The sequence below is a fragment of the Micrasema longulum genome, unplaced genomic scaffold (genome assembly GCF_059751315.1).
Source record: "Micrasema longulum isolate JH-2025_06_02 unplaced genomic scaffold, ASM5975131v1 h1tg000683l, whole genome shotgun sequence".
Lineage (NCBI taxonomy): Eukaryota > Metazoa > Arthropoda > Insecta > Trichoptera > Brachycentridae > Micrasema > Micrasema longulum.
Window position 1 is genome coordinate 230,019 of NW_028277879.1, and position 69,174 is coordinate 299,192.

Sequence of the window (69,174 nt, forward strand, 5' to 3'; positions counted from 1 at the left end):
CTGGCAACATGCATGTGTTGCTGATTCATTTTGTTTAACATTTTCTGAAATTCTGATGATACATGCAATCTTAAGTATGCCAATATGCCACAAAATAATTGTTTAGAAACGCAAACGTATGGATTTACTACACCAGAACAGTTCGGCTATGATTACAATTCAATCACAATTTAACCAAAGGTTTCCACAATAATTAATGTAGCTAGTGTATATTTGGTGGTATTTTGAAAATGTATGTATTTATTTTAAACGCAACATTACAAAAACATGCACATTTTGTTTTTCTATATAAACACCTTACTGGGCTCAACCTGTGTCGAGGCAATGTTTATTTTTTTGTAGAGAACTAGTATTAATAATATAAAACTATTGTTCTATAAATTATTTACATAAATTATGTACATATATAGCTTTTATATAATTTATTATGTAATGTTGCATATTTTTATTTGTCTACGCACTCTGCACTAGATACAGTCCTAATGGAGTTTGCAAATGGTAAATATTGAATTTATTTGTGTTAAATTTATTTTTCAACACAACAGGTTAGGACGCCCAATCACAGTTAGGAATCAGAACACCTAAGATTGAGAAAAATCATATTGGAGAGGTAAGATGATTAGTCTTACGGTTAAGGTCATAGTCCAGGGACTACAAAACATTATTGAGTTTAAATCCTTCTTTAAATCAATATTTCATATTAATCATGCCGAGAATCGAACCCGAGACCTTTTGCGAGGTAGGCAAACGCGCTGACTATTTTAAACAGGTAGATAGCCTGCCCTGTTGGGTGCAAAAAAAACTGCAAAATAACGACAAACAGGGTGAAAGCGCTAATTGGTCGTATAAATAAGTGGAAGGGTACAAGAATTTTCATTTTTTAAAGTTTTTTTTCCAAATCATAAACGAAAACATTCAGAGTGGTCAGATAAAGAGGAAATATTAAATATACCTAACATTAATTTCATAGTTAACTGAAGGGCCGCATTACCGCTATAGGCACACTAGGCCCCAGACTAGGGACCCAAACCTCCGAGGGGCCAACGAAGAAAAAAAAACTTGTGTAAAAATGCTGAACATTTACCGGATATTATTTTTAAGTATTTTATGAAGGGCATTTTTTTTCTAAGTTTTTTAAAATTTTTAAATTTAAATTTAAATTTTTTAATTTTTGCACCACAACAGGCCAGGCGGCCCAGTTACAGTAGTGAACTACATCACAAAACACCCAGGCTTGAGAAAAATCACATTTAATTTTTGTGTTCTCACCGGGAATCGAACCCGGAACCTTTCGTAGGTGAGTCAAGCGTCTTGACCACTACACCACGGAGGCCGCCAAGGTGATTATTGGCATATTATTACTATGGTGAACCTGGTCGCCCGGGGCCTCGAGCCTTCAGGGAGGCCCGAGCTCTTCTGGTTTTTAGTTGAAAACTGCCATAACAGAAAAATTACGTAAATACGATAAGAAAAGTTTGATATTTGCTCAGTCACCAAAAGGGGGCCTCGACTCCTAGGGGTTCTAGATATCTTAATGCGGCCCTGGTTAAATGAGATTTTATTTTTCTGACTTGTGTAACTTATGAACTGAACGTTTGATATCAAACGTACAATTCATAAGTGACAGATTCTGTCATGCAGTAAATAAACACCAGGCAATTGATATAATAATATATCTATTGTGAAACGCTTAATCCGGTAGTGCCGTGATGTATTCCGATATAATAGACGGGAGGGCCGGGACCAGATATCCCTCCGGGTCCGTGGGGGTGGGGGGGCACGGGGGCGGCACGGGCAGCGCCACGGGGGGCCTCGGCAGGCGGCCGGAGCCCGCGGACTCGGCGCTCCACTTACCCGCGGTTCTGCCCCACGTGTCTTCGCGGCTCGGTGCTCTACGCCCCTCTGCTAGAGATAAGATATTAAGCATTATTATGTGAATTCATGATAAATTTACAATAGCGATAGCAACTGCTAAAAGTAGGTACTTGCTAGTTACAATTTCGTTTTTATTATATTTTAGTTACTATGCTCACATTTATTTGCTTTTTTTAATTCAGAAAAAGACATTTACAGAGTTTTTTACAAAAAAAAACCAATATATCTAAGTCACGATAAACCACTTTCCAAATAATTTTTCATGGGTGCTCAAACGTTAGCTCAATATTTTACTTAATTCTTAAATGGCTGTGCTACAAAATTTCTTCACATGCGGTGATGTAACATCGTGTTACCTCAAGCAAAAGAAAGAATATTCTGAAGTTCAGACATTTGAGAAAAAACATTAAATCATACTGTTAAATTATTCCTTTTCTATAATTTATAAAATTCGGCCTCTTATAGCAAAATAAATAGGCCGGTTATATAACTAGCGTATGATTTCGCTTACTGCCAATAACTGACTGAGTACAAATTTCTTCTTTTGTTTTTGTCTCTTTAACACAAACACCAGCCACAGAACAGCGCCTCTATCTTCCTTGTTATTAGTTCTATTCTCGTGCTCTTTCTCATACAGTAAAACAGACTTATTGTGGTATTGGCATCACTTTATACCTATAGTTATTCTTTGGATAGAAAGGATAAATATTTTTGTATTAAAACAGAGCACATTTATACAAATTTTACTTTCCAAATCCGATGTGAAAATATCCATTTGAAGATTACAAAAAATATAACTTCATTACTAAAAAAATAAGAGAGATCTATCTAATCTAGCATCCTATGTAGACTCGTGTTATATCATAGTTACACAAGAGTTAAAAAACTATCGAAAACGGATACAAATGCCAAAAGTGTAAACTATACAATAGTAAAAAACGGGATTAGAGAAGTGAATACCCACAGTTTTTTTGGGCGATTGTGTAATTGCAAATTGATCACAAGAAAGAATGAAAATATTCGACTTATTACTTATTGGAACATAAAACTTTTAAATCTTTTTTTATTAAGTATATTGATCAGCACACACATAAATACATCCTTCACACATATCCTATTCGCACGCGCACACAAGGAACACATCCTTTCACACTACACACGCACCCTCACGTGGATATATTTAATTGCTTTTACGAGTAGTTTTGGTTTTGGTAAATCATTATTATTCTTTGTTTGCAATACGTTGTATATTTCCCGTATATGCAAATAAGTGATCAAATTGCCAAACTCACAAAAAAACTGATAATAAAGCAGCATTTGAAAAGTAGATAAAAAAAGTTTTATTAAAATGGTTTTCAGGTGTATAGAAGCAGTGCTTTCCCTACCTTGAGTGCCGTCCCAGCCCCCTCTGGCCTGCACCTCACCCAGCTTCTCGGATATGTCCTTGAACTTGACTCTGTCTTTGGGATCTGTTCGCCAGCACGTGCGCATGAGTTCGCACACGAACAGTGGACAATCCTCAGGTGGGATGAGCATGATCCCCTGCAGATAATTATGTCATAATTATTTTTAAAAACCACTCAAACGTCAAATGTAATTCTATCTATTCTGTGTAATTCTGTAATTGAAGATAGGTATATGTATATATTGGTTTCCTCAAAACCTACTAGAGTTTTGAATTTCGAATAGTTTTCAATGTGTCAAACATGGAAGGTGGATATTTTGTAGTTGTCATAAAAAAAGTTTGGGGTTAAGGCGTTTTTTATTCGAGCAACGCATAGAAGTTGTGAAAATTCACTACTGAAATGGTGAGAACTTTACAGAGACAGTTCAAAAATGTCGCACATTTTTCGGTCATTATTATGCACCATCTACCAATAAATTTGAAAATGTTGGCTTCGTTCAGTGTGTTAAAGGAGGTGGTCGTCCTCGTACGGGTCGATCGTTTAAAAACATTGCGTTGGTTAGAGAAAGTGTACACGAACTGTCATCCACCTCCATTCATCCTTGTTGTCAACAATTGAACGTCTCCAGAAGCTCTTTGCAACGAATTTTGACTAAAAACCTGCACATACACGCTTACAAGATTTAATTAACACAACGTCTGAAGCTAACAGACCATGCGCAGCTCCAAACATTCGTCAATTGGATGGATAGTGCAGCATCAACAATTTGATGGTGATTAAAAAAAAAAACATCTTTAGCGATGAGGTGCAATTCCAACTTGATGGGTACGTCAATAAACATAACGTTCAAATTTAGGGGACTGAAAACCCACGGGTGATCCATCAGCAACCTATGCTCCCGCATGTGACCGTGTGGTGTGGATTTTGGACAGGCGAAATCATAAGCCCGTATTTTTTGAGAATGCAACCGGCAATGGTGTTTGTTATCGCAACATGTTAACAAACTTGTTGTGGTCTGCGTTGGATGAAATTGATGACATTTGGTTTTAACAAGATGGAGCAACCTGCCGCACTGCTGCAGAAACAATGGAGTTTTTATAGATGAAATTTCCAGGATGAGTTTTATTGCGTCGAGGAGATGTTAACTGGCCACCAAGATCATGTGATCTGATACCTCTGGACTTATTTATTTGAGGGTTTTTAAAAGGAAAAGTGTATGAAAATAACCCGCGCATAATTCCGGAGCTCGAAACGGAAATTCGACAAGTTTCTGACAAAATTCACCCACAATTATGTAAAAATGTGATCAAAACTTTCGTGGTAAGGGTGAACGTTTGCCAACAAACCCAAGGCGGGCATTTGTCGGATGTTGTGTTCCACACGTAACTTTCGTGTCCATGGTTTGCATTGAAAAGAATACAACCTCAAAATTCAACTGCAGTATGTTTTAATAAAAAAATAAAATTCAAGTAGGTTTTGAGATACCTTTATGGAATTGAATCAACGAATATCTACAAATTTAATGTTTTTTTTAAGTATCCAAAAAGGTTTGAATCTTACATTAATAAGTGCAAATCTAAAATGATGCAAGTACTTGGCGATTTTAATTAATGTGAAATATAACAAAAATCACAAGACATGTATTTTAAATTACTTGGGTGTATCACTGATTACTATTGGGGCGAGCTTTAGCTCTTCTGAGTCTGTCGATATTGACTCGAGCGTACTCTGAATACACCCGACACCGACGCGACGCCACGCCGGGGCGCGACGCCGCACAGTGTTTTGACCCATACAAGCTAGAAGATAAAAAGTCACTTTTGAATTCTTAAACGATGACGTCATGGGGGCATTACCAGATAGTTAGTGTGACGATTGTAAGCCTAATTGGGGTGATTAATGCTTAGGGTGATTCATACCAGAATATGAAAGTCGGATAATTGGTTTTTGAAAGCCTAATTACATTTATTTGCATTTTGGCGTCCGACGTGTAAAGGTTGTTTATCAAGTTTAAAGTGTTTTATTTCGATTTAAAAAAAAATGGAAGCTATTTTGGAAGGTATGTTGTATGTTTTTTTTTCTAATATTTTAATGTATTTCATTTAGGTATTTAAAAAAATAATAATTTAACTTATGTATTTTTTAGTAGTTAAAAAAATATCAATTTCTAACTTCTCGAGAATTTATCTCGGAGAGTATATCAAAGTAGCAAAATATTTTTTTTATTTTTCAATAGACCAATTTATTGTTAATTCATTACAGTTTCGATATTTTACCGCACGAAGTTGCATCTATCTTATTTTGTTATTTTACATGTACCAGATACGAGATTTCCAGGCAAGAATTGTACGTGATGTGGAAGAGTTTGACAAAGAAAGAAAGGCTTCAAGGAATGTTAAATAATATTGTTAGTAAATTTGAAGTCAGTGAACTTGGTGCAAGTGGTGAAAAACTGTTAAAAAATCAAATTAAGCTTATTTGTTTAAATATAAACAGAAAATGGACCGAATCTGGCTGTAAACTAGATAGATTTGTTAAAAAAAAAATTTGAGTGGCTTAACGGTAGTGAAAATATTTTGATATGTGAAAACTTTCGACAAAGTCCTTCAGTAGACATGAATGAACCATCTACGTCTACTGGAAGGCCCGCAAAGGATTTTGGGGCATGCAGTGATCAGTGCAAAAGGACAAAAGTGCGTGATTTAGTGAGTACGAAGACATCTGAAGAACTTTCGTTTGCCACGCAGGTATCTATTCGAGCATCAGGAAAACGCACAGTTGCCGATCTCCTAAAGGAAATTTTGGAAGCTACTCCCAATGAAGTAGCAAAAATACGTAGGGAACGTCAACAAGTAAACAAACAACGGGCATTGACAATTGAGGAAGCGCTAAGTTTATACGTTGACTGTAAATTATCTTCGCATTCCTACAAAGTTATGCGTAAAAATGCCATAAAAGCCGGCCACAACATATATCCGGCATTTTATAGTTTAAGAAAAGCAAAAGAAACATGTTGCCCGAGCGAGGAATTTGTTTAAATAACGGAAACTAGTGCAGAAATCCAGCTACAAGCAATTTTAAATCATACGGTGGAACGATTGCTAAATGTACAATCAGAAGTCTTAAAAGAAAGAGTTCCTTCAGGTTCTGTACTGACTCTTATATGCAAGTGGGGTGGAGATGGAAGCTCGGGACAGTAATTATAAACAGAAATTTCACACAGAGCATGCAACAGATGAATTCTTATTTATTATGTCATTCGTTCCAATACAACTTAGGCTTAATGATGACCCTAATATAGTAATTTGGCAAAATTTAAGCCCTTCCTCAACCTCTTATTGTCGTCCTATTAAATTTATTTTCGCCAAAGAAACTGATATTCTTACTAAGTCTGAAATCGAAAAACTTCAAGATGCAATTGAAAAACTTGAAAATGTTAATGTTAATATTGGAGGTGTAGTGTTGTCCATAAAATTCAAAATGCTTTTAACAATGGTAGATGGCAAAATTTGCAACGTTTGGCTGAAAATAAGTCAACCATGTCCTGTTATATTTGTGGCGCCAAACCCAGTGAAATGAACTCTATTAGTATTAATAGAATTTCTCGACAAGAATTTTATTCCTTTGGCTTATCTACATTACATGCTTGGATAAAAAATTTTGAATGCTTTTTGCATATTGCTTATCGAATTCAACTCAAATGCTGGCAAGTCAAAGGAGAAGAAAATAAAATCATTTTAAACAACAGAAAAAAAAAATTACAGGAACTTTTTAAAGCTGAAATGGGATTAATTGTAGATAAGCCAAAGCCTGGGTTTGGCAACTCAAATGACGGTAATACGGCAAGGCGGTTTTTCCAACAGCACGAAAAGAGCGCAGAAATAACGGGTATAGATGCAGGGTTGATTAATAGATTTCACGTAATTTTATGTACATTAGCTTCAGGACATAATATAAATTTAGAAAAATTTGAACATTTTGTGCGTGTGACCAAAGAGCAATATCTTAACCTTTATGGGTGGTACACAATGCCACCAACTGTTCATAAAATATTACATCATTCAGTTGATGTTATTCGATCTTGTATTGTACCGATAGGTCAGCTCTCTGAAGAAGCTCAAGAGGCGCGTAATAAAGATTGTCGACGATTCAGGCAACTACATACCCGAAAATGCGATCGATCATCCACAAACAGAGATTTATTGACCATGTTATTAATAACATCGGATCCTTTAATAAATCGTTTTAGAGAGGTTCCGAAAAAAAAAATTGGCTCACTTCCTTCTGAAGTGCTAAATTTAATTGTTTCTTTCTCTTCAGAGATAAGGACACAAAACTTGCATCCTAATTATTCCGAAGACTCATCTGAATATGACTCAGATACGATCTCAGTTTTTCTTTAGACTCTTTTGGGTTTATTTTATTTATTTATTTACTATTATGTTAATACTTACTCCGATTATTTATTTTTATGTAACTTCTTCTTTGAGGTACTAGTTTTTGACATAAAAAATTACTCATTTAATGTGCATATATTATTGAATTGTAGAAGTTTTAGTAAAAGTAATAATTATTTTATCGATTTTTGTGTACTGCTTTATTGTCTTGGAAATTTGTTGATTTAATGCTATTTGTACTTTTTGACCAAACGTAAATTGTTCGTTGTTAATCTGTGTATTTTATAATGTTTTTTTGAAATTCACTAATACCAATTTTATTTAGGCGATAATATTATTTTGTCAAATTTTATGCATTTTATTTTCTTGTAAAACAGTTAATTACATGCTGTTTGTACTTTTAACTTAACCTTAATTATTCATATTAATTTATATTTTATAATGTTTTGACTCTAAAATTTACTAATATCCATTTAAAGGAAATAATATTCTTTTGTCAATTTTTGCATATTTTATTTTCTTTGAACTCTGTTCATTGTATACTATTTGTACTTTCTTGTTAATGCCTAAGTTATTCCTATTAATGTGTTTTTTATTAGCATGCCATTTACTTTTTCATTGAATTATATAAATATTAAAATTAAGTTATAATTACTTTGCTGAATTTTGTACTTTCTTTTCTCTCGTATGTTGATTTTATTTTGTATTCTGATTGCACTTTCCCCTTATGACGCTCTTTTTATATTTCTCAAAATACATCTATTTGAAAATCACTTAAAAAAATGTTTTATTTAAAGACCTTCAAGTTTTATCATCATCATACCATATCCGCTCCCTATGTGGAGCATATGGATTCCATAATCTGCCTCCGGCCAATCGATCAACCTCCCGTACATCCTCCCAAGTCAAGTCCACATACCGCAACTCTGACGCAAACTGTCGACAAATTGTTAACAGTGGACGACCAGGACGCCGAGAACCTGATGCCTTGTAACATAGACAAGCATGGTTAAAGCTCTCGGAAGGCATACGTAGTATATGGCCTTGCCAGCCAAAACGCCTTCGCTGGATGACAGTAGATACCAAGGGTTGCTGTGTCCGTTGCCTCACTTCTGTGTTCCTTACAATGTCAAACTTTTAAATTTATTTAAACCCTTTGAGTTTTCGTGTTTAACATAATAAAATCAGCTGTAAAATGGTTATTCTGACAAAACAAGTGAAGGCAGATTAGTTCTCTCGGGTGAAATCTTTATTTTATGCCTAAGTATCTAATATAATTTTCAATGATTTATTTTATAGGTTGACCGATTTATCAGTCAATAGAATTAAAGTAATAATTTCAATTATTTATGATCATTAAATACATTATTGGATGCAGATATCAATTTTCAGAAAATTTATTTCGTTTATAATAACAAAATGTGACATATTTTTTATAAAACGAATTATTATTACATATTTAGTAAAAAAAAACTCTTTTTAGGATTAAGTGAATCGCATACGTGAGTTAAAAGTACATTCAGAATTTTTAGTTTCTAGCTTGTATGAAACGAAACACTGTGCGCCGGGGCGCGATGACAAGGCGCGACGCCGGCCTCCGAATGCCAAGTCGCTCGCGCAAAAATTGAACATTTTAAAATAATAACTCGTTTGTTGGCAAAAAAACATTTCTTTTTTGTATGAGCGAAACCAAAAGGAAGACCCTCGGTCTTTAAAACGGTTTTTTGGGTATGTAAAGGGAGCGCTTTCACTGAAAGAAAATTGCAAAATGTATATGACATATTATTTGACAGACATAAGATATCCGTTACCTCATGGACTTAATTTTCGGATGGATTTAAAAACGGTTTTAAGTCCCCATTGTTCCGCCGTTCCCATCTCTAACAATGAGTAAGTTCAGTAGTTTAATATTTTTTATTATTTGTTCATAGACTATTAAACTAAGGCTTTAAAAAAATCATATTTATTGCATTATCAACGCTTTGATTTTTGATCTCAATTTCTCTTCCCCTACTTATCGTTGAGTTCTGCTGATTCGTCAGTTGACTTATCATAAACCGGGAATATATCACAACTCTCTTATCATTGGTTGATTTGGAAGAACTAGAGAAGTCATGCAAAGTAAAATCATCAAGGAGTTTCCTACTCAAATCTCTCCTACTAAGGAAAATCCAGTCCTTAACTACTTTCTTGAAAATAGTTTTTGTCCTCGAGAGCTTAATACGCTCTTCCAAAATATTGAACACTCTCGGTGTGATAAATGAGAGATGTCTCTGAGCAAAAGTCGTACGGGTTTTGGGTACGACATAATTCATGCTCTGGGAAAACCTCGTACGGACATTTTGCTGAGACCTCGCTTTTTTAAAATGCAATCCTTACCTGCAGGATGAGTTTGCTCGCGCCGTCGTTATTATGACCGTAGAAGGGTTGCTTGCCCAGGCTGTAGATCTCCCACAACACGACGCCATACGACCACACGTCAGACTCCAGCGTGAAACGAGCGTACACGATACTCTCGGGAGACATCCAACGAATGGGCATGGGACGGTTGCCGCCCATCTTGTAGTAGTCGCACGTGTACACGTCCCTGCTCATGCCGAAGTCCGCTATCTTCACAGAGAGGCCCTGCCCCACGAGGCAGTTCCTGCACGCGAGATCCCTATGCACGAAGCGCTGGGCAGCCAGGTACCCCATACCATTAGCGATCTATCAACCAGAAAGAAAAAAACGTACAAGTAGAGGTAGGCCAGCCAAAGAATTACGATTTGGAAAGAAACGATATGTAATTTACCTGAAGAGCAATCGATAGAAGACACTTGCCATCTAACTGAGGAAGTCCAGGAATAGTCTGTCTCATGGCTCTGGAGTTGCTCCTTAGTACTCCCGCCAAATCCCCAAAAGGCATAAACTCAAACACCATCCACGGCGTATGTCCATTATCTGCTGAAATACAAAATAAGATACATTGTATGTTTAAAGATATGGGGAATTAGAGGATCCAGGAGCTACCAAAGAAACTGGACGTATGTTGATATGTTGAGGAGATGTGAAAATTAGATGATGATTGAAAATTTATTTTGAAAGGACTGCGAATTTTATTATTCATTCATAAGTAAACAATGTGTCCTGACTAGGTAACCTTAAAAATAAATAAATTATGTTCTTGTCTTGGGTTTCGCAGGTTTTTGATACGTCTTTAATCAGGGTGTTTTTCAAGACTTAATGGTATTATCATATCAATTGGGCAAATATTATTAAGAAAGAAAGTTCTACCTCTTTGAACGACTCCCATAAGCGTGAGGATGTTGACGTGTCTGAAGGCGCTCATGATGTTGACTTCACGATTGAAATCATCTTCCGCAGTTCTGCTTGCGCTGTCTTTCAGAACCTTAATGGCGACTGTTTTCACTACGTTATTATCAACTTTAAATTCACCTAAAAAAAACATAGTATTTTATTTTCGTTTTTCCCCTTTCAGTACTTAATGGGACAACATACAAAGTATACATTTTAACACGTTTCAAATTCTCTTAGTCTACTTCTCTTATTTTTGTTATGTAAGTACAAGTATGTTGCAATTATGGTTAATCATTCAAGATGTGGCAGTATCTTCTGTATATAAATATACAAAATTGTAATTATTTAATACTATCTGCCACCACAAAACTAATTACGCTTAAAAGGTATGTCAAAAATCAATAAAAAAATAATTTATTGTGAGGAGATAAGAAAAAAAAGTCACATAAAATGTTACAAATAAAGAAAATACAGAAAATGCTATTATAACATACTTATAAGAAACGAAAACATGGCCAATCCTAAAGAAACTATTGACATGATTAATATTTATTATTATTTTGCACTGCGTGTAAAATGGCAGCCTTAAAACAGATATGATTTATTATGTTATTATAATTAGTTTTAATAAATTAACTATTATAATTATGTACAGTTATTTGGCAATTACTTATATTTGCATTTAATTTAAGTTGTAAGTTACAATATCTTCTAACAAGGATCTTCAGACTGGTCTAAAGATGCCTAAATAGAGTGTGAAAACGCGAATTGGTCAAATAAATTAGTGTAAATGTACTAAGTATTTTAAATTATAACTTATATGGAAATATAAATTATTGCCTATTTACAACGAAATTCTATCAAAAATTGCCAATAAATAATATGAATAGAATATACATATGTGCATACAAACATAAAACATGTAACATTTTAACAATGTTTTAGTATGTCCAAATGCTTGTAGACTGGCTGGATTTTCTCCGTAGGGAGTTGTTAATATTTTTTATTTTTTTATTTATTTCTTTATTTATTTATTAATTTACACGCCCTATGGGCTTTTACATATTTTAGAAATTACATTCAAGTGCAGCAGTGAAACATGAGTATGTAAATTTAGCTAAATTTAAAGATAACATAAGAAAAGCTAAAAGATACAATAATAAGTAAAAATCAGGAAATGTATCAACATAGATATATTATGGTACATAGAAAAAGATTTAATAAATTTACATATGAAAACATACACGCATACATATAAGTTTATACATTATTATAGAGATACATGAGAAAAAAAAATAGTAAATAAAGAACAATATTAAGAAATTTTACACAAATTAATTTATAACCTTTTGAATACTTAATATACTTGTGTACGTTCGAGTCAAATATTGCAGGTCAAATAAAAAAAATATTTTTTTTTCTAAGAGTGTCTTAATATGTTATATCCACCGAATATTTAGGATTTGATATATCTGTGTTTATATTCCACTTACGCAGGGAAAATTAAATTAAATTTTATTGATAGAATTAACGTGACGTTGATGAATTTTATCGATGAATCCCTTTGTCGAGAAATTGAAAGACAATTTTATTTCTGCCGTATTTAATCGAATATCTACATCCAAAATAGCTAGTATTATAGATTTTGATACGGACTTTAAGGAGGATTTTAAGAAAAACAATATAATTTTTTTTCTCGCTTCGACAATAATACTATTTCATTAATGTCGTTTTTTTTTACCGGTTGGGTAAAGAAATTTTAGAAAGGGAATTAAAGATCATTTTTAAAAAATATGATCACACACCTCCCCTAAGATTGAGATTCAGCTTATTTGTAAATAATTTATTGAAAAAATGACACAATTTGGGTTGTAATTTTAATTTAATAATACATCATTTATTGTTAAATTAAAATTGCAGCGCAAAATTTAGCTTGCTTTTTTCTGTTCGTATTTTTTATAAAACAAATAAGTATGAAATGAAATAAACGTTTATTTTTTAAATTGTAATGTTCTGGAAATTTATACACACCAGTCAAAAGTCAATGCGACCTTCAAGGAGATTACAAAAAACTCAGGTTCAATAATAATTATTTTATTTCAACAGCCCTTCAAAAAAAATCGCTTTGATGTTTCACGTTTGTCAACGCACACAGAAAAATATATTATAAAGTGTGTAGGTACACAACTCAAATGAAGATTTCATCGACCCTTTTGTTGATCTTCTATTTGAATTTGACTTTTATTCAGAAATCGTGGGTTGTCTAAGAAGGATGATTTCTGTTATCAACTTGTACAATAAGTTATTTCATTAAGACTTAACTTAACATAAAAAAAAAAACATGTTGATAATCTCAAATGCAATATAGTGTATAGTAGTTACTAACAGCACATATTTATGAATAAAAGTTAAGGGTAAGGGATTACTAAGTTAAGAGTTTATTGATGTGTTTGATAGATAAATTTTTATATCCTGTCAACAGTAATAATAATAAAACTAATAATGATAATAAATGGAGAAGAATTCTTTATGTAAATAAATGTATCCAAATTATTACTGTAAATATCAAACCTGCTTTTTATACAAATAACAATATTGGTAAATTATTGCTTAATAATAAAAATAAAAATATTTTACTGAATAATTCAGGTGTTTACCAATTAAAATGCAATTCTTGTCCTTCAGTTTACGTTAGAAGAACATCAAGAAATTTTGATATTCGTGTTAAAGAATATATAAGGTGTCTTCACAATAATAGTTTCTCTGAATTCGCAAATCACCTAATTAATTTAAATCATGACTTTAATAAAAATACTGGAGTTAAAATCTTACTTACAAATAATAAAGGGTTAAGTAAATAATATGGAAATATTTCACATTAGGAAAGCTTTAAAAAATAATGTTCCATTGATCAATAATCAAACAAACTTCCAATATAGTCCTTAATACGATGTTCCATTGTAATGGTCACCCTATAAAACCTATTAAGCTTATTAATTCACCCATTAATTCTCAAATAAGAGAATATTTTCATAATTTAATCAGTGCATGTTTGTCCTAATCAGTGCATGTGCTTATTAAAATGCACGTCGTGTTGGTTTTATATTTTTGTGCAACAACTATGGTGAAGGTGTACAGTGGGTTTTGCATGTTGGTTTAATTGGTATCCTGACGAAGAGGCGGGTACGTATCGAAACCGGTAGACAAAAGAAGTCGGTAAGTGGTCATATACAAATATTAAATAACATTTGATTTAAATAACTTTGTATAAGTATTATACGCCGACCGTTCAATGTTATTACAGCATCTCTTAATAAAGTTGATTTATACAAATTTATAAGGAAAGAAGAGTGAAACGTCTAGCTAAAAAAATATATCCTAAATTTAGTTGAACGTTTCTTAAAAAAAACATTGAGAGCTTTCAATGAAAAAAGTCAAATGAAGTCGTTTGATTAATATTCTCACGATAAAGGTAGGTCCTATATTTCATTTACTTTACATTATAAAACATCGTATATTTATAACAAACCACTAATGGCAGTATGTATTTTATCGCGTGAAATACCTACTGAAATACGAAACATGTTATTTATGTTAAAAAAATATGGCGCTACGAAGCGGGCATTGAACATAAAATCCGTGTGACACGTGTCGTGTGTGAACATTACGAATCTGTGCGAGAAAAAACATTTGTACAATTTCAATCGCCAAAAAATAGGTATATTAAGCTGCATAAATCAAACCATTTCCAAAAATAATTTTACTTATTATCTACGTATTTTTGAAAAAGTTGTGTATGATATTTTTAATAACTCATAAGATAGTATCATAATACTGTAATGATTTTACAGTTAGTATCGTGTTGATTTTATAAGAATTGAAGGATCCTTATTGCAAAAACTTGCTCCTGGGCCGCGGTTATGATGGGAAGCTAAGGACATCATACCTTCACCATGACGATAAACTAGATAAACAAGATAAATTTCCCTGAGCAAATTCGAAGATACACTACCGACCCCCCACCTTCAAGTTTTGAGGTAGGTAGATCGGTATATATCGACGGGTCTAGTATCCCTCGGCCATCGGTATCCATATCTACGAATTAAAAGTGACGAAAAAAAATTCACACAGCAATTTTTCCTTTGAATACAATTAATTAAAAAAATTAATTGTTATGAGGTTGGCACTTTTTTTCTATTCTATTAAAAATCTGAGCAAGAAATAAATAAATTCGAATTAAATTCTGACATAACTGTCAGTTTTGAAAACGAACGCCAAGATACACTATTCACATATAAGATTATCTAGGCGTAAAGATGTTCCAACTATAAAAAAAAATTGAGTTATTTTATTTTTTCATCTGTTTACTATTTTCCTGAGTGTACCTACGTATCGAGAGGTCAAAGGAGACGACTTTGTAATCGCCTGGTAGATAAATACAGACGATCGTTAAGCAAACCGTCTTGGTAATTGACGAAAATCATATAAAAATCACGTTCAAGCGAGCATTTTTGGCTTGAATTGGGAGTTATTGGAGTTTATAACCGCTTTAAGGAGGGAACTTTTTATCACAGAATCCCATTTAAAGTATAAATGAGAACTATTATTTTTTAAAATTAAGTAAGGAACCAGAACTAAATTTTCGGGGTCATTCATTGGATGGATTCGATCAAATGATGTCAAGATGACAAGTTGGTAGAACACACCGACGTAGATAGAGATAGTACATAAGTTAAATATACCGTCTCGGTATGTACCAATGAAGATAGCCCTTATAATCGCACCCCTGAGCTCGGCTCCGATTACAATAGGAAATCCAATTTGCGGCACATAAATGTGTATTGTTTATTTGTCTGATGAAATAAAAGCTTTAAGTGTGTATAGTTTAGAAATATTAAGGAATACAAAGTACTATTTTAAGACCAAATAACAAAGAATAAAAATATGGAGAATGAATCCTCGTCGGAAACCAGTATTTTAACATGTCTAAAAATATATTTTTCATAAATATCCTATTTTTCATACAGAAAATTAAATTTTACTTTATTGACAATTAATAATATGTTAACTTTCCATTGTTATTTACATATCAGTAATTGTAATACGGGCCCTAGAGGACTAAGGCCAGTGACGGGTAACCTTTTTCGCTCGGTGGGTCAAAATTCTGAAAAAACCTGGCTTGATTCGGGTGATGTGGAAAATCAGCCTTACGCTTCAGTTGCCAGTAGAGGGACCGTAAAATATTACAACGTAAAAACAAAAACAAACAAAAAATGTTAATAAGAAATACACGTGTTTCAGGGCCAGACCGCGAAATTTCAGAGGAGCATTCCTCGTGGCAAATTTAAAAAAAATCCTAATATTTTTTTGAACTCATTTTTTCAAATGTTCTTTTTATATAATCTGATAATGAATATCGGAGGGTAGGGGTTTGTGGAAGGGTGCTATTCCGAGAAATTAAAGATTTACTCCATTTTCAAATTATTTAAAAACGGTTTTTGGAAGAAAAAAAAAGAAGTTTAACATATGGAATGTTCTTCTGAATTTTCACAGTCTGGCTCTAAAACAAGTGTACGCGTATATTATAAGGTTGACATTAGTGGAGAATGTGGGGAATATACCTCTATACACCTTTCCGAAGCAGCCTTCTCCTATCTCCTCGACGAAGCTAAGGGCGTCCCACTGCAGGAGGGGGACCGCGGGCCCCCGGGGGGACGCGCCCCCGTAGCCTGCGCTATTACTGTACTGTGGGTTGCTGATGTAGCGCTCCGCCAAAAGGGGCTCCGCAGTCAGGGGCTAAGTCAGAAAGTTAATCATACACGTTTTTTACGTTGGAGTATAGTCGGGTACCAAAAAGATAAATAAATACACGTACTAGTCTCACATTACAAAGTTTATGCTCCAACCAATGAACGTTAAATTAGTGAGTGTAAAAAAAATATTATTTCGTCATCACCATCGAATCCCCATTCGTACCAGATGACACATAGGGCACTGCATTCAAATGGAGTGTATCTCGATTTTTCTTTACACATGTCTTATACTTCAATTGTCAGTTCAGAGTCATTAAGGGAGAAAACCCACCCCCATCCGCAGCTGTTATAGAATCCTGGGGTACTCTCTCAGCCACGCTATTTTATTTATTTGTGATTTATTTATTTTATTTTTGGACCACAACAGGCCAAAAGGTCCAACCACAGTGGTGAATTACATCACAGAACACCCAGGCTTGAAATAAATCACTTTGTTTTGTGTTCTTACCGGGAATCGAACCCGGAACCTTCCATGTGTGAGTCAAGCGTCTTGACCACTATGCCACGGAAGCCGCCAATTTAAAAAAATTTACTTTCCACTTACATTTTCTTTTGTTTTCCCAAGTGATTTTAGTCAAAATCTAGGGCAGAAAATAGCGTGTAATCAATAAATATACATGATTTTTCTACCCTAGTCTCCCTCAATGCGTCCGTTGCAACTTTTTTTTTTAAACAAACTTTTAAATAAAAAATTACAAATATTTACAAAATTATTCAACATTACACGTTATGATATAGAAAAAAAAAAACAAAATACACGTAGATGTGATAGTTTTTTTAAAAAACAAATACTTAAAGGTTAGCCCAATCAAAAGTTACTGAGACACGGAGACACGCAGTTCAGGGACAATAAAAAACCACATTTAAAACAAATATTTCATGTCAAATTTTTCAGGAATCCAATCCGGAACCTCAAGCATATTAGGCCAAAGCTCCAATGACTCCACTACGAGGGACTGTTCTCCTGAGGGTAGCCATGGAGCCAAAATTATTTGTCCAGAATTCGGTTCTATTTCACACGCACAAACAATTTTTTTTGTAAATGGATTACTAGATCTTGTTGATCTAATAATGGGTTACTAAAATGACATAATTAAATAGGCACGTCACTATTGCGTAATATATGGCATATCAATTGGGGGGTAGTTGCCTTCCGTGTCTTTGTCGTGATCAGACGTGAGAAAATGTTTAAATGATATTGCAACTGTGAAAAACAATAAAGATATATCGTTTCTTTTGTACATACAATCCAATTATATTTGTTGCGACAGAGAGGAAAAACATTTAAAGAAGGGATTATGGAAGTCTAGGCATTTACAGGGCTGTCGTCTGGTTTAAGCGGCCATTTTAAACACTATGTAACATTCATCATTCTGCCTATGTTTAAGTATCCTAATTTCTTCACTTCTTCCATTTGTAATTTTTGCGAAGTCGAAGAGCTGTATGATGGATGAGATATTTTTTGAAGGAAGAAATGAAACGGCGGCGGTGATTTATAATAAATAAAAATTGTTTTAATTATTTCCACATGAACATATTAACGGTAAAACATTATTATCGAAAGTTAAATAAAATGGTAAGCTGTGCATGATCGCTTATTTAAACGATTCGCCCCTACCGTACCAAAGACACATATTATGTAGGATTCAACAATTTTTTATATATATGAGAATATAAATAGAAAACATAATAATATACAGGGAGAAATTTAACAGTTTTTAAACAGTTTTACTTACCTTCTAAAACACTAAACATATATTTAATGTATTTAAAACCATACTTAGCAAATCGGAAGCAGTATACATATGTAATTGAAAAAAAAAGCCTTTTGCAAACAATAAATTTTGGAGTACCCCAAGGATCTATTTTGGGTCTAATATTATATATTTTATACATTAATGATTTTGTCACTGTACAATTTCAAGGGATAAATTATATTATGTATGCCGACGACATTGGAGTATTCTATAAAAATCAAACAGACGTATTAACAAACAATGACATAAACAAAGACCTAACTATGTTGACTAAATGGACAAACACAAACTTACTTATACTTAATGAAAAAAAATGCAATATTATCCATTTTGAATCTAGAAAAAAATGTCGTAAAGTAGATGCTTACATAAATAATGAACGATTTACTGAAATTGAACATGTTAAATACTTAGGACTAACAATAGACAGACAACTGTAAAAACTAAAATATGTTATACGCAATTGCTATGGGGAGCAGGATTTCAAAATGACATAAACAGACTGCAAAGACAACAAAATAAAATATTAAAGTTAGTATATGACCTTCCCTATTTAACTGCAACTAGAGAACTTTTTAAACAAACTAAGCAATGAAATATAACTGAACTCTTTCAACTAGAATCATTAAAATTTATCCATAAATTAGCCACTAATGTAACTGTAGACGAAGAACTAAAACTTGTAAAAAATTGTAGTCAACATGGACATAATACGAGAATATCAGACAAATACCATACACAACTTTCTAAAACAAGACAAGGACAATCAAGACAAATGAACCAGGGACTGAAATTATACAATAAACTACCAGACAAAACTAAACAAAAGACTCAGACAAACTTTTCAAAAGATGTAAAAAATATTATTTTGAACAACAGAGTATGAATGAAAAATGTTAATATTATTTTTTGTAAAATGAATGTTATAATCCGTAAGGGTTTGTAAATAAATTTTCAAATTAAAAAAAAATATATTTAATTTATCTCTGTTTACCTTTATACATTAACTACTACATAAATATTTTTTGAGTTTATTTTTAAAAAATGTATCTGCTACACACGAGTTACACAAAAATAAATATGAACTACGAAATATGTTTATTTCTTTCGCATATGAATGTTTGAATTTGTGTCGTGATTTGCAATCAATTTTATTATTGAGGGCATCGCAATATTACTTTGCTGTATATTAGATGTTGCTAGTTTAGGAATAACGCGTCTATTTATATTTTGGTGTATGTGGGTACGTTTATGAATGTATTGCTCGTGATCTGTTATTGTTTTCAACTAAATCAAATAAAATATGTCAATTACAGTTCTCAGTTAATGGTTCCAATTTAAGGTTTTACTTACAGCTTCAGTCTTTTTGGGTGTCTTGTCCTTGCACAAGAAGTTGGCCAGAGTTTTTCTCTTCCACCAGCAAATTACAGATAATATTATGACTACGAAGATGGCTGCCAGAACACCAATGGATGTGATGCCCATCTCAATATTCTGTTCTGGCCTGTTGGGTTTAGCTGTCTGTTTTTTAAAACAAAAAAAAAAACAATACATTTTACAGAGTTATACCATTAGTATATTTTAATAAATGTAAAATATCTAAAAAATACCCTTCGAAAAAGAAGTGAATGGGCAATTATCAAATATTGTTTTATTAGCTAATAAATTTATCTAAAAAATCACAAGTCGATCGTTACTATTCTTATTAAAATCTGTTGAGAAATAAGGGAGATATAAAGGATTAAACTCTAGTAATTTGAATGGTGCCAAAAACAAACAATTCGTGACGTCATCAAGTATGACGGCTTTGGATGTTTTGTGATGTCATCAGATTTTTTTTCATCAATGTCCATAAATTTTATAGTATTGTAAATAGCTTCCTTTTTCTATGTGTCGTTTGTTTATATTTACGGCGTCCTGTCACTCATCAAACGCTACTAGTTATGATTTATAATTTTCATGATAAATTGATAATTCAATTGGTTAAATCCGATATTCCTTCCGAGTGATAATACCCTATTAGGTAGGGCAACGCTTTTTGTTATGAACCTTTATTGTTAAAAGTTTACTTAAAAAACAATTCGAAAACATCTCATTCCACTTTTACATGCTTTCAAGTTTTCTTGTTGAACAATAAAAAAAAATGATTTACGAAACATTGAAACTTTTTTTTTGTTTTTTACAAAAGAAAAGTTGTGCCCTGAACTATTGTTACTCGTTAAGGTGGCTACACAATCTGGCCGCGTTTGCAAGCATGTAGAAACATTTGGCTTGCGTAAGTTTGCCAAGCTTTCCGCCAAGCGGCTTGTGGCAAGCGTGAGGAGATGGCATAATAAAATGGCGGCCTCCGTGGTGTAGTGGTCAAGACGCTTAATTCACGCATGGAAGGTTCCGGGTTCGATTCCCGGTGAGAACACAAAAATTAAAATGTGATTTTTCTCAAGCCTGGGTGCTTTGTGATGTAATTCACCACTGTAAATAGGCCTCCTGGCCTGTTATGGTGCAAAAAAAAAAGTAAAAATGTAAATGTAATACTTTAAAAAAAATTAAGTTACTACATCTTTACTTTAATAATAACAACGGATTTATGTCTGATTTAATTTTTTATAGATTCAAAAACGGAATTTTTAATCCGAAGAGGCACGAAAATATACACGAAAGGTTTGAATTTATAATTAAATGTTACAGACAAAAGCCGTAACATGATTACGTCAATAGACCCAATCGTCAGACTACACCGGCTCGGAAACAAGTATGGAGAACTTGATATGTTTCGTTTCCCATCATCAGGTTTTAGATTAAAAATAAAATTAAAATAACTTTAAAGCAATATTTGAATGCTATACAAATGACTTAGACTTTTTGTGTTTTACTTACCTACACTTAACACCTAATGTATATATATTTTTTATTGCCTAAAATTGTTATGATTTTTCAAAAACATTTAATTGTGTATCTACCTGAGATATTTCATCTTAATTTTTGTATTTTATCTTTATAAAGCATAATGTAACTCGATACTAAAAAAAAAACTGTTTTGCATCATCATCATCGATTCCTTTCCGCACTGGTTCAAGTGCAAAGGTTACTGCATTAGTACCCCAATCGCTTGATCATTTTTGTAACATGAATGTAAGATGATCAGTCTTATGCTTCATTAGATACATATTTATGAGACCTACATATTTACATGTTATACCACGAAACGCTTGGATTTCAATGTTGTACCTGTCATGTAAAAGCTCTATGGGCGTATATAAAATAATAAAAGGTAATTATTTATATTTAAAACATTAACTTAGTGGTCAAACATTTTACTAAATGCTATTAAATATTTGTATGTAACCACTTATCGACTTTTCTATGATATCAAACTCGTTTTTTATACAATCAACAGTATTGGTAAATTATTGCTTTATAAAAAAGATAAAAAAGTTTAAATTCAGATGTTTACCAATTAAAATGCAATTCTCGTGTGAAAGAACATAACAAGATGTCTTCATAATTTAATTTTAACTTTTGATTTCAACTCTTGATTTATACTTATTCATATGTACATCTACTACCCGCATCTAATAAATTATTGTTGGTTGTGAATTTCTAATTCTCTTCTCCTGCATTCATAATAAATTAGTGTGAAATCTGTAATTGGTCTTACTTTTTTAAATTGTTCTTTTGTACCTTGTTTTATATAAAGACTGGTAGGATTTCCTTTATAAATAAATAAATAAATAATAACCATTTCTCTGAATTCGTAAATCACCTTATCAATTTTAATCATAAATTTAATAAAAATATAGGATTTAAAATCACACATACAAATAATAAAGGGTTACAAGTAAATAATATGGAAATATTTCACATAAGGAAATCTTTAAAAAATAATGTTCCTTTGATCAATAATCAAACAACAATTTAATATAGCCCGTTATACGATGTTCCATTATAATGGTCACCCTAAACCTATTGCACTCAAGCTCTTCCTTCTATCCCCTCTCTTTTTTTTCAACTATTTCTCAAATAACACAAAATATTTTCATAATCAAATCAGTGCACGTGCTTATTAAATTGTATGTAGTGTTTTTTTTTTTTTTTAATTTTTATTTATTTATTTTTTACATATTTATTACAGCAATTTACAAGTAATTATTTATACAACAATTTAATAAAGTAGTAAAAGTAAACATGTATATTTTTTATTCTTGCTGTTGGTTCATCTAAACTGCCTAACTAGGGATAGCTTACCCTTGCTTGTTGGTTTTATATTTTTGTGCAACAACTATGGTGAAGGTGTATAGTGGGTTTTGCATGTTGGTTTAATTGGTGGCGAAACCGGTAGACATAGAGAAGTCGGTAAGTGGTTACATACAAATATTCAATAAAATTTAGTAATAATGAATAATATTTATAATTAATAAAATTAAAATTAAATTTTTGCTCGAATAAAATATTGAATAATTTGTAATGTAAAATTATAATTATGTTATGAAAGAAATTACCATTTCCGTGGAGGTGCTAATGTTGGCTGGGGATGAAACAGTACTGTTACTCCCACTCGGAGGTATTATGTTGTGTATAGGGCGGGGTGTCAAGGGAACTGTAAAATCAAATAAATTATTAAAAAACATTTAGGTTTGTTATTTAATTTGTTTTGTAGAAGTTCGTTGTAATTAAACAGGTTCGTAGATTTTTGAGGTCTGTATTATTAATGTTTATTGTCTTTTTTGAGTGAGCCCGAGCAGGTCGAATTCGCTCCAGAAACTACATAAAAGAGGCAATTGAAATACTCAACATAAATCTCGGCACTGAATATACCTGAACATATTATATACTGCCGACTGCAACACGGTACAAACTATTAGTAGATAAACACATAGTTTTTCTACACAACCCATAGGAAGTTTACCCTTGAAGATGACTCCTGCAATGGGAGCCGAAACGTCACAATGATTCCAACTTATACGGGTTCACCCAAAAAAGACGATAATCGTAATTTATTATAGAAACACAAGGCGAGTAATACTTAAATCCACAAATTTGGAATAACTAGTGACGGTTCCATCACTTTTGCGACATCTACAAGGCTGGATTATAAAATTAACACACTCTTGCAAAATCAGTAACGATAAAGAATCCAAAATAATATTTGTTGAATTTGGTTACATCTTTATGTTTCTCAGTTTTATGCATCTATCGACATCATCATCCATCCATATCAGATGGTGCATAAGGCACGCTCGATCATTTTTTACATGAAGGTAATCGTATAATTTATCATTCACTTCAGCCCAGGAAAAATGAATTATTTTAGTGTAAAAGCACTTCGTATTTTTACGAATTACAACAGGGATGGAGAACATTTTAGAGAAAGAAATATGGAAGTCTAGGCATTTACAGGGCTTATGACCTGTCATTGGCTGGTTTACATGCTGCGCAACATTCACCATTTTGTCTATGTTTGAACATCCATATTTCTTCAATTCTTCCATCTGTTGATTTTAGTGAAGTTTTTTTTGTTTTAAAGAAAAAAGAAATATTTGCGTCCTTATAATTTACCCAAATATTTCAATTTTAGTGGCCATTTTCAACGAGTTGTAAATAACGCACTATTAGAAAGTGGAAATCAAGTTGGGGTAGAGTGGGGTTCGAACCTTGGACCTTTGATCCGTGAGTCCGCAACACTAGCCACGGGACCACAACCCGATTCGAAGTTACAGAGTTAAACCTTTATTGCTGTGAAGAGATTCATCTGATCGAACTATTTCACATACTAGGCAAGGCCTGAAAACAATTTTCCAATTTTTAAACTTTTTGGACCAGATGGTTTTGTTAATCTTAATGACTCCCTAGGGGGTGACATTTAGCATTTTGTACAAACATTTGGACAAACTCAAAATATTGTAACTTCATATTTTATTTAATATATTTAAATTACAATAAGAAATAGTAGGGCCTGCCATCCAATAACATTATTAACTTAATTGTAATAAAATAAAGCGACTGTTTAAACAGTATAAAAAATAAAATGACAAGTTTATGTAATGAAATGGGGGCAAAAGAAGGTGATAGAGGGAAGGAAAAGATGGAAAGGGACGAGGAGTGGTGGAGAATGAATGAGGAAAAATAGGAGTAAGGAATTACATTTGATTTGTTAACGAGAAATAAAGAGGAAAAAAGGCAAAACGTCTATTCTCTGTTCTTCTGAATCAAGTTTGTAAGTTCTTTGCTGTACCTTTTTAAAACAACATTAAATTTTAATTAGTATGAATGTATAATTGTTTTATGTTTTTTCTTTATATTTCCAATGTTTTTATTTTTCTTTCTCATGTATTCGTATTTAAAATTATATAAACTCTTATAAATAAACAACTAAAACAGTGTAAGTCACTCTCCAAGCACAAGAGTTAGTCTTTTTTTTTGGAGAGTTACAGTGATAATATTTACTAGATGTGTAAAAAAAGATATGTTTAGAATTTTACAAATACAGAATCAAAAACACTCGTCCAGAATTCCGGTTTATTCGCAAGGACACGGAAAATACAAACAATAATTCATACACCGCATAATAAAAGCTCTTGCAATGAGGAACTTCAGCCCTACGGGAAATTGGACAAAATAAATGTTAATTTTACGGCAAAGTTTCCTGAAAATGTACAAAAAAAAAAACATTTCGATAAAAATGAACTACTCTGAACGACGTCACTAGTTCATATGAATTAACCAATAATGATAAAGTTATGGAAGACTTTCGGTTTGCTTACCGTGAATGGACTGATGGGCAGAACTGATTGGGAATAAGCGGAAGAGAACCTCTAACGTCACATACAGAGTTATTTCAGAAATACAAAACTTTTAAAATTCGTAGCGCTGATAATGCGATATATAAAAAAAGAAAAAAAAAATAGTCTATCAACAAATAAATCAAATTAAAAAAACCACTGAACTTTCTCATTTGTAAAAGTTATTTTTTACTGTTCGGCACGTAAATACGATATTTTTTACGAAGAAAAAGAGGTTTTCTTTTTAAACCTAACCCCCGTTTTCGTATTCGCTCTGTGTTTTATATTGCACGGTTTCACATAACACTGCATAAGGAAGCAGGGGCGTGTGGTGGGGTTTTTAATTAGGGAAGCAATCAATTTATAAGTAAATGATATATTATAATATACACTGCCTTTAAGAAATTAAACACAAACTAAATACCATATACATATAATTAGAAATAGTAACAATAATTTTACATATCTAGTAATAAATTGTAATAACAAATCAACCAATTTCATTATAATATATACTATAATAAGTAACTGCGAAGTATTTTGTGGCATTTGACTGAAATGCAGTGAAACCAAAATAGATATTATCTCATTAAAAACATGACTTTTCAACGAAAAAGAATTAGTCATTATTTGAACCTAAAAAATCAACATAATCTGTAGTAGATTTTAATCTTTTTTCTTATAACAAATCAATAATATATTGATGTAACGTTTTAATTAAATTCTACATTTTATTTTGTATTGCTACTTCACCACAAAATAATAATTATAATATTATGTTCAGCGCCAAAATACCAATCGCATCTGTGCTACGCGGCGCGGCGCGGCGTTGCGTTCGCAATGCATGTAAACTACATGGAAAATAGTGTATTGGTATGTTTCGATTGCTTCCGTTGCCCAGTGAGAATTTAAGTCTGCGGCTGCGCCCGGACTGCGCGTTCAGTACGGCGCTGGAACAGAATTTCAAAGATGCTTCCATCGCGATCGTTCTTTAAATTGATACCCAGCCAGCGAGTAGCAAGTAGCAAGTAGTACGCGCATGACAGTGCTGGTAAATGGTCGCGCTGGGAGGCAATGTTATTATTTTTTTTACAAGGCAATATTAAAATTCCTCCGCAATTTATCGCGACTATCGAAACAATTATTATTACATTATTTGTTTATAGTAATCTAAATGTTAGGTATTATGACTGATATTTAATTTATTAAACATGCTATTTTATTTGTCATTATTTGTCTTAATTGAGGGAAACCAATGGTTCCATGCGTTCTATGAAAGGACCGCGCATGTAAGGAAGGTAACCTGTATAGGTATATTTACTAGATCATAATAGTACTTAAAACGTCCATGAAGCTTTGTAATCCCAACATCTTGGTGTTGAGTAGGGGTACAACGCTTGTCTACATTCCTATCCAATTTCTGATGATGGACATTTTCATCCGATAGCGGAAATAATGACGGAAGACGATTGTCCACGATATCCGAAAAAGGTAATCAGTAAATCTTTATTTAGTTCTGCGCATGTTTCTTTTCCCTCCATAAAATGGTAATATATGGCACCCGGTCCATGAAAAAATATAGAAATTGAAAAAAGAAAGAAAAAGAAAATTTTCAGGCGTTGCCTAGTATTTAGGTGAAATAATTCAATTAGATGAATCTCACCCGCATTTATAAAGGATTCAGCTTCTTAAATTCACAAACATCAACAGATAAAAAAAAATAAGGAACATAGATGTTCAAATATGGGCAGAATGGTGAATGTTACACAGTGTGTAAAGTGGCCATTTAAACCAGTCAATGACTGGTCATAAGCTCTGTAGATGCCTAGACTTAAATATAAACTTTTCTAAAATGTTCTTTATCTCTGTTGCAATATGTTAAAGGCAATATTGTAATAAAGTTTTCAATAACTTCGTTGAAAAAAATAAATGTGTTGGATTTTTTTTTTCAATTTTCTACACAAGAAAATACAATATAATATAACAGTTTGACGTTAAGAATTGACAATCGTTGTGTAATAGATAGCCTATTGTAGGCAATTTTTCTGCTCTGAGTTATTTACGCGTGCTTGACATCAAAAATTTTTGTCGGGATATTTTTAGATTTTCCTATTTTTATTAATGGTGATACGCAGTGATGTATATGCCATATTTCCACATAAACAATAGTTTATGTAGAAAATTTGGCATAAACATCACGAGCTGTACAGTTATATTATAAGAAAATACCATTAGAAATAAGAGAGCAAAAAAATATTATTTCATTTAAATGTCAGTTAAAAAACATGTGCTCAGCAGATAAGTTAGTTTTTAAAAAGTATTCTTATTCGTGTTAGCTTTATTAAAGTTTTCTTTTTAAGTGTACGTATATTGTTTTGAAATGTTAATAATTAGTATATATTTTAATAATAATTAGATATTAGTCAATATTAGGACATTAATTTATTATGTTTGTACTATTTTAAGACAAAAATAAAAAAAAATATTAACAGACGGCGTTCTGATGCGCATAATTCAAATATTAAAAAATATAGAGATGTGTACGTTGAACAATAGACAATATGGTGAATGCATTGATATATAATACAAAGACACGCCCTCGAGAGTAAAATATTAAAAATGTAATGACACGAAAACGTACCTATAGTTACTGACTTTGCTACTACTAACTATCATGCATATGCTACCAAAAATTGGAGGAAACTCATTTTGGTAGATAAAAAAGTTTTTATTTTAACGTTAACAATCAACATTTGTTTTTGGAGGATCCCAATCAGGTTCTTTCTTAAATTCCTTATAATTTCGACCCGTTTTATTCCTTTTACTGGATTTTAGGGAGTGTAAAATTGATATCAACTCACGTTTATTATATTTTAAAAACGTATTACTATCAATGCAACCCTCTAACTAAGGAGAGCTTCGCAACTGTGCGGCTAGACAAAGTTTGTCGTTTACAAAAAGTAATATTTAAAATTTAAAGGGTTTTACACGCATTTATGACACAAGTGGCACCACGAGCCTGGCTGGCGGTCGAAGAACAAAAAACACGCTTCGAGAATGATTGAGCGTTTATACATGAGTTAAATGTCATAATTTTTTGGGGCTCGGGGCATGTCTATTAATATGTCAATGGGTAAATGTTACCTAATACATACGGTGATTAATTCAGTCAAACAATGACAAGTAATAAGCCCAGTAAATGCTTCCATTGCTTTAAAAAGAGTCGGGTTGTGTGAAACAAGTTTTGCTTTCATATTTTTTATGAGATTTAACTTTAAATCAGGACAATGAAAAACACATTCACCTTGATAAGTGACGTTTTAAAAATAAAAAAATAAAATCAAATGTTTGAATTTGGCTTCAGTTAATTAATGTTTGAATATCTCATTTTGTCGTAGCTAGGTACGAGAATCTAAGTAACACAATATCATGCTGAGCTTTAAAACTTACGGTTTTTTCTTTAAAGAAAAAAAATAACGTCCACTTAAACAACGTATTTCATTTGTTTGATGTAGTCGTGTTTACTATTTAAAATAACACCGAGGTCCCAAATTATTTGAACACTCTTAATTGATTTAGTAACAAGGTTATATTGATGATGAATGCTATTAATGTTTCTAGTAAAGGTGAGATGGAAGCATTTGGACGTGTTTTAATATAATTTGTTGCGAGCAAAATTAAAATAAAGGTGGTTCAGAGCTTCTTGTAGACACATACAAAGGTTTGGTGATTTTATCGGTTTATATATTTTAGCGTCTTCAGCATAGAGTAATATGAGTAAGTGTTTGAGCTCTTCAACAATGTCATTAATATATCAAATAAAAAACAATGGACTAAAATGAGAACCTTATTGAATACCCGATGGAGTTGGTCTAAAGAAGATAGGAAACCATTTATAGTAACCGTTTGCGATCTGTTCGTTACATAATATGATGTGATCCATCTGATTATACATTTTGCTCGTACCATAACTCCAAAGTTTTTGGAGGAGTATTTTGTGATTAATTTTATCAAATGCTTTGGAGGTCGGTGTATATTTATTTATTTTTGTCTTAAAATAGTACAAACATAATAAATGAATGTCCTAATATTAACTTATATCTAATTATTATTAATACATATACTAATTATTAACATTTCTAAACAATTTACGTACACTTAAAAAGAAAACTTTAATAAAGCTAACATGAATAAGATTACTTTTTAAAAACTAACTTATCTGCTAAACACATGTTTTTTTAACTGACATTTAAATGATATAATTTTTTTTTATGTGTTTATTTATTTAAACGCCTTGTCGGCTTTTACATGTTTTACACACATATATACAAATAAAGACCGACACGTATTTTAAACAGAAGTAGCAAAAAATATATATAATTTTTAGAAGAAAGAGAAAAATATTAAAAACATAATTTTTATACTAATATAAAATACATGGGTATACTAAACATATAGTACATACATATATTGCAGTGAAAAGAACAGAAGTGCATTTTTAAATGTGAAGACAGAAATACATTTTACACAAAAAAGTAGCAAAATATAAAAATGAATAAAGAAGAGTAAGAAAAAAAATAAATCGTAATTACATATCTATTAGTAAAAAATATATGAGTAAACATAATAATAAATACATGTATTGCAGTGGAGAAAACTATTTAGTAATGTATATTAAACTATAATTGGCCTATAATTTTGGTTTATTTGTAAATGTTTTTTTTTGTTATAATGGCTGTTGTTTTCTTTTAGTGAATAAAATAAAATTTAAAATAATATAGCGATTTTAAATGAATTTAACTTCTTTCACTGCCCCTTTCACTGTGAGTTTGGTAAATCATATGTAAGGCATTTGTCGGATATTGTCATTCATCCTCATGACCGTATTTCAAACACGATTGGTAGCAAAAACTGTATTTATCACAAAAGCCTATGTCCATTTTAGTAATTTTATAAAGTTGATAACGTTACATTAGATTAATCATTATTTGAACATTTTCAACTTGAACGCTCTCCATATGAGTCACCTAAAGATAAATCAGACAATTATGCATGTAGCACCGCGTATTTATAGGTTATTAACTACAACAACTTAATCAAGTCACAATGAAAGGATTATTACTACTAATAAGATGTCAAACGTAATATCTACCTACGTAGATATTACGTTTGACAGTTATATCACCGAGGGTTAGCAACACTACTTCCCTCCGATGGGAAAGGACGGCACAAAATATTAGTTCATTTACTACCCAGAGACATTGGACTCCCTGGGTAACACATAAATTTCAATTTCAATGTACCAATTATTCTGCATATTCTCTTAAAGACGAGAATTTAACAAGAGCTGAAAAAATTAAATAATGTAAAATTTCTACTGTTTTTAACTATGTCTGGATTCCAAATTAAGAAGTGTAAAACCACGTTTTGAAACCAATTTTTTATCTCCACCATTCTTGATATCGAATCTAAAAACTCTAGCATGATAAGCAAACGTGCAAACCACTACATTAAATGCCACCCTTTACTACTACCCTTTACTGACCACTTGATTTCCCCTTTCAGGATGTTTGCCAGATAGTAACCATTAAGGCGAAAACTTTCGTCCAGGGTTAGTTTGCTATTTCACGCACACAACTGTGATCTATGTTCCACCAGAACAAGAGGAATAACATACATGGAGACTTACCAGTGTTTTCGATAAATCTAATAAGATGCTGGGCTTTGAATTTCGAAATTGTAGGTATTTTAACAATACATCTGCAATCAACTTGCTGATAGGCCACATGCTATGTTTAGCTAACATTAACGTGCAATGATTTTTTTATGTAATATATTTTTATGTCGCAATAATATACTAGGTATATTATTGCTCCGAATAGATCAAACATAAAAATATACACAAACATATAAATCTGTCTATCTATATATATAAAAATGAATCGCCTTGTTGTGTCTCGCAAAAAACTCGAAAATGGCTTGACAGATTTACGTGCGGTGTTTTGCAAAATTTTCTAATTTACGTACTCAAGGTTTACAAATAATAACATCTTCAATATATTGAGTAGAAAAAAAGTTAGAAGCATATATGTGTTTTCATCGATTTTCCAATGTTGCATTCGTCTAAAATGTTGTTTTTTTGTAAATAAAAAAGTTTGAATTTTAACGTTTACAAACTAAAATCATTTTTAATGGATACTAAATTGAATAGTTTCCTGACAATTTCTTAATTTATTTATATTAAGTTATTTTTAATAGATTTTCAGTAATGCCTTAATAATTTAAACTGACTTTTGATCCATTTTCGAAAAACGGATTCTTACACAAAATGCATCACTGTGGGTAAGTAAAGCAAAGTTTGACATTTGCGGAAATAATACTATTTTTAAAAATCTATTATTTTATGTTTTGGATTTCAACCATTAGAAAGTACCTAGGTTCCCACTTAAATTCAATATTTTAATATGAATAATTTTTAGTTTTGGAATTCAATCATACACAAGTATCTAGTTATCGACTTATCAATGAAAAGTCTTTTTCATTTAATCCAGACAGTTTTTGCACGATTTTACTACACAATCAGGCATTTTCCTTTTCAGTTGTGATTTTTGCACGATTTTGATTTGAGCACGACGAGGCCTGTTAGCCAATCACATGAAGAGATAAAACGAAAAACTAACCCTTATAACGAACAAATAAATAGCTCAAAAAATGCTAAAATAAACAACCTGCGTCTTTATTTACGAAAAAACGTTTGCTAAAGTTTATAGCAGGCAAGGCAACGTTCAGGAATATAAATATTTTTTGATTTGGAATTCAATCATAAACAAATACCTAGGCACCTAATTATCAGTGAAGTTTTTTCTCTTTATCTGAATAGTTTTTGCATGCTTTCACGACACAATCAGGCATTTTTCTTTTCATTTACTCTTGTTTCGAATTAAATGTCAAGCTCACATCAAAACACGGCTGGCGATAAAATAATGACTAAATTCGCGTTGGGCATTAGTTGAATGTCATAATTATAGAAGGCTGAGGGTAAAACGCGGGCAGATTTTTCTTCATTAACACGCATTCACGTATTTTCGCCATAGATTGTGGCACTAGTCTACTGATTATTCGTACAATTTTGATTTGAGCACGATGAAGCTTCTTAGCTAATCACATGTAAGGATAAAACGAAAAAAAACCCTTATTACGAATGTATAAATAGCTGAAAAAGTCTAAAATAAATAACGTGTGTAATTAATTACGAAAAAAATGTTTGTTCAACCAGTTAATAGCATGCAAGCCAACGTTCGGGCAGGACAACGTCTGTCGGGTCTGCCAGTAGGTTCCGGGTTCGATTCTCGGTGACACGAAAATCAAATATGATTTTTTCAAGTCTGGGTATTCTGTTTTGTAATTCACCACTGTAATTGGGCCTTTTGGCCTGTTGTGGTGCAAATAATATATTTTTTTTAAATCGATGAATGTTAATGTTAGCTGCTAAAAGCATGTGCCCTATCAACACATAGGTTTTGCATTTTTTGCAACTACTATAGTGAAAGTGTGTAATGGGATTTGCATGTTAGAGTAATTGGTGTCCTGACGAAGAGACGGGTACGTCTCAAAACCGGTAAACATAGTAAAGTCGGCAAGTGGTTATGTACAATTATTTACTAACATTAAATAAAATATTTATTCACAAAGACGGAGAAAAGCGAGAAATTACATATTGCCTTTTTGCAATAAATCAACTGAATACCTTCGCTGAAACGCGTGTATTGTAATTTCAAAAATACAAATTATTAAAGAATTTATTTGCGTAGCAATTTCCGTTTGTTTCATACACATAAATAATAAATGCCAAATGAACTTATTCATTGCTGTTTACTGTAAATTTATTATTCCAACTAAAAATATTTTTTGTAGAAGATTCATAGCTTATTTTTCAGTGTTGCCATCCAAGAAAATGTTATTTTCTTTCACATTAAACCTTTAAATAATGTAATTTGCAGCATTCAAGAGCTTAGTGAAATATTTCCATGTATATTCCTTCGTAATGGAAAATATTAGGTGAGGATATTTTAAATTTATACGGAGATGATTCAGAGAATATGCAATAAAAGCAAGGGGCGTTAATTAATTTTATAATAATTTCGTTTCATTCAAAACAAACGCCACGTCGCACCGTCAGAAGGCACAAGGCTGCTGATCTCTTATTTTAGTAACACAGCCATGAAAAAACAAAGGGCCTTACTTATAAACCTATTATAAAGTTACGCCTAGAATAGTGGTAAAATTAGATGGGAATATCATCCTTATTCCGCCACAATAATAAGGATGGTATACACATTCTTATTCTGCTACTATGCCTAGGCGTAACTTTATACCAGAGGCCCGTATTCCAATGAAAATTTAAAGTTTGTCTCCAATTTTATCTACAAAATAAAAATAGTTTTGTGTATGAATAATGGAATATGCGTAGAATTTTTTTTAAACATGTTCTGTTACAGGTTGCCGATAAAGGTACCCCAAATTTTCATACAAATTCACACGATTTTACTTTATACCATCTCGATATGTACCGATAAAAATAACGTTAACAATCACGACCTAGGGCCCTGATTACAATGGGAAATTAATTATTTGTTTTCGTTTATGTTATTTTCGACTGTCGAAGAAGAAAAACCGATATTTGTGTACGAAAATGAGTTTATTGGCATGAACATTTAAAGTATCTTCGTCGGTAACCTATAATTGAACATGTTTAGAAGAAAAAAAATTATGCATATCCTGCTTTTCATACAGAAAACTTAATTTTACTTTGTAGATAAAATTGAATAATATGTAATAATAATAATAATAATAATTGAAGATAAATGTTAACTTCCCATTGTTATTGAAGCCTTGGTTGTGAGGCCCTATATACTGAGTTACATTTGTTTGCACCACAATAAGCCAGGGGGGCCAATTACTGTGGTAAATTACAGCACAGAACACCCAGACTTAAGAAAAATCACATTTAGTTTTTGTGTTCTCAGATTTGCGTATCTGGGAAGTATTACTTTTGTCGGTGATACTACAATATCGCGTAACCTATTTTTTTTATTCGAAAATGTTTTACCGCAATAAATTTGTTGTAGAGACTAAGAATCGTTAGTATAAAATAAATGCTATTTTCCCTCTCAATAACAATAATTTTTTGATACTCCAGCAGTATTTTTGGTTGATTAAAATCGTAAACAAAAAGCTTTTTAGGTTTCCTTTCCAAAAAAAACAGTTGACAGTTACGTCGTATTGCAGTATCACCGTCGATTTCTAACCTTCTTTTCCCTAAAGCATGTTTATCATAATAAATAAAATATAAAACAACTTTGTGTTTAACCATTTTTTTTTATCGATCGGTTTTAAAGCTACACAAGCTTCTTTATCAATGCTTAATTTACCAAGGAATTCAAACCCATTTTTTAAAAAGTAATTACTAAATATCACATCGATACATATGGAGCTAATAAGTCAAGTCTTTTTGTCATGCTGTTCTTCTAAAGATGTAAAGTGTGACGTGAGATGCGTAACAAAGACAGATTGATATGGCGTTTTATCCTCTCTGCCCACCCTTACAGGGAAATGGGGTAATGTAGCGTCACGTCTGATCACGGCAAATGACCGTTACAGAATGAAGGAACTCAAGGCAATTATTCACCAATTGAAATGTCATAAAATATTAATTTATAAGTTATTTAGCTGAGAAATGAAATGCACTATTTACATAAAATGTATTATATTAGTAGCACAGACAAGAACGAATTGTTACCATTTTTTAAATTTCTATAGAATTTTCAATTTTATCCCCACGCGGATTTTTCAGGTTTCAATCGAAAAGAAAAAAGGACTTATTTAATTTCCCAACGGAGGGAGTAACGTGGACGGGTTTTTTAATAAACATTTGTCGTTTATTTTGTTTGGTCTCTCTAGTTTCACAAATCAGATTTGTATCCAAATTAGGCATACTATTTTTGTTTAAAAAAAAAAAATTTAAACGTTTTCTCACATTAAATATGGGATATTCATTTATACACTATAGCTATTTCCAAATCTTTTGTGTTCTGTGTATTTTATTTTGTATTAGGTTTTATCCGATTTCTCTTTCCCATTTTCTACAATATTGTTTTGTACCGTTTTAACATTTGTAAATAATGTATGTTTTGTTTCTGGCCAATATTACCACAGGATGGTAAAAACAATAATAAATACTTTAAGAAAGCATTCGAAATAATTAACTTTATGTATTTTTTTCCGTTTCCAATTTTTTTCGCTGTCTTGTAAAAATAATGTATTTTCTGAAATGATTCTTTTACCATAATTTTGACGTGACAAAAGACGGAGTAATCTGCCTGTGTGTAAGAAATGTATAAAAGTAAATAAATCAAAGTCTGTCTGCAAAGACATATTGGTGGGGTGTTCTATTCTCCCCGAAATAGCGTGATGGTTTTTTTGTCTTATTTCTAAATAGGAGTCAGATATTTTCTATGTCTCTGGTGGTACGACAATGTTTATTGTTGGATTTAACGGGTTAACGACTTATTATAAAGCATTGCAAAATACTCTTGTAAGCTATATACGAAGTTGATATGAATCGAACTAATGACCTCGAGATATCGACCGACAGAGAGAAATCGCGCTTTCAGGTCAAATTATAGTTTCAGAGCTAACTAGAACACGCGACACAATAAGCAGTTAGCATTTAGTAATAAACACCGTTCTTCATAGTTTAACTTTAGTGTAATTTCTACATTTAAAGACTAAAAATAGAAGTTCCCATTTAAATGAAGGCTTATTGCTTTAAACAACGAAATTAGTTGTAGTCTGTAAACTCGTGTTCGGCGTTCCAAAATTTGCGTGTTTCTAATGATTCGTGGTCATTATAACTTATATAATAAATTATTTTTTAAAAACAATGTTGTGTTTTTATGCAAATCGACTTATTTAAAAAAAACATTTTTTTAGTATGAAAGATGCGCTCTTATGATTTACCCAAACTTTTCAATTTGGGGGCATTTTCAAAGAGTTGTCAATAACTCTCAGAGAACCAAGTTGTGGTAGAGCGGAATTCGAACCTCAAGCTTTTGATCTGTGGGTCAGCGACCTAGCCACGAGACCACAACCCAGTTCATTCATGTTGTGAATTTCGATTGAGAAGTATTTTTTTTTCGTAAAAGTAGGTGGACGTCTGTAAGTTTGGTTATGCATTTTAAAATTTTGATTTCCAATATTTCATGATCATTCATTTTAGCTGATATTATGTTTTTTTATTTATTAAAAAAATTTAATGTTTTATACATAATTTTATTTGATTTTGTTTTATTTGGGAAATCAACAGTTCTACATACATATTTATAGTAAATAAACAGATATGGTGTATAAATGTATATATATAAACTCAGAACTTATAACAGATTTCCACAGTTAGTAAAGAAAATATATAACATAATTAATAAATACATATATCATCATCATCATTTAGTCCTTGCACTCCTGATGACGTATAGGAACTGCATTAATAAAATAATAGCGCGTATCTCGATCGTATTATGTTACTGGAAGAAAAGGAAAACATTAAATTTTGATTTCTTCAAATGTGTGACGCGGTCAGTAAAAAGTATAAGACAAAAAAAAATACTCGATTCAACGACAAATTGCCATCAGATCTTGAGTATTACGGTACTACAGTAATGACTGTTTTATATACTATAGATATTTACTTTTGGGGTGTCCTTATTGTTTTGTTTTTTGAAAAATAAGTTTATTATGGGAACTACAACCATCCAAATATCCTTCAAATTGCCCTGTTTTATCTGCTGGCTTCGTACGTACGGTATAAAAAAAAATGATAACTGTTTGAAAAGCGCATTAGATTGGACATGTTAATGAGTTTTATCTCGCTTGTTCATGCACCATAAAAATTGAAACAAAAAAAAAAAAAAAAAAATTGTTTTATACGACTGAAATAGTTATTTATGTTTTTCTTATTAAGATTAATTTTGGTTCGTAGGTTTTCACGGCCTTCAGAATACAGATAGTGTTTTTCTAGGTTATTATGCCGTGTTTGTGGGCTTTGTATTGCCGACGTTTCGGAGCACATTGCAGTGTCCATCTTCAGGGCTGAATGTATGAGTGTAGTTTTTAGTGTGTTTAATTGTGAGGAATTTGTACCGTGTCGCAGTCGGGCAATGTATGTGGTTAAGTGTGTGGAGTTTGTACCGTGGGCTTTGGAAGCACCGGGTACCATGAGGTTCGTAGTCGTAACCCATCATCCCTGTTTATGTTATTAGGATGCTTGTATATTTCTATGGCTTCCTTTATTAAACGGGCTTGATGATTTTTGGGCTTTCCAAGGACATTTGGCTCAAATGAGAAATTATGCCCTGTTTCTATGTAGTGCTCTGCAAGAGCTGATTTATCCGGGTAGCCCAACTTGCATGCACTCTTGTGCTCTTTTATTCTTGTCATTATGTTTCTGGCAGTCTGCCCTATGTAGACTGTTTCACAGCTTTTGCAATTTAATTTATATACTCCGTCTGTTTCAAGTGGGTCCCGATCTTTTACTGATTTTAGTAAGTTTCTTACTTTTGAGGTCGTACCGAACACTGTCCTTATGTCCCGTTTCTTAAGCGTTTTTGCAATTCGATCCGTGACATTTTTGACATAGGGAAGGAACGCTATTCTTTTATCCGCATCATCCATCTTGGAAATATTCTTTGGATTTGTTACCGACATTATTCTTCTTTTTATATCCTTCTTTTCATAGCCATTACTTTCTAATACTTTTGTCAGTATATTCAATTCCTCTTCTAGGTTACTTTCTTCACAAATACGTGTTGCCCTTCTGGCCAGCGTGTTTATGATGCCTAATTTTTGAGATGGGTGGTGATGTGAGGTAGCATGGAGGTACCGGTTTGTATGTGTGGGTTTTCTATACACCGTATGTCCCAGTCTGCCATCTTCCTTTCTGCTTAATTTGACGTCTAGAAAAGATAGGCTTTTGTCCTCCTCTACTTCCATAGTAAACTGTATAGCCGGGTGGAGATTATTTAGATGGTCTAAAAACACTGTTAATCTTTCTGCACCATGATTCCAAATGACAAATACGTCATCTACGTATCGAAGCCATACTTTGGGTGCATATGGAGCTGTGTCCAAGGCCGTTTCTTCAAATGTCTCCATGAAAAAGTTTGCTAGAACCGGCGATAAAGGATTGCCCATAGCCACTCCTTCTAACTGTTTAAAAATTTCATTTTCAAAAGAAAAGTATCCATTTGTTAAGCAGTACTCAAATAAAGCGCACATGTCTTCACTAAAAATCTCTCTTATAAGTACCATTGCGTCATTCAGGGGCACATTCGTGAAAAGTGACACTACGTCAAAACTGACTAATATATCATCCTTCTCAACTTTTAGCTCCTTTATTGTATCCACGAAATGTGAAGAATCTCTGACAAATGAAGTGGTTTTTCCCGTGTGTTTTTGAAGGAGACTTGCCAAGTATTGTGAGAGTTTGTATGTAGGAGCACCTATAGTGCTTACTATTGGCCTCAAAGGAGTGCCTTCTTTGTGTATTTTTGGTAGTCCGTATAGTGCTGGAGTTTTCGGAGCTTGTGTAAATATCTTCCAATGTAAGTCTTTAGGAATATTAGATTTCCTCACTAACTCCCTTATTCCTTTATCAATCTTATTGGTGGGATTTTTCTTTAGTTTTTCATATGTCTTGCTTTTTAATAGCTCACGCATCTTGTCAGAATATGTTTTTTGATCCAATACCACGGTTGCGTTTCCTTTGTCGGCTGGTAGAATTAAAATATCTTTATTGTCCCTTAGTTCTTTTAAGGCTATGCGTTCCTGTTTGGATATGTTAGATGGTGGTAATTTAGTTTTTCTTAATATCAGGCAAGTATCTTGTCGGATTTCTTCCGCAACTGCAATAGGGATCTTCTTACTTAGTGCCGCCTCAACTCCACATATTATGTCCTCAACCGGGATGGTCTTAGGCGTAACTGCAAAGTTGAGTCCTTTACTGAGTACCGATATTGCATCTTTGCTCAGAGTTTGGCTAGATAGATTCATCACCACTTTCTGTGGATCCAGTTGAATTGTCTTTTCTTTCTTTCTCTTTTCCATTTCTTGGAATTTCTTTTTCTGTTTCTTCTCTACTGCTAGTTTACTTCTTTCAGCTTGGGTATGGGTTATGTCTTCAATCTTCATGAAGTGTTGGGGTGACAGGGTAGCACCGAGGAGAAGATGCAGATCATACAGGGTTTTCGAGATTTTGTTTAACTCGAAACGGGTATTGCTTATCCTTTCCCTGAGTAGCGCTGCTTCTGCTCTTTGGAATACTCTCTCGGACTTGAGTGTGCGAATGTTTCGATGTATTTTAATGTGTGTAGGTATGATGCACTGGTCTCTACACCTCAGCAAAAATGCTAAACTAGTTAGCAAGTTCACTTTCTTCTTCCGGAGATTCTCCAGGCGTCGTGTAGAAAAGTAGATCTCCTCCCCATAGAGGTTCGTAATCAAGGTTCGTAGGTTTTCACGGCCTTCAGAATACAGATAGTGTTTTTCTAGGTTATTATGCCGTGTTTGTGGGCTTTGTATTGCCGACGTTTCGGAGCACATTGCAGTGTCCATCTTCAGGGCTGAATGTATGAGTGTAGTTTTTAGTGTGTTTAATTGTGAGGAATTTGTACCGTGTCGCAGTCGGGCAATGTATGTGGTTAAGTGTGTGGAGTTTGTACCGTGGGCTTTGGAAGCACCGGGTACCATGAGGTTCGTAGTCGTAACCCATCATCCCTGTTTATGTTATTAGGATGCTTGTATATTTCTATGGCTTCCTTTATTAAACGGGCTTGATGATTTTTGGGCTTTCCAAGGACATTTGGCTCAAATGAGAAATTATGCCCTGTTTCTATGTAGTGCTCTGCAAGAGCTGATTTATCCGGGTAGCCCAACTTGCATGCACTCTTGTGCTCTTTTATTCTTGTCATTATGTTTCTGGCAGTCTGCCCTATGTAGACTGTTTCACAGCTTTTGCAATTTAATTTATATACTCCGTCTGTTTCAAGTGGGTCCCGATCTTTTACTGATTTTAGTAAGTTTCTTACTTTTGAGGTCGTACCGAACACTGTCCTTATGTCCCGTTTCTTAAGCGTTTTTGCAATTCGATCCGTGACATTTTTGACATAGGGAAGGAACGCTATTCTTTTATCCGCATCATCCATCTTGGAAATATTCTTTGGATTTGTTACCGACATTATTCTTCTTTTTATATCCTTCTTTTCATAGCCATTACTTTCTAATACTTTTGTCAGTATATTCAATTCCTCTTCTAGGTTACTTTCTTCAATAACTCCCCAGGGAGGAAATCCAGCCAGTCTGCAAGCATTTGGACATACTCAAAGATTGTTGTTCATCTCTGTTATATAATTTTATTTTTACTCTTGTTTTTTTATTTATTTTTGAGGCGCTTTATATTTGAATGTGTTATGTATGTTATGATATATCCATTTTTATAATAAAAATTTAAAAAATAACTTAATAATTAATACTTTATGCTGGTCTTTAAGTCTTTGTTGTTATTTTACATTCTATATGTTCGTTTACATACTCTACTATATTTAACTATTATTCTTACAATGCCTTAACTTATACACTTTAATTTTCGAAAACAAAATTCATACTTATTCACATGTACATACACCTTCACCCTCACATTCACATCCTAATACATTCTCTCATACTCACACATAGACTCACCCTCACCCACCCTCTCTCTCTCAAACACACACAAATTCTTATTCCATACATATTTGCTCATGTATAATCTATTTTTATGGATATCTGTTATTGGTTTCGTTTTGTTTTTTTTTGTACATGTATATTCGCTCTATTACTCTTGAAACCTCAAATAGTTAAAATAAATAAGACATATCATCATCATTTCCCTATCCGCACCCAGTGGTGCATTGGGAGGGCCTCGATTATGAAGGGAAGGTAAAGACATCATACCTTCACCTTGATGGTATAGTTGAAGACAAATTCTCTTTTGCGATTACAAAGATACACTACCGACTCCCCCCCTTCAATTTTTAGGTAGTTACATCGATATGAATCAAGGGGAAGCGTTCGTCACGGTACACATATCTAAGCTCTGAAATGACATAGCTTCTGTATGACGTCATAGTTGACAAGAAAAGTCTCCTGACTAATTACTAAGATACACTACAAATCCCTCGACCATCAAGTTTTGATGTAAGTACATCGGTTTATACCGACGGGTCTAGAACCCCTCGATGCGTTTATCTACACTCCAAAGTGACAAAAGTTTTGTTCCACTGAGCAATTATTCCTTTAATTACGATTTATTTAAACTTTTAATCGTTTTGAGGTTGGCATTTTTTTCTTAAAAGCCTATTCAAAATATAAGAGAGAAATAAGTCAATTTCGAAGTCGAATTAAATTCTGACATAACTGTTAGTTTCCGAAACGAGTGGCTAGATGCAAAAAATAATTTCGTTAGATTCTGCCCTAATTGCATATAAGAGTATCTAGGCGTAAGAAACTTGCCACTATAAAAAAAATATTAGTCATTATATTTTTCCGTCTATTTTACTATCTTCCGGAGTGTATGTATCGAGACGTTAAAGCAGCCGGCTTTGTAGTCACTCAGTAGAAAAAATACAGACGACCGCTAAGCATATCGTCTTGGCAAGTATCAAAAGACACAAAAACCATGTTCAAGCGAGCATTTTTTGCTTGAATTAGGATTTATTGGAGTTTTTAATCGTTTTGAGGCGGGCAATTTCTATCACAGAAGCCAATTTGAAATATAAATGAGAACTATTTTAAATGTTAATGAAGTAAGGAACGCGGACAACATTTTGCGGTCATTCATTGGTTTGTTTTGATCATATGATGTCGAGATGACAAGTAGGTAGAACATACCAAGGAAGATACAGATAGTTCAGAAGTTAAGTATACCGTCTCGATATGTACAGATGAAGATAGTGTTTATAATTGAGGCCCAGGAACTGTGACATTGCGGTACAGAACTACTTTTAAAATAAAAATGTCACGTCCACCCGCCTTAGCGCCGTAAGCGTAATGGCGGACTTATCTCCACTCGATTTCCCTTTTTAGGATTTTTACATGAGAGTAACAATCGTAATCGTAACAATCGAGTCAAAAGTACTTGTCTAGGGTTCTGGTTATATTTCACATTCAGAACCTTATTTTTCATCCGCCCTGACACAGAAAAAGACATATGCGCAGACATGTATAAAATATTAAATACAATAAAGTTCTTAGGAAAAAACAATTGTTTTAGTTCCCTCAACTCTCAAAGCTACCATATTCAATTTTCAAAAAATTTATATCAGTTGAAGTTATAACTCATATGAATTAGTGACGGGAGACACTTTAACAAATTTTCTGAACAATTCAAACATTATTTCATTATTTCAATTCAGTTTATAAATTCGTTTACAAAATAGAAGTTTGAGGAACATTCTTGGTCTGCCTTGGGATACACATATAAAAGATATTTACAGTCAAACAAAAATACTTCCTTTTAAAGTAATACCTATGCATGATATCACAAACACCATTTTAAACATTTTGAATTCGTCAGCTCATACAAATTTGAAGCAAATTTTTAATAGCGATATTCATAGCCACAATACGCGCAGCACGAAAAACCTGCATATACCAAAATTTCATGCTACCAAGTTTGGTAAAAAGTCCTTGGAGAATATCTCTCGAACGCTGTATAATAAACTACCGACCAAAATGAAATAAAATGAAATATGTAAATTGCAAAGCCTGGCTCTCAAGGACTTCTACCTAAACCGTTGCTTGGAAGATCTGAGTGAAAATTATTTCTAAAAGTCTAATCTTCTTCTTGGTTAAGATCGATGAATTTGGTATCAGCTAAAAGCTAACTCCTGAGACTTTGAGTTTCAGCTGTTCTTCCCTCTCCTTGGTGGTCTTCCGGGCAGACGGCAAACGGCCGGGATTTCGTGGGAAATAGTACAGGGGATTTTGGAGCTGTCCATTAATGGAGTTATTGACGTAATCTCTACATAATTTATTTACTATGCAATGGGTATCGCAAATCCGTCTAACTTCTTGACTCTAGATTCTGCCTCTTTTGGGTTTCCCTGCGATTGTTTTTAGTACTTCCATCTCTGACGTTCTGAGCAGTTATTTGGTTTTTCTATTTAGTTTTTTTACTTGGTTTTTCGTATTTTTATTTTCTCTCGATCTATCCTCGCCTCTGTTGTATACACCATGATTTGGTCTGACACACGTTTTGTATATCCGAGTTATGTTTCCAACAATCATGTGTTCATTGTACTATACGACATTTCATAGGCATCCAGATGTTTACTTACTGAGATGGATATGTTCTCATCATTACTATGGCAGCATCATCTGCATGGCATGTGATGTTGATGACCTTATCTCCCTTAGTAGATTGACAACTTTTTTTTTCTTAAAGGCGTTTTTTTATATAAATTTATTCTGCTTGCGTAAGAAAAGGTTTTAGGCGTATATATTGTTATTGTATATTTAGTTATAAAGGTGCTAAACTTGCTTTGTTTCTTTGTTGTTCTCAATATGTGTTATTTTCTAAATGTTAATATTATTTATGTCCCGAATTGAGTTGTTGTAACTCCTGGGAATGTAATTCAACGTATTATACTCGTAAAATACTTTGTGTTTATTCATAAATAAAAAAATAAAAAAAACAAAAAAATCAAAAATCAAACAATTTATTTAATATATTTTTACATACTCATAAACCTGCTCTTTTTAACTTTCTCTACCAAAATTAAAAATTCCATTTGTGCAAATATTTGTTTTAATTAATTACACGATTTTAAAACAAATTATAATTCAGCCTCAAGGCATAACGCCCTTTATGTAAATCGAAAATCAAGACAATTATATCTGAATGTTTTGTGATCTGTGGAAATTCATTTTCAAGGGTTAACCACATTTCAAGGAATATTTGACGAGGGTAGAGTAAAAAATAGTCGTTAATTTATTGAATGTAATTTTACTTTTTTTGTGAAGCTTTTATTTATCTTTCGATACGTCGAATCGAGAACACTTTACGTAATGCCGTTTTCATTATTAAAAAATCTATTATAAGGGAAAATTCAATTCAGGTATAGAAATAACAATTAAAAGCATTTTCTTTAATAAAGGAATACGTATAAAAATATTAATTCAAAAACATATGAGGTACGCGAGTTTTAATTGCAAAGAGTCTGCAATAGATTTGATGATAAGACAGACATCTTGAGTTGCATATTTTTATTATATGTGAAAGTTTAAAAAAAAAAAAAATCCTGATCCAGATCTCTACCTTGTTATGGTGAGAAGATTTGAGTAATTCAATGAGTAACCAAGCTATGCTGGCTGTAGCAACTATATATTAAGTTAAGTTAACTATAGGTTGGTGTTCATAAATTAAACGAAAGTAGGTCTAAAGGTGGCCCATGCCGGAGTGGGCAAGTTGAACCGACCTCAGGGGTTACAAGGCAGTTGCCCGCAGACCTCAGGTCTTGACAGCCTAGACCTAATCAACTTGCCTCCATAAAATCCATTGGCATCCCTCATACCCGACCCCGCAAAGTTAAAAGAATAAAGAATTCGGAAAAAGCACTCCAATCCAACAACAATCCAATCCTCTTCCCGGCGCATCGGTTTCTATCGGGAAAATATATCTATGCAACTCATGACATTTTTTCATATGAGCGAGGCGCGTTGGAAAGGATCTGAGATCGACATTTTTGACGCTGGCGCTGGATTGTTTAGGTTTAAGAAGTGTATATAAAATGCGTTTTTATATTGATATATTAATTTTGTACATTTAATTTTGATAGATTAATTTGCTGGTTTTGTTTCGATGCATATTTTGTTAGTTGTTTTTGTTAGTATTTTATGAATCGTTTTTATTAGTTTTATATTAATGAATGATTTTTTATAAATAATTTAATTTTCATAATTTTTATTGTTAATTTTATTTAAATACGTATTTTATTCATTCTTATTTTACTATTAATTCGTACAATTTTTGCAATTTTACTAAAATTTTTACAATAATTTAATTCAATTTAATCATTTATTTTGCTCATTTTATACAAATATGTATTTAGTTAGTGTTAACATATAATTGATGAAAAATAAGTAGTGTCTATTTTTTTTATTGTTTCAATATTTATGTGTATTATTTTTTCATTGTTTGTAAACCAAATAAATAAATAAATCTGGGAGGAGACTGTTGGATAAACTTACACGTGTACACTCCGGTCAACAGCAGTATCACCGCTAAGGTATGGGAATTCTACTTTCACTGAGAGTGGCTAAATGCTTTGTCAAATGGCCCCACATCTTTGAACGTCTTATACGCGTTACTTTCAGAGCCGCTAACAGTTAAATTACTATTATTCAGTGCTATGCGCCCACAGACTCTGTAGATGCCTTGGTAAAGGGTGCTTTCTATGACTATCTTCACGCAATTATCGCATCTCTACCAAGAAGAGGCCGCGTGATAGAAATGGCTGATTTTAATGCAAAAGTCGGAACAGACCCATCACTTGACCGAGTGGTGATGGGAAGGTATGGCCATGGCAAGTCAATATACTGCGGAAGTCTCCTGAGATCCTTAACCCCACTTGTCTACTTTACAAGGCATCAGGTTCTCGACGTCCTGAACGTCCGCCGCTGATTGTTCGTCGGCAGTTTATGTCAGAACTACGGGATGCAAACCTGAATTAGGAGGATGCCTGGAGGATCTTTGTGGACACCATATGCACCAATTAGGGAGTGGACACGGAACGATGATGATATTGAATTATCGGTTACATGGCCATGCCGAAAATTTCATTCCCTTCTCCGTACCTAATAGTGTACTGGGCACTGCATTGGAACACCAACTGCGACGCTCCTCGATATGAAGGCGAGATGATCAGTCTTACGACTCGGGTGCCAGTCCAGGAAATGTAAAAGATTTTGGTGTGAAACATATTTTGAAATAAATATTTCTTGTCAACATGTCGCATATCGAATTAAAAATCTCTTGAATATAAGGCAAACTCGTTGATAATTAATTACGAGTCAGACGTATCCATCATATTACAGACTAAAATTTTAAACAAGTAGGCAAAAATCATTTCCTGAAACTGTTCCTCAAAAAATCTTAACTATTGTTATATTATGTTAAATTGTCCATAAAGGTTTCCGAGATTGGTCCACTATTAGCATATACTCGTATATATTTGTACGAGCATATGCAAATATTTCTCTAAATATTAAGCACAAAGTTGATTTGATATTTTCTAAGTCATTACATTAATCATTACATTACATTAGTTTACATCATTCATCAATCATTACATTACATTAGTCATTACATTACATTAGTCATTACATTATATTACATTAATTTTATGTAGTCAATTACCAACCACGAAAAGTTCTTAATGTTGAATAATTTATATGCGAATGCCAATTTGCAACCTTGAAAATTTTCACTAAAATCATCAAATATTATTATGGCAATTACATAGGAACTTATGTGAAAAGATTTGCATTTTTATAAATAGAGACATCTACGTTCTGGACAAATATTGAATGTTCCAAAACAATCAACAAATATATATTTGTTGATTGTTTATATACAGTTACAGGCAAGTAAAAATAATAAAATAAGTAATAGTAAGTAAGCCTAAAGACTCCATGTGTTAGTGGACCAATATTATAGTAAGTGAAATACAACATAAATGCATATTCAAGGGTGCTAACTTACCGTCAACAAAATATTACATATTTATATATTCTGTCATTCATAGATAATTTTGCGATTTTTGTTTTATTTCCAATTGTTGTAATTTTAATTTAAAGATCTATTATGTTCCATGTATTTTAAAAATGTAAAAGGTTTATCTGTTTTTTCTGTCTTGTCTGTAATATTGTTTTGCTCCCATTTAACATATGTAAACACTGTTTCACTTCTGTCTAGTATTACCAAGAATGGTAAAGGCCATAATAAAGGAAAAAAATAAATAAAAATAACCACTGTATGGTAAGGACTTACCGTTTCCGTGTTTGACACTTGAAAAGCTGTTCCGCTGTTTTTGGTCACATTTAATTTATACCCACGGGAGATGGGTCCGATTAGACCCAGTAGTATTACAACGTCTCGATTATGTGAAAAGTGTTTTTTATGTGCGTCATTTTCCTTAACGTAATCCATCTACCCCATGTCCTTATATTGACTCTGAACATATTTTGATGGTTAAATAATATTGAAAACCTCACACGAAATGGCCAAAAAGGTGGCTTTTTAAGCCGCCCTTTTGGCCGCATTTGAAGCCTTTAAAAACAGCACAGCAGCGACGCTGCACTTCAGCAGCGCTGCGGGACAGAATTTTGTATGGACTGTCGGGCAGTGTGGCGCAGCTGTAATGTTTCACCCAAAATAATGAAAATAATAGTATTTGGCGTGGAAGAGACGCTCCGCACAGTGCGGCTCTAGTGCTTTTTGACATTTAACATCTTTATATATCGGTTATAATTTAATGATTAACTATAAATTTTATATTGTATTTCCAGTACGTTGAACCTTATTAATTTTAAAACATAATATCTTCCTACCAACACATATATTTAAAAAGAAAGTTTTACTCCAAAAAAAATTGACTAAAAATTATTATTTGAAACAAAAAAAAAACAAAACACATGTAAAAATTAATATTCATGAAATTCTCGTCTGATAACGATCCTGATTTTTGGCAATCCAGATGACTAGAACAAAGTTTTACCGTATAATATTTTTGAAAAATATGTTTCCAGGTGTAAATATGAAAAGAATATCATATCTGGGCCCCAATTACAACAGGAAGTTGAGAAGTGAAATCGATTTTTTCGTACCAAATTTTGTACTTGTATTTGAACGATTTATTTTTAAAAACATATTCAATTATAACAGGTTACCGACGAGGATTCTTAAAAATTTTATTCACATTTTGGTACATAAAACATGATTTTGCCGTTGTAATCGGGGCCTTGGATAATAATTTCTAATACTTATAAACAACACAAGTAGAATCCAACCTTCCTGGAACCTTTTTATTATTTGTGTATTGTAAATTATTATCTCCCGGCAATCCCATGTACGGCAAAAATGAGCTTAACAACTTTCCAATATTCTGTATTCCGGAAATGTGTTTGGAAAATCACCGGAAGAATAAAAGAGGCATGTTTCCAAATAAAAGTAAATATCGTAACACACAATAATCCAATGTTAGGAAATTTGAAATGGTATTTTAAATAATATCATCCTTGTCCAGCAAATGTATTTTATAATGTTGAGGTTTTAAAGCGTTTCTTTTAACCTCTTTAAGAAATGTTTTCATTTGTATAATTACGTTTGTATGATTTTTTAAACATCATAGATCTGATAAATAAACGCACTAATTGGTCAAAAAAAATTAAAGCATTATGTGAGGCTGATACAAACCTTAACGTAAAAATTGCTGCGTTGGTTTGGAATGCGAATGTTAATGGATGCAGAAAACGAGGAAGACTGAGAAAGACATATCACGACCAAATTCAACAAATACTTAAAGATGGATAAGTCAATAGTTGGAATAATCGTGCGTGCATGAGAAGATCTATGAATGTAGGGGAAGCAAGGTCTGTATTCAAATACATATCAAAGTAGCGTTCCTTCCTCACTGCCTACCCTACGGTGTGATGGTTTGTTTGTTTGAAATAGGATCAAATAAATAAGTAGAAGCGTGTACCAAGTGTTTAAAATTGATTACCATCATCAATCCCAAATACGCACCTGATGGTGCAAAGGGGACTGCATTGGCAAATTTGATTCAACGTATATCGATCATCTGTTACGATGAGGAAATGAATTATTTTGTGTTTTGGAATTCAACCATAAACAAGTACCTAGGTGCCTACTTATCAATGAAAAGTCTTATTCCAAGGTAATAGCAGGCAAGCCAACCTTTTGGGAAGGACAACGTCTGTCGGGTCCGTTAGTTTTATATACAATATTAAGATTTCATATTGACTTTTCCAGGAATCGAACCCGGATCCTCTAGCATGGTAGGCGAATGGGTCAACCACTACACTACGAGGCGGACCTTTTTACCCTCGATTTTCCTTTTTGAAATTTTTACCTGCCAGTAGCTTTTGAGTTAAAACCACTCGCCGTAGGTTCTATATTAAAAAATATTCTCACCGAGATAGGGATTTCTACGTATTTCCATCATATAATTAATTTTCACGGATTAAGTTTTTAAACAAGTATATCACGGTTTTCGGGTTATTAATTTAATAAATTCATCCGTGAAGTTATTAATTTATTCGGTACAGTAAACTTTGAATTAAAGTTATACATGGAAACAAGTTAACCCCTTGGCACCCGAAATAAATAAAAACGTTAATACAGCAATTATATTGAGACTTTTATAAAAATATTTGTTGTTTTTTAATGATTATTGTTGCACATTTTATATTGTTTAAACAAAAAAAATAAAACGTTTTTTATGTTCAATACTTTTATATCCATATATCTATATAAAAAAAAAGCTGCTATAATTATATAAAGAAATGACAAAAAAAGACAAAATAAGACAGGGATGCTCGCTGTCTCCAGTATTATTTAATAAATATACAGGGTGTTATTTAAACCCTGTCACATCCGAAACCACAATGATCAGTATGGGCAAAAAGACATATTAGCATATTAAAAAATATATTTAAAACACAGAAAATTTAAAAAAATATATTTTAAAAAAAAATGGTTGCTCACTTCTGCAGGGGAGAAGTGAGGGGAGCGCGGCGCAGTATCAGATTCCCCCCATTCCCCTCCTCGTTTCTCTCCTGCAGAAGTAAGCAACCATTTGCTTTTTTGATATTATATTTTTTAAAACTTTATTCGTTCTAAAAAAATATTTTAATGGTCTAACATGTCTTCTTGATCATACTGATCATCGTGGTTTCGGATGTGACAGGGTTTAAGAAACACCCGTATACAGTACGCGATCGATGAAATCAGGGAAAAAATTAGTCATAGAGAGGGTGTTGAAATACTAAATTCTAAAAGCGAGTTTTTTACAACTCGTTGAAAGTGGTCGGCCTCGTGGCGTAATGGTCAGCGCGTTTGCCTACCATGCAAGAGGTCTCGGGTTCGATTCCCGACATGGGTGATATGAAATATTTATTTGAAAGGGTGTTTTACACTAAAATATTTATTAGTCCCTGGACTGGCACCTGAAGCGTAAGACTGATTATCTTACCTTCATGTAACAAAAAAGATCAAGATACGTTGCGATTGGTGTGCCAATTACCAATGCTCATGCAAAGGGAATGATGATGATGAAACTGGTCAGCAAAATTTAAATATGATGGTAAATGATAAGAACGCTAATATACATATTTAAAAAAGAACTATGTTAACTGAGCGGTGTTATTGGTATTTTTATTAAAATCATTCTTCTTCTTCGTTTTTTCATGGCCTTTTCACATCTCAACTTGGGTGTTCTGGCCAGTGTCGAGTAGTTTTGTTTTTTTTTTTACATATATACACATGTCTTAGTAATATAATATGTACAAGTTAGTATGTTAGTATTTAATATAATATATACATATAATAATAAAACATATTTACAGCTTTACACCATTTACAACTAGATATTTACATAGGATTTTAAATACACGTTTATTGGGTGGGGACAGGAGAGTTAGAATATGAATAGGGAATGGGATATTAATATCAGAGAGGTCGGATAGGAAATCAGGATAACAATCATTATGGGGCATCCAAAAAAAATATGGTTTAAATCTTCCTCATCTAGCTGACATTCGCAAATGGCAGAGTCCCGGACATGGATTCTGAACAGGTGAGAACCATTGCAGCAGTGCCCAATGCGCATTCTGCATATGGAGGATGTCTCAAACTTGTTCAGAATCACTTTGGAAAACCAAGGTTTTTCTGTAACATTTGGTTTCAGTTGGAAAAGATGTTTACCCTTGGCTTGGGAAGAGGCTACCCAATATTCTTGCCATTAAAATCATTAACTACAGAGTTCTATAAAAAAAAAACTAAAAACGTAATTATTATCAAATTTAACACTTTGATCACCGGCCGAATACACATAGAATTTACTTTGTGCCCGGCTCATTTTTGTAAAATTTCATGCTTTGTGAAGGGTTTCTTTAAAGTGTCATAATTATGAAAATACTGAGTTAAATCAATTGAAACTTCTCATATTTAAATAGGTGCTTCTCATATTTATTTGAAACAATTTAATTGGTCACTTTTGTATGATAGTTTAGACAACATTAGCCTTTATGGAGAGCCACATTACAATGTCGCACATATACACAGGGTCTCACTCGTTTTTTGTGCTTTGTATCACAAAGCCATGTAAACACGTGATTATAATACCCAGCGTTTTGTTCTAGTCCCGTGTTTTCACGTGGTTTACCAACAGCAAAAAAGTACCAATAAAAATCAGTAGATGTGAATAAAATGAACTTTTTTAGACAGCTGGTAAACCACGTGAAAACGCGGACCGGGATACTAAGTGTTAAACAGGTACAAACGAATCTAATAAATGTTGATCAACTATAATTTTACCGTGCCGTTCAGATTCAGATGAAATGTGTGAAAGAAGCTGTTCTCCGTCGGATATCACATATAAACACATAGAGTAATGTCACTTGCACTCGACCATATCTCTTCCTCGACAAAAAAACATGGACTTCTCATATATCCAACAAAAACCCAAATTGTACTTGTTGGTAGTAAACAAATGTATTCAAAAGTGAATTTTCCACACTTCCTCTTTTCAAAATAGATGGTACAGAAATTCCATTCATGACTTCAGTCAAAAACTTAGGTATTATCATTCATAAGCATTTAGAGTGGCACAATCGGGTTAACGAAGTTAGTCGTAAACTTTATAGCAGTTTGCACTCACTTAAAAGATTACAGAATTTCTTGCCAATTAATGTTAAGCAAACATTAGTCCAGAGCTTACTTCTTCCACTCCTTGACTACGCGGATGTATGTTATCCAGATGCTAACTCTGAATTGCTTGATAAGTTAGAACGATTGCAGAATATTTGTATTCGTTATATCTTTAATCTTCGCAAATTTGACCACATAACCGAGTATCGCACGCAACTACACTGGCTCAGTATCAGGCATAGAAGAAACATTCACATTCTATCACTTCTTCACAATATTTTAAATAATCCCACTTCGCCTGTTTATCTGAGAGAGCTCATCCAACCTCTTTCACAACACGGACTATCTCTTCGTTCTAGTAACGAGAGAACCCTTTTAATACCCTGTCATCGCTCTAATTTTTTTGCCTCCTCTTTCACAGTAGTAGCCGCTCGATTGTGGAATAATCTCCCCACTAATGTTAGAGACGCCCCTTCTTTATTTACATTTAAGTCAAGATTGAAATGTCACTATCTAAATATTTAAATTGTTCCTTTATCCTTCTTCTTTCCTTCCCATCCCCTCTCGTCTCTTCATAGTAAAGTGTTATTTTTTTTTTTTACATATATTTATTGTTGTTAATCTTTGCTTTTAATTTTTGTATAAAATTGTAAGATTCAATATGTCCATGTATTCATAATTTTCTCAAACTGAACGGTTTGGGTAGGTAGGAAGAAATTGCCTTAAGGCAATATGCCCGCCCTTATATGTATATTTATTGTATATGTATATAAAGTGTCAATAAATAAATAAATAAATAAATATCACACGGCTGGTTTGTTTATTTGAAAATTCTTGTAACAATGTACAGACTTTAGTGTAAAAACACATTTCAAAAAAATATTTCATCTAAACTATGACGGGATTTAAACTCGAGACTTATTGCATGGTAGGCAAACGCGCTGACATGACTTTTCATTTTTCAAGGTTTAAAAATAAACGGTTTATTTTTTATAGCCTTGACAAAGGAACTATGTTATGAAACGGGTTGGCGTAATAAATTTATTTATTTTATTTGTCAAGTTTCACAAGTAATGAACAATACATACGATATTGGCTTAATAATCACAATTTGTAATGTTTAGATATTTATATTTCATATTTTACAAAAACAAAAAACCTGGTCAAAATATTAAGTTATAATAACCCTAACTTGTACCTAACATTTAAAATTTAACGATAAATACTCTATGCACATAGGTAAAGGCCGTAAATAATGAAAATCGCTAGGCCGGAAACGTCGGATAGCCTATGAACTATGAATCTGTATATCTGAACAAACTTACTTCATGAGCATTATGATGTCAGCGATAAGTACATATTTGAGAAATCTTCCGTGAGTTATTGTTTATTGCCGGGAGTTTATGGATAAATAACCCAATTCAATGTTCTATTGACTATTGACACTTGATTAAACTATCTTAAAGTTTCTTTCGAAACACCGAATTCGCAATCTTGAGATAATCGAAATCTTCACTTGAGAGGAAACGCGGTTCGATTTTCATCTCTCACAGTGAAGCTTTACAAAAAATAATAAAAATAGATAAATATTGTACAATGAAGACTTTTTCTTGAGTAAATCCAATCATGGTTACGGATTCCATCGTAATGTTTTTTAAAGAACATTATTGTTTTCTAAATGATGAAAAGCGGTCTGACTTTTTTGCGTACAAATATATTCCCGTATTTTTCTAGAGGGTTATGGCACTAGAGCTATATTTTTTTTACCCAGTATAGATATTTACCGTTGGCGTGTCTCTGTCGTTTTATATATTTATTTATTTGTTGAAAAAATAACATGTTTTTCTTGTCTTAACTAGGACTATCTAAAAACTCATAAAACCGCCCAGTTTTATCTGCTATCTTCAAACAGACGGTATAAAAATGAGATAAATGATTTTGACAGACGAAAAAGGTACTGATACCAAAAAAATTAATTCCAAAACTCTTTATAAAAAAAAACAAGATTGGTTGAGTTTTCGGAAGCGGAAAACATCACTATGAAACTTCGATTTTTTAGATTTTAGTTAAGTATAATCAGTCCGACGTGCTGTTGTCTTTTTGCAGAATATAGGGGAGGAATTTATTTATTTATTTAAACGCATTGTAGGCTTTTACATGTTTTACATATATATATATATATATAAATATAAAGAACATTTTTTATACAAAAGTAGCAAAAAATTGAAAATGAAGTAATAAGAAAAAGAAAATAAAAATATATAAAACTAATCTTACATATAGTACATACAAACATATATTCCAGTAGAGAGAACATAAGTTCATTTTTTCCTATCGGTTATATTAAAATAATCTTAAAATTAGAAGAATGTAGAAAAATGATAATTAAGAATACAGATATACATAAGTTAAGAAAAGATATACAACAACATTGTATTATTTAAGAATTTCAATTTGGAGATAATAAATTGACACACTGCCTTTTAAAATTCAAAAGTGTTGTATTAAATATATCTATATCATTTGCGTATTCGTTTGCAAACACATGAATTCTCCTCATAGGCGAGTGTGCACGTGGATTTGTGTGAGAGTGACAGAAAAATAATGTTTAAATACGTATTTATCAAAATTGTCTGGCACGGAATAACGTCTTGAGCAATCGAAACTAACAAAATGTTTACAGTATTTTAAATGTTTAAAATACAAGATATTTATATTTATATAATTAAAACGTGACTGATTTATTTTATCAAAATATTACCATTTAAAATTGAATTTTAAATATAATTTGTATTAAATAATCATTATTCTTGATTTAAATTATTCCATTCGAACTAATAAATTTTTATATGCATACAAAAATATCTTTGCAATATGCAACAACCTTAAAATGCCCATTGGATTAGGAAAAAAATATGCGCACGAATACTAATAATTATTTTAATTTTTAACTTTTATACCAAGTTGAAAATATTTGTTATTGGTAACCTAAACACGTGTAACTTTTTTTAAATTCAACTTTTTTTTTTTTTCATTATTATGTAAAATATCATGAATTTTTGTATTACATAATAATAATTACCGCCCCTAGGGCAACCGATTAAATGAATATATTATATTTATTGAAATTATTTTAGTTTTATAAAGTAGGTACCTACATACTCGTATTCCATTTTTATAAAAGGTCGGTTTATCAAAAATCAAAACCTATTTATTTTTCAAATCTCGGTAAGTATACAAATTGTGCAAATCTGAAAAGGATATAAACTTTCGCATACATTCTTAAAAAATAAATTTTCTGTTTAAATTTCTGAAATAAAACTAAATTAAAAACGTTTTTATAATAACAAATGTTTTTGTGGTTTCTACGATAGTTAGGAACTAGAAATATTATAATTATGTTGATAATAATTTGATATGTATGATTTTTATTTAGAAACTTTACTGGTCTGTCTTTTAACTTTTTTTTAATGTAATTTAATCATTGTTGACTGCATGTTTCTGTAAAATAAATCATCATCATCGTGCACCTTATGGTGCATAGGGCACTGCATTGGTACACCAAATCGCAGCGTATCTTGATCATTTTTGTTACATGAAGGTAAGATGATCAGTCTTACGCTTCAGGCACCAGTCCAGGGACTATAAAATATTCTAGTGTGAAAACACACATTTAAATAAATATACACATATTTAAGTAAAATAAATAAATGAATAAATAATATATTCAGAAACTCTTTTAAAAAAGTAACATATCCCGGAGCAGATATAGATTCTGATCAAAATATGACACAAGTCTTGATTAAACAGAGCATCGTTAAAATGATAGATACTAGCATCTTGAACTTTCCTCAGATTGAATGTATGGTTATACAGGAGCTTAATGATAGATTATGTCAAATTACAATAGGATCAGATGACTTGACTATATAAAAACAATGAAGAGGTCTGAAGGAACACATAAACACCGCGTGCAGAAATAACTTAGAGTCGAGCGGGGCGCCAAGAATATAAAAATGGATTACCGAACACATTAAAAATCTCAAAAGGGGCGAAGGTTGGTAAAAGGTAACCCGAGAAATATAGAAATTTAAAACGTGCCATTAAAAGGAAAATTAAAAAGGCCAAAGAGGAATAGATGGGACGAGAATGTAAAAAACTGGAGGCTTTTGACCGTCAACAGAATTCTCTCGGTGTCCACAAGAAACTAAAGGAGATGTCAAATATAGCAAAAACTTCAAAGCCCAGTTGTCTGTATGACAATAATGTTTAACTAGTACTAGAATAAAAATATATCGAGGATTATATTCAGGACCTTTTTAATAATCAGAGACCAGAGCCCAGTAACTATGGATCTCAAAAAGGGTCCACCAATCTTGCGTTCTGAGATACATCATGCAATCGAAGCATCTAAAAACAGGAAACCTTTGGTCCAGATAAAATCCCCGCTGAGGTGCTGAAGCTCATTAGTGAGGAAAATGCGGATACTTCGCTCAAATTATTTAACAAAAATAATAATACGGGGGTTATTCTTCGTGATTGGTTTAGGTCAACGTTCATAACATTGCCCAAAAAGCAACAACGGAAGAAATACAGCGAGTATTGGATAATAAGTCTATGATTCACGTACTGAAAGTGTTTCTTAAAATTATCCATGCACGAATTAGAAACAAATGTGAACGCAAGATCTTGACCAATTGCAATTTAGTTTCAAGAGAAGCACTGCTTGCAGTCAACATTCTGCTGCAGAAATGTCAAGATCAACGAAAGGAAGTGTTTGCATATTTCATATACTACGAAAAGGCATTTGATAGAATTAAACACACCGAACTCCTGCGAACGCAACATAGACGACAAAGACAGGAACTTTATGAATAAATTTCACTGATTCTAGACTGTTAAAATTAAAATTGGAAATGCCTGTTTTGTTGAAATTACAATCAGAAGTGGCGTATGGCAGGGTTGCATATTGCCACCGCTATTATTTAATAGGTGCTCAGATTACGTATCTAAAAAAGCCCTAAAAAACTCTTCAAAAGAAGTAAAGATTAACGGCAAACATATCAACAATATAAGATATGCCGATGACACTATTATCTTGGCTGAGAACATTGTTGACCTAAAAGATCTCCTTATTAAGATAAATAGTTCAGGATAAGTATTAAGCTAAGCATAAACAACAAAAAGACGCAGAGATGGCTCAGAAATCAGGACTTTGAAAGCACACACCATGAACCGGTTGGCGGCATTCATGATGTAGCTTCACAGAAGAATTATTCGTATACCGTGGACAGATTTGGTCAGCAATGTAGAGTAGAGCTAATTACAACAGATAATTGTTAAAATGTATAAAAATGTATAAGATCTCCTATCTGTGTCATATCCTGCGTCGAGACAAGTATAAAATCCCCAAACTTATATAAATGGGCAAGATTGAGGGACAACGTGGACTTGACAGAAGGCAAACGTCTTGTTTGAGCAACATAAAAGACTGGACCGGAAAGATATGCGTGGAAGAGTTGTTTTGAGGTGCTCAAGAAAAAAAGTGATTGCCAACATCAGGGACACCTGATAGGGTACCAGAAGAAGAAGAAATGTTTTTATGAAAAAATATTAATTGTTTACTTTTCATCAATTATATTTGTTTTAAATCTGAGAAAACGCCGTATTTCCAAAGATTGCATTTTTCCAAAAATCGAAAACTTCAAAAAATTACCTTATATTATTTTAACCAAGGAAAACACAGATTTAACGATGGAATTTGGTTTTTAAGGTAGTCTGGGTCTTTAATAAAATAAATACTACTCCATCCTAGAACAGGCTGTGCCATGTTAGATGGAGACTATCATAAACAGAGAACACTTCGTTTTCATTTTACATTAATTAGTTTTATATAGATTCCCTGTTATTAAGTACATACGAGTTTATTATTTTATTGCAATAAATTTATAAAAAAAAAAAAAAAATGTTTTTACAAAAAATTTACATTTTCTGAAAAAATAACGGGTCAATTAACAGTTAAAATATTTCACGAAAATTTTTAGTGTCTAAATAGCGTTTTTATTACTATTTATAATTATGATGGAAAGGAAAGAAGAAGGAGAAAGGAAAGTGAAGAAGAAAGACTGAAAAAAAAGAGAGGCTGTAAGACCGCCATTCTACACAAATAACAATATTGCCCCGGGGTACAGAAAGAAAAGAAGGCTACAACTTATTGTAATGATTTTTTTCTTGCTTATGGAAGACTCTTGTTTCCGCTTATTGAACATATTTTAAAATCGTATTTTTAAGAAATTGATCTTGTCGGATCGCAGAAATTTCTATTGACTGTGGAAATTTAAAGTAAAATAAATTCTGAAAAGGTTAGCCGAACATCGCCTCGAACTCATTTTCAAAAAGTTTTTTCTTCACCTTTATTTTAAAAAACGTTCTTTACGGCCGCAAGAGTCTTCAGAATATCAGCCCAGGTTGATTATAGGTAACTTTCGTTAAAAAACTGATCATTCTTGGTAGAGGTGTCTGGAAACCATAATTAGTCTTATAATGATCAAGGAACAGAATTTCATTATTTCAGTATTATTTTTCATTAATGAAAAATAAATTATGTACCTACTGAATAAGCTCACTGTACCTATTTATTTACATTTTTTGTCTACATTTTAGTACATTTCTTGTTCTGTATAAATCACTATGTATACATATATCACACATCGCACAAAAAAAACAGTATAATGTCATGCTAAAAGCTCAGAAAAAGGGAATGAGGACAGAATTGAGATGTGCGGATATACAAAGATTCAACATATGCTGACGGTGCTGAACATGCTGTCGGTAAAGCAGAGAGTAATTTAAAATGCATTATTCATATTTAAATTAAATATATATTATTCCCCGAATACGTTCAGCGTAAAAACAAATTTCATCGCTATTCTATGGGGAGAGGTAAAGGTTTCAGACTTCCTAAAACAAGAGTTCAGGCAACTCAAAACAATCTGTATCATAAAAAACTTAAGATGTTTAATGAGTTGCCAAAATAGATTAGGGAAGCTTGGTCCATTGCATCGTTTCGTGGTATGGCGATGGTTTTTGTTAAAAACCATACACATACATATGGGTAGACTGAGTATCATTGGAAAGCGTCTGGATTTAATAACAATGTTTTGTTTTTGAAATTATTTTTGTATTTTTTGTTTTTTTAAATTTTATTTTATTCAGGAAACATACAGTACGGTTACATAGTTTTATATTTTACACAGTTAGACATAACTCTAATGAACCAGGGAAATTTTTATATTATATAATAATTATACCTAAGGTTATCAATGAACTGTTTTTAAGACAATAATAATAAGTACAAAAAAGAAAAGGAAAAAAACATAAACGGAAGTTCTTTAAAAGTTTGTAGTTAGTATTTACAAATGGAAATTATATTAAAAATGAAGAAAAATTCGAAGAAAAATTTTGAAGAAAAATTTGTATGCATATTGTTTATTAGTTAAAGTATAAAAGGGGGTTGAAATTTTATTTGTACAACTATCTAAAATAAAAACATTACATTTATTAAAACAAAAAAAATTCCACATGGGCATTGCCTGTGCGTGGGTATTCTATACTTCTATTTATGATGCCGTCCACGGTTGAGGTTACCCTTAATCAAAACAATTTATTTCCAGCCTCCTCTGGATAAAGATTTTGATCTACAGTAAAGCCACTTTTTTATTTTTTTAAGCCAGGAAATATATGTCTCCTCACTACACTTAACACTGCGCTTTCCTCCTACATGTTGTGGGGCCACCAATTTGCAGAGCCAGCTACGATGCGGTGATACCACACGACCGTGATGTAGGTACATCTTTTTTTAAATTAAAAAAAAAAACCTTTATTAGCATAAATAAACAATACATTCAGTAAAAAATGGAACACTAAAGGTTGAACTTGCCAAAAAAGAGTCTGGCTCTTGTGTTTGTGCTTGTTCAAGTTTGCAAAATAACATAAAAAAGAAACAAAAAATGCAAAACAAAATAATAAAATAAATAAAAAATTAAATAATTTTAAAAAATGAGAAAAATAACACTAAAAGAATGTAAATAAAAACACAAAATTTATAAACACAGGCACATATTAAGCATACATCTTTATTTTCAAAATATAGTTAATGTTTATTATGTCAAGAAGCTTTTCTTTAATTTATCCTTAATTTTTCTGTAATTTATTTCTTGACGTAGATTTTGTGGTAAATTATTGAAAAGCTTCCGCCCTATCTAAGTATAATGATGTTTGGCCGTGGTAATTTCAATTCTCTGTAGAGCGAGGCATCCTGTTTTTAACCTTCCCGTAATACGGTCCGATGGAAGGCTCTCCTTGTGCACCTGGAGCATACAACTCTTTCCGTAGATATCTTCCACTCCCAAAACATTAAATTCTTTGAACAGTTCGGTAGTTGAGAACAAGGATGGTTTATATAGTATTTTTTTAATGGTTTTTTTCTGTAGAACTTTTTAGGGTCTAAGATGAGCGTTATAAGCCCCTCCCCATCCAACTATTGCATATTGAATGATTGACTGTACTAGAGCATAATAAACTGTCTTCAATTGATCCGTCGATAAGATACGTTTTGTTGTGTGAGTTTCGCACATGCGCGCAAAAATGTTAATCTATTTTGTTGAATATAAAAATTTTATTTAAATTTCTTATCTAAATTTAGCGCTTATTTCCCAATTTACATATTTCAGGAAGTTGCTTAGCAGAATATCAGTAAAAGGAATAAAGAGACGGTATGTACATTAGTATATACACCGTTTATTTCTACGCAAACACATTACGATATAATGATATCTATGAAAACTGAAATATATAAAATTACTTTAAACTCAGATTTAAAAAATGCGCTATAATTTTTACAATAAAAGTTTCACAAAAAGGGTTGTGGATCTTGATGAGTCGGGATAAGACGTGAAAAAAGGAGAGAACGGGACCAGTACGTGGGGCTTTATATAGTTTTGCCAACGTCACTGGTCTCCGTGGCTGCCAAATCTGGTCCGTATGTGCTCCGAGGCACCACAACGTCATTTGATTTTAGTTTGGACTCTTTCATTAAAACGATCAAAGTGCTCTAGCATTATTTTCTTAATTGTATTTACGTTAATGCTTTCCTTTATGTATTACCACTTTGTTGCGAAGTTTTTCTACCCAAGATAAATAAAAACAGTATTTATACCTACGTTTATTTCGTTAAATTAAAAACGTATTTTTAATGCCACTTTTTATATTTCAATTGTAATTCATGTTCCAGTAGATTATTTTACAAAGTTTCCCATGATTATACTAATTATAGACACTCTTTTGTTTTACATAAATATTGACCCTTAAAAGGCATTCTGCAACTTGATATACACTATAATAATAAATATGTACATCTACCTTCCCTTCCTTATCTTCTTTTAATGCATCCCCGTTCGAATCCCGCCCCATTGACTACAACTACTGCACAAATATCACTCTGTCAGATTTAAAATTGACACTTAATAGGCATTATGTTACTTAATAGACACTGTAATTATAAATATTCTCTACATGCATCCCTGTTCTAATCCCGCCCCATTTACTACAAATGTAAATTTAAAAAAAATCTTCTTTCATTTTTAAAAATGATAAAAAAATGTAATTATGTATAAATGTATGTATAAACTATAATAATCATCAATTATATGAGAACACAGCATGCACAAATAAAAAAAATACGATTTAATTTTATTTATTTATTCATTCATTCAAAATTACACTCGTTTAAATATTAACAAACTTATTAAGGCTTTTTAGGCTGTGCCCGTGTCAAGCCACAATAATTAACCATAAAAATACATAGTAAAATTAATTAGATTAAATTATAATGACATGTGATGCAATAGAATAACAATCCAGAAAAACAAGGTATAAGAAATAAGAAATAAATAATAAAATTTCAAAGAATACAATGTAAAAAAATTATCAGATATAAATATTGAAATATAAATTATACTAATTTAGATGCATACATAATCAAATATACAAAATAATAGTAACGTTGAAATGAACAAAATAAAAGTATAATAGTAAAATATAGTAGAATCGAAAAAATAAAATAGTATCATTAAAATTAATAGAAAAATAATACATACATATATATATAAACATAATTGAAATGATAATTGAAATACGGTTTCTAGAAACTCATTTTATACTTTAGTAAGAAATTGAAGAAACAAATAATAAACTAAATAAGAGTGAGAGTACTAAATTAAATAATACAAAAAAACATTAAAAAAATAAAAATATATATAAATTATATTATATAAAAAGCAAATAAAAGTAAAAGCATGGAAGGAAAGCAGATTTGTCAATTTTTGCTACTAATTAAAAATCTCAAACTTTGAAAAAATTACAACCTCTTTTTGTATTTTTTCTCCTTTTAAATTTTATATACATAGTCACAAGTATAAATTTAGTCTTATTACATTACATTACATTCTACTGACATTTTTAATATTTTTTTAATAAGTATTTGAAATCTTTTTTATTTTTAAGTGATTGAAATATTTTTTGATAGTACTGAATTTAAAAAAAATAATTTGGGTCGTGATGTGCCCTATAATAATTATTAAATTGGTAAAATACGGAAAGTTAAAAAAATGTTTTGCTTCGAGGAAAGATATTATTTTTATAGAAAGATCATTAATGTTTTAACTTAATAACATGAATTTAAAGAGATGTTTCATTGGGTACGCGGTGGATAATTGTAAATGCTGGTAGTGAAGCAGGTTTTGTTAAAAATGCTTCCTTGGTTTTTAAATCAAATACAAAAAGTGGGGATTACCACGATGAGATGAACGCGCAAAATTTCCAGAATTGGCTAGTTGAGAAACTCTTGCCAAATTTACCGGCATCGTCAATTATTGTTATGGACCATGCTCCATACCATAGCATGAAATAAAATAAAACACTCACTCAAAACATAAATATCGTACCTACCTACAATGCGTAAACCGGCACTTTTATAAATTATTTCGTTTGATAAAAAGCCTCCAGTGTACGAAAACGACAATATTCTTACTCAAAATGGTCATAGAGTTTTACGGTTGCCTCCGTACCACTGTGTCCTGAACCCAATCGAGCTGATTTAGAGCTCGGTTTAAAGAAAGGTTGTAGAAAAGAATATTTAAAGGTACAAAGCAGAGATTCCAAAATTAATTAAAGAGGCATTTCAATCTATTACTTCAGCGGAATGGAAAGCACACTGTGACCAAGTCATCCACGTAGAAGAAGAATACGATAAAAGAGATGATTGCCTTTATCTCGATGACCAATTCTTTTTTTCACTTAATAGTGACACTGAATCGGACTCAGACTTAATGGAAAGTGAAAGTTTTGATGATGGTGATGTGTCAGGCATCCATTTGTTTGATCATACTTATATTTCATTCTTATTCTTTCTTAATTTTATTTTTTTACTCTAACCTGTATTTTATGTATACATAGGTAAATAATAAAATTATATTTAAAGAAACAAAAAGCTTTAGTTATTTTCTGGGTATGTATTCTCTTAGCTGAAGGCATTTTTAGATATCCCTGTAGAATTTCCATAAGATACGTCTTTCATTTAATACATATTATGCATATAAGTATATTTTTATAAATTTCCGAAAATCCATACAATATATTGAAACATTTTATTCTGGCAACCCTAAAATATACTTCAGCGCCGTCCGATCGCGCCAATTTATACTTGTGGATCCGTATATATTATGTTCTTTACTAACTTTGTACAATTTGTAGAAACCTGTTATTGGTTCTGAGTTAATACAATATATCTGTTGTTTACTTTACATATGTACCAATGCATAAATATATTTTGATTTAAAAAATAAATATTGTTATGTTTGTGATCCAATATAATATTTGTTATGATATTATATACTCATGTGTCTGTGTCAACTAATTGCTCGTCCCTACTCCAACACAGGACTTTTAGTTCCATAGAGTTGTGACCTACGCCTCAAATAATGTGTAATAAACAACCCATAAGTAAATTTAAAAAACAATTTGAACATTCAAAAATCTTAATTGCGATTTATGAGTACATCCGTCAAAGCGAGACGAGCTTAATTATTTTTGCAGGAATTGTACCAATACTTAAACATTATTTCTTCAAACCTGCCTAGGTAAGAATTAAATGAAATCCCACAAGAATTTCAACTCAACATATAATTCTAAACATTTCTTTGTGTAACTTCCTCACATAATTAGATTTTTCGGAAATTTTCTTTGAGATATAATTTTGTAGTTTAAGAAAAGGCTTATTAAGATGTTGTTATACTTGAGTAATTTATCTGTACTAATTATTTCAATTATATTCTACTGTTTAGTCAAACATATTAAACAAGTCTTGTATTTTAATTATGTAAAAGAGATCTAAATTCAAACCTGTTACTAATTTATAAATTATATATTATACAATGTTATTATTAGAGGACACAAATATGTATTAATATGTGTATACTTTTTCAAGATTTAAAATAAAAAATAATAAATGATCAAAATGGGACTGCCAAATAAGGCGAAGAATCCGCGAAATCGGATAAATTATACGTATTAAAAGAAATAGAAAAATTAAAGTGGAAATTTTACTGCGAAAAACTTACCAAAATATTTGAAAAATTCTAAAAATCCTTAAAAATTAAAGGATAATTTAAGTTTACATTGTAACACTGTGAATAGAAGAAAAATTTAGAATTGCGATAGTATGCTAATAATACTCCACAACCATTAAAACTACGTGAATTTTACAGGTAAATGAATTTACAATCGGATACAATAGTTACATGTATATAAGTTTTCAATAAAAATTACTACTGACAAGTTTTTTACATTTTTTTTATGGAAAATAAATATTTGCGTTCTTGTGATTTACCCAACTATAAAATTTTGAGGGCCATTTTCAATGTGTTGCAAATAACTCACTATATGAAAATGGGAATCAAGTTGGGGTAGAGTAGGTTCGAACCACGGCCCTTTGATCTGTGAGTCGGATAGGACCAAAACCCGATTCTTGTGGTCGATTTAGTTTTTTAAAATGATATGTTGTAATATTTATTATGTATGTGTAAATATGTGGTTTACTATTTAAAATTAAAAATGAAGTAAAATGGAATACAAATTTTTAATTGAAAATTGGTGTGGAAAATTATTTCTCCAAATTTTCATTAAAACATTTTAGGTTTTTACTAATACACTTAATTTTATTTAAAAACTGCTAATTTATTATTTTTTTTAAATCACTTTTCTTCTTACCACGTGAAACCCTTTATTTAGGGTGTGATTTTAACGTGTGAAAAAATAAGTTTTATTAAATCAGTATTGTTATAAAATGTACCTATGAGTTATTTAAAAGTATGACTCATTTTAAAATAATACATGAATACAGAGTTTACGAATTACTGTTTCATTACCATCAGGATACCTAACTTCAATATGTAACATACATTATGTTATTTGTGAACTTAAAATTGACAAACTTATCAAATAAATTTCCAGATAAGGCATTAAGTTCTTGAGTTTATTTGTAAGCAATGTTGTTCGACTGGAATTCGACAAGGGAGGGCCAGGATTAGGGAGAGGGTAGTTTATTAAATACCTGTCGTAATACCGGTCGAAAATCGAGTCGGTTTCCAGGAAAAGGGGCAGAAGTCTCAATTGAACGTAGTTATACAGAAAGCAGCCAGCCATAGAAAAGTGAAACTGAGATAATAGCCATTTTGTAAAAAGAGTGAATTAAAAAATCCACACAATAATTTGAATGTTTTTGACTTTAACAAACGATAAACAATGAATACATAAGTTTTTTTATATTTAACAAACAAGAATCTTATTGTGTATTTGACCAGTTTAAAAGATTTTTAAAGTACCATAAGATTTTTCTAGTTTTGTGGATGTTTTCTGCAAATTGAGAAATGCCGTTTTTGTGATCGACACCTTTTTCCGGAGGTGATTAATACAGTTTGTTATATGAAAGCAGTCTGACTGTTTTTAGCAGAACATGGAATCGACCTTACTGCACCCAATAACATGAATATTTCATTTTTCCGAAATTGTGGACTGGCTGCTTTCTGCATAGCTACGTTCAATTGTAACACTTTTTTAAGAAATAAGGCTCTATGAAATACTGTCTGTAAATATTAGTAGCACAAAAATTATTTTTTAATTTGTAATTGTGGATTCCCGCCAAAAAAATGAGGAACTTCAGCCCTACGGGAAATTGGATACAAAAAATGTTTTCTTACGCGGGGTAAAAATTAGAGCATTAAATTGTACCCCAAAGTTTCTTATAAATGTACAGAAAAAATAATAAAAAATGTTTTGATAAAAACGCACTACTTTAAATGACGTCACTGGTTCATGTGAATCAACCTATGATCTGAGAGCTATGGAAGATTTCCGGTCTGCTTGTCGCTTCTGGACCAATAGGAAGAACTGAATGAGAATAAGCGGAAATGAACCTCTGACGTTACACGCGGAGTTATTTCAGAAATACAAAACTTTGAAAAATCGTAGCGCCGATAATACGATATATAAAAATTAAAAAAAAAATTTTTTGATTTAGTTTAACAGTCTATTAACAAATAAAAAATTCAAAAAAAACCACTGAACTTCCTCATTGCGTTGGCCGCGCCCCTAATACGTCACGATTCATGTTAATTTTGAGCTTTGTTCCTAACCGCTTATTTTTTTTGGAACATCGACAAGAATCTTGACGGTCCAATTACCTCCATAATATCCATGTTGATTTTGAAAATACAATTAATTATTCTAAATCCATTTCATATATTTTGAGCAGTATTTGTAGTATGCAATATTTCCCTATTATATGTGTAAATTGACTTGTTTGCTCTGAACTGAACGCTACAAAAAACCTTGTGTGGGAAATTATATTGGACGTGGGTATTCATTTTAAATTTAAATTGGTTTGTGTATCAGTGTTTTACATTATCTGTTAACACTGTACTAACCAATAGGTTAAACTCAATATGTAATTATAGATATCATATGATAAAGTGCGACATGGGGTGAAAAATAAAGTTTTCAAACTATTGTAGGAGGCTTTTAAATATTTCCATTGCCTCGATTAAGATGGGAAGATAAAGACGTCATACCTTCACCTAGACGGTATTGTTGAAGATAATTAGGGTAGGTACATTGATATGAAACAAGGGAAAGCGTTCGTCACGGTACATATATGTACGCTCTAAAATGACACAGCTTTAATATTTCGTCAGAGTTGAAGATAAAATTCTCCCGACTGACTACAAAGATATACTATCGATACCCCCCCACCATCAAGTTTTGATGTAAGTACATCGATTTGTACCGATGGGTCTAGAACCTATCAATACGTTTATCTACGCATTAAAAGTGACAAAAATTTTGCTCCACCGAGCAATTTTTTCTTTAATTACGATTTATTAATATTTTTAATCGTTTCGAGGTTGGCGCTTTTTTTTTAAAAGCCTATTAAAATATGAAAGAGAAAAAGGTAAATTTTGAAGTCAAATTGTATTGCGACATAACTGTCAGATTATGAGAAACGAGCGGCTAGATGCAAAAATAATCTCGTTAGGTTCTGTCCTATAGTTGGAAAGTTACCACTTTAGTTATTACATTTTTTCATCTGTTTTACTATCTTTCCGAGAGAATGTATCAAGAGCCGGCTTTGTAATCGCTACGTACTACCTCAGTAGATAAATGCAGACGATCGTTAAGCATATCGTTTTGACAATGGTTAAAAGTCATATAAAAATCTTCTTCAAGCGAGCATTTTTTGCTTGAATTGGGATTAATTGGAGTTTATAATCGCTTTGAAGTGGGTACTTTCTATCACAGAAGCCTATTTAAAATATAAATGAGAACTATTTTAAATGTCAATGACGTAAGAAACGCGGACTAATTTTAAGCGGTGATTTATTAGCTTATTTCAACCATATGATGTCGATATAGCAAGTAGGTAGAACATACCGAGGTAAGATACAGATAGTAAAGAAGTTAAGTATACCGTCTCGATATATACAGATGAAGATAGAGTTCATAATTGAGGCACATGAGTTAAATAAAAGAAAAACCTGGAGTTAAATAAAATAATAAGCCTCTATAAAAACCGATTTTAAAAAAGGTTTTCCAATATTTTTCATGTAATATAAGTATTATGATGAATATAATTAATTCAACAATGTTTAAGTATGTCTAAATGCTTGCAGACTGGCTGGATTTCCTCCCTAGGGAGTTATTCATATTTAAATTTATTGGAGCAGAGAGGGAAAACATTTTTGAGAAGGGAATGTGGAAGTCTAGGCATTTACAGGGCTTATGACCTGTCATTGGCTGGTTTCAGTGGCCAGTTTACACACTGTGTAACATTTACCATTCTACTCATGTTTAAACATCCACATTTCCTCAACTCTTCCATCTGTTGACTTTTGTGAAGTAAATGATGGAAGAATAAACCAATGACAGGTCATAAGCCCTGTAAATGCCTAGACTTCCATATTCCCTTCTCAATAAAGTTTTCTCTTTCTGTTGATTGCAACAATTTATTGAAATTTAAATATAATTAATGTTTATATGTGCAACCAGCGGTCTTCCGCAAAGCAGTCATCTGGGTCCTATATTGTTTTTGATTTTCGTTAACGACATCATGTTTCCGAGATGCTGAAGTTTTTCTGTTTGCTGATGATATTAAAATATATAGAGAAGTAACAAACATGGGTCATTGCGAAAATCTGTA

At 32.1% G+C, this 69,174-nt stretch overlaps 1 protein-coding gene across 1 annotated transcript; it reads right to left on the reverse strand.

The window, feature by feature from the left end:
* Positions 1-1,254: 1,254 nt before the first annotated feature.
* On the reverse strand, positions 1,255-23,143 carry LOC148279672 (tyrosine-protein kinase transmembrane receptor Ror-like). Its single transcript, XM_088229590.1, has 8 exons — positions 23,045-23,143; positions 19,899-20,066; positions 16,597-16,771; positions 10,952-11,113; positions 10,470-10,621; positions 10,058-10,384; positions 3,261-3,417; positions 1,255-1,902 (listed from the first exon to the last, which is right to left on the reverse strand). The coding sequence occupies exons 1-8, from the start codon at positions 23,045-23,047 to the stop codon at positions 1,691-1,693; spliced, it is 1,356 nt and encodes a 451-aa protein (XP_088085716.1). The 5' UTR covers positions 23,048-23,143; the 3' UTR covers positions 1,255-1,690.
* Positions 23,144-69,174: the final 46,031 nt, after the last annotated feature.

Bases quoted from the DNA above. Each gene is read 5' to 3' on its own strand.
- LOC148279672 (XM_088229590.1), bottom strand. The intron at 16,772-19,898 runs GTAAGTAAAACC...TTTCTGACTTAG, and splicing joins CACCCAAAAAGACTGAAGCT to CCCCTGACTGCGGAGCCCCT. The intron at 10,622-10,951 runs GTAGAACTTTCT...TTTGTATTTCAG, and splicing joins TATGGGAGTCGTTCAAAGAG to CAGATAATGGACATACGCCG.